Consider the following 60,948-nt stretch of genomic DNA (forward strand, 5'->3'; position numbering starts at 1 on the left):
CAAGTATAAATAAAAAGTGTCCACAGGTCACGTTACCATTAGAGTATAAAATCGAATATGAAACTTTGAAATCCTTTCGCTGTTCTTGTTTTTAGGTGCAGTCAAAGAGAAGAAGAGTAACAACAAAGAAAAGTTTTTATTTTAAAGTTGCAGATTCACTTTTATTTTGCAGTTTCCGAATTCAGTTACGATATTGCATAATTTTGATACAAGATTTAAACAATATCTTTTCAAGTACCATATTTTTTCATTCGTGTTTAATGCATTATAGTTTTATGGACACCAACTACAATATTAATTTGCAAGTGATAACGTCGTAGATTTGGGTAATTACTATAATTATCATCAACAGCATCCATAAAAAAATAACCAATGAAAATGATCATAGTATTTGTTTTTGTTCTGCGGTGTTATATAAACCTCTATCCAGATCCAGATAGAGCCAATTTCAACTGTATACTGTATTTGTATTTCTGTAGTCGATGACATCATAATATTATCTAACTAATCAAAAGAAAGCATTTGCAAGTTACAATGTCTCAGATTTTAGTCTAGGAGCAAGGGGTTTTGAAAAAAATGGTTGAGTTTAACACCTATGTCAACCAATCTATGATACCATGATGTTTTAGTAAACACCCTATAGATCACTGTTATGGGTAGTGGGCTCCAATTGTATGGTACGTTTTTCGCTAGAGGTCACAAAAGGTCACGTAGGGGTAAAAAACTGAAAATGCTTCGATGTTGAGCGATATATCAAATTACTCGTGTGATGACAAGGATTAAAAAAGATGTGCTATCTACGATCTATCCTTATTGCGTTATCCTACAAAACATATGAAGGCTAAATGACATGTTATTGGTTGTACATTGATCAAACTTAAACTTTCTCCGATTTGGGCAAATAATGTATAGCAAATTGTTTGTGTAGCTGAATAGAATCAGTTCACTTTTGGAGTGCAAACAAGGTCAAAGGCTACTGGTGAATTGGTGATGATTGTGATGAGACAATTCCGCTGCAGTGAACAACACGACACCTTGGTGATGATGGTGATGAGATAATTCCGCTGCAGTGAACAACACGACCAATTGGTGATGATAGTGATGAGATAATTCCGCTGCAGTGAACAACACAACCCATTGGTGATGATGGTGATGAGACAATTCCGCTGCAGTGAACAACACGACCCATTGGTGATCATGGTGATGAGACAATTCCGCTGCAGTGAACATCACAACCCATTGGTGATCATGGTGATGAGACAATTCGGCTGCAGTGAACAACACGGCCCATTGGTGATAATGGTGATGAGACAATTCGCCTGAAGTAAACAACAAGACCTATTGGTGATCATGGTGATGAGACAATTCCGCTGCAGTGAACAACAAGACCCATTGGTGATAATGGTGATGAGACAATTCCGCTGCAGTGAACATTACAACCCATTGGTGACAATGGTGATGAAACAATTCCGCTGCAGTGAACAACACGACACCGTGGTGATGAGACAACAAGACCCATTGTTGGTGATAATGGTGATGAGACAATTCCGCTGCAGTGAACATCACAACCCATTGGTGATAATGGTGATGAGACAATAATATTCCGGCTGCAGTGATCAACACGACACCTTGGTGATGATGGTGATGAGACAATTCGGCTGCAGTGAACAACAAGACCTATTGGTGATGATGGTGATGAGACAATTCCGCTGCCGTGAACAACACAGCCCATTGGTGATAATGGTGATGAGACAATTCGCCTGCAGTAAACAACACGACCCATTGGTGATAATGGTGATGAGACAATTCGGTTGCAGTAAACAACACGACCCATTGGTGATGATGGTGATGAGACAATTCGGCTGCAGTGAACAACACGACACCTTGGTGATGATGGTGATGAGACAATTCGGCTGCAGTGAACAACACGACACCTTGGTGATGATGGTGATGAGACAATTCGGCTGCAGTGAACAACACGACCAATTGGTGATGATGGTGATGAGACAATTCGGCTGCAGTAAACAACACGACCCATTGGTGATAATGGTGATGAGACAATTCGGCTGCAGTAAACAACACGACCCATTGGTGATGATGGTGATGAGACAATTCGGCTGCAGTGAACAACACGACACCTTGGTGATGATGGTGATGAGACAATTCGGCTGCAGTGAACAACACGACACCTTGGTGATGATGGTGATGAGACAATTCGGCTGCAGTGAACAACACGACCAATTGGTGATGATGGTGATGAGACAATTCGGCTGCAGTAAACAACACGACCCATTGGTGATAATGGTGATGAGACAATTCGGCTGCAGTAAACAACACGACCCATTGGTGATGATGGTGATGAGACAATTCGGCTGCAGTGAACAACACGACACCTTGGTGATGATGGTGATGAGACAATTCGGCTGCAGTGAACAACACGACACCTTGGTGATGATGGTGATGAGACAATTCGGCTGCAGTGAACAACACGACCAATTGGTGATGATGGTGATGAGACAATTCGGCTGCAGTAAACAACACGACCCATTGGTGATAATGGTGATGAGACAATTCGGCTGCAGTAAACAACACGACCCATTGGTGATAATGGTGATGAGACAATTCGGCTGCAGTAAACAACACGACCCATTGGTGATAATGGTGATGAGACAATTCGGCTGCAGTAAACAACACGACCTATTGGTGATAATGGTGATGAGACAATTCGGCTGCAGTAAACAACACGACCCATTGGTGGTGATGGTGATGAGACAATTCGGCTGCAGTAAACAACACGACCCATTGGTGATGATGGTGATGAGACAATTCGGCTGCAGTGAACAACACGACCCAGTAGTGGACCCATTGGTGATGATGGTGATGAGACAATTCCGCTGCAGTAAACAACACGACCCATTGGTGATGATGGTGATGAGACAATTCCGCTGCAGTAAACAACACGACCCATTGGTGGTGATGGTGATGAGACAATTCGGCTGCAGTGAACAACACGACCGATTGGTGATAATGGTGATGAGACAATTCGGCTGCAGTGAACAACACGGCCCATTGGTGATAATGGTGATGAGACAATTCGGCTGCAGTGAACAACACGACCCATTGGTGATAATGGTGATGAGACAATTCCGGCTGCAGTGATCAACACGACACCTTGGTGATGATGGTGATGAGACAATTCGGCTGCAGTAAACAACACGACCCATTGGTGGTGATGGTGATGAGACAATTCGGCTGCAGTAAACAACACGACCCATTGGTGATGATGGTGATGAGACAATTCGGCTGCAGTGAACAACACGACCCATTGGTGATGATGGTGATGAGACAATTCGGCTGCAGTAAACAACACGACCCATTGGTGATGATGGTGATGAGACAATTCGGCTGCAGTAAACAACACGACCCATTGGTGGTGATGGTGATGAGACAATTCGGCTGCAGTAAACAACACGACCCATTGGTGATGATGGTGATGAGACAATTCGGCTGCAGTGATCAACACGACACCTTGGTGATGATGGTGATGAGACAATTCGGCTGCAGTAAACAACACGACCCATTGGTGATGATGGTGATGAGACAATTCCGGCTGCAGTGATCAACACGACACCTTGGTGATGATGGTGATGAGACAATTCGGCTGCAGTAAACAACACGACCCATTGTTGGTGATGGTGATGAGACAATTCGGCTGCAGTAAACAACACGACCCATTGGTGATGATGGTGATGAGACAATTCGGCTGCAGTAAACAACACGACCCATTGGTGATGATGGTGATGAGACAATTCGGCTGCAGTAAACAACACGACCCATTGGTGGTGATGGTGATGAGACAATTCGGCTGCAGTAAACAACACGACCCATTGGTGATGATGGTGATGAGACAATTCGGCTGCAGTGATCAACACGACACCTTGGTGATGATGGTGATGAGACAATTCGGCTGCAGTAAACAACACGACCCATTGGTGGTGATGGTGATGAGACAATTCGGCTGCAGTAAACAACACGACCCATTGGTGATGATGGTGATGAGACAATTCGGCTGCAGTGATCAACACGACACCTTGGTGATGATGGTGATGAGACAATTCGGCTGCAGTAAACAACACGACCCATTGGTAGTGATGGTGATGAGACAATTCGGCTGCAGTGATCAACACGACACATTGGTGATGATGGTGATGAGACAATTCCGGCTGCAGTGATCAACACGACACCTTGGTGATGATGGTGATGAGACAATTCGGCTGCAGTAAACAACACGACACATTGGTGGTGATGGTGATGAGACAATTCCGGCTGCAGTGATCAACACGACACATTGGTGATGATGGTGATGAGACAATTCCGGCTGCAGTGATCAACACGACACCTTGGTGATGATGGTGATGAGACAATTCGGCTGCAGTAAACAACACGACCCATTGGTAGTGATGGTGATGAGACAATTCGGCTGCAGTGAACAACACGACCCATTGGTGATGATGGTGATGAGACAATTCGGCTGCAGTGATCAACACGACACCTTGGTGATGATGGTGATGAGACAATTCGGCTGCAGTAAACAACACGACCCATTGTTGGTGATGGTGATGAGACAATTCGGCTGCAGTAAACAACACGACCCATTGGTGGTGATGGTGATGAGACAATTCGGCTGCAGTAAACAACACGACCCATTGGTGATGATGGTGATGAGACAATTCCGCTGCAGTAAACAACACGACCCATTGGTGATGATGGTGATGAGACAATTCGGCTGCAGTAAACAACACGACCCATTGGTGATAATGGTGATGAGACAATTCCGGCTGCAGTAAACAACACGACCCATTGGTGATAATGGTGATGAGACAATTCGGCTGCAGTAAACAACACGACCCATTGGTGATAATGGTGATGAGACAATTCGGCTGCAGTAAGCAACACGACCCATTGGTGGTGATGGTGATGAGACAATTCGGCTGCAGTAAACAACACGACCCATTGGTGATGATGGTGATGAGACAATTCGGCTGCAGTGAACAACACGACCCATTGGTGATGATGGTGATGAGACAATTCCGCTGCAGTAAACAACACGACCCATTGGTGATGATGGTGATGAGACAATTCCGCTGCAGTAAACAACACGACCCATTGGTGGTGATGGTGATGAGACAATTCGGCTGCAGTGAACAACACGACCGATTGGTGATAATGGTGATGAGACAATTCGGCTGCAGTGAACAACACGGCCCATTGGTGATAATGGTGATGAGACAATTCGGCTGCAGTGAACAACACGACCCATTGGTGATAATGGTGATGAGACAATTCCGGCTGCAGTGATCAACACGACACCTTGGTGATGATGGTGATGAGACAATTCGGCTGCAGTAAACAACACGACCCATTGGTGGTGATGGTGATGAGACAATTCGGCTGCAGTAAACAACACGACCCATTGGTGATGATGGTGATGAGACAATTCGGCTGCAGTGAACAACACGACCCATTGGTGATGATGGTGATGAGACAATTCGGCTGCAGTAAACAACACGACCCATTGGTGATGATGGTGATGAGACAATTCGGCTGCAGTAAACAACACGACCCATTGGTGGTGATGGTGATGAGACAATTCGGCTGCAGTAAACAACACGACCCATTGGTGATGATGGTGATGAGACAATTCGGCTGCAGTGATCAACACGACACCTTGGTGATGATGGTGATGAGACAATTCGGCTGCAGTAAACAACACGACCCATTGGTGGTGATGGTGATGAGACAATTCGGCTGCAGTGAACATCACAACCCATTGGTGGTGATGGTGATGAGACAATTCGGCTGCAGTGATCAACACGACACCTTGGTGATGATGGTGATGAGACAATTCGGCTGCAGTAAACAACACGACCCATTGGTGGTGATGGTGATGAGACAATTCGGCTGCAGTAAACAACACGACCCATTGGTGGTGATGGTGATGAGACAATTCGGCTGCAGTAAACAACACGACCCATTGGTGGTGATGGTGATGAGACAATTCGGCTGCAGTAAACAACACGACCCATTGGTGATGATGGTGATGAGACAATTCCGGCTGCAGTGATCAACACGACACCTTGGTGATGATGGTGATGAGACAATTCGGCTGCAGTGAACAACACGACCCATTGGTGATGATGGTGATGAGACAATTCGGCTGCAGTAAACAACACGACCCATTGGTGATGATGGTGATGAGACAATTCGGCTGCAGTAAACAACACGACCCATTGGTGGTGATGGTGATGAGACAATTCGGCTGCAGTAAACAACACGACCCATTGGTGATGATGGTGATGAGACAATTCGGCTGCAGTGATCAACACGACACCTTGGTGATGATGGTGATGAGACAATTCGGCTGCAGTAAACAACACGACCCATTGGTGGTGATGGTGATGAGACAATTCGGCTGCAGTAAACAACACGACCCATTGGTGATGATGGTGATGAGACAATTCGGCTGCAGTGATCAACACGACACCTTGGTGATGATGGTGATGAGACAATTCGGCTGCAGTAAACAACACGACCCATTGGTAGTGATGGTGATGAGACAATTCGGCTGCAGTGATCAACACGACACATTGGTGATGATGGTGATGAGACAATTCCGGCTGCAGTGATCAACACGACACCTTGGTGATGATGGTGATGAGACAATTCGGCTGCAGTAAACAACACGACACATTGGTGGTGATGGTGATGAGACAATTCCGGCTGCAGTGATCAACACGACACATTGGTGATGATGGTGATGAGACAATTCGGCTGCAGTGATCAACACGACACCTTGGTGATGATGGTGATGAGACAATTCGGCTGCAGTAAACAACACGACCCATTGGTAGTGATGGTGATGAGACAATTCGGCTGCAGTGAACAACACGACCCATTGGTGATGATGGTGATGAGACAATTCGGCTGCAGTGATCAACACGACACCTTGGTGATGATGGTGATGAGACAATTCGGCTGCAGTAAACAACACGACCCATTGTTGGTGATGGTGATGAGACAATTCGGCTGCAGTAAACAACACGACCCATTGGTGGTGATGGTGATGAGACAATTCGGCTGCAGTAAACAACACGACCCATTGGTGATGATGGTGATGAGACAATTCCGCTGCAGTAAACAACACGACCCATTGGTGATGATGGTGATGAGACAATTCGGCTGCAGTAAACAACACGACCCATTGGTGATAATGGTGATGAGACAATTCCGGCTGCAGTAAACAACACGACCCATTGGTGATAATGGTGATGAGACAATTCGGCTGCAGTAAACAACACGACCCATTGGTGATAATGGTGATGAGACAATTCGGCTGCAGTAAGCAACACGACCCATTGGTGGTGATGGTGATGAGACAATTCGGCTGCAGTAAACAACACGACCCATTGGTGATGATGGTGATGAGACAATTCGGCTGCAGTGAACAACACGACCCATTGGTGATGATGGTGATGAGACAATTCCGCTGCAGTAAACAACACGACCCATTGGTGATGATGGTGATGAGACAATTCCGCTGCAGTAAACAACACGACCCATTGGTGGTGATGGTGATGAGACAATTCGGCTGCAGTGAACAACACGACCGATTGGTGATAATGGTGATGAGACAATTCGGCTGCAGTGAACAACACGGCCCATTGGTGATAATGGTGATGAGACAATTCGGCTGCAGTGAACAACACGACCCATTGGTGATAATGGTGATGAGACAATTCCGGCTGCAGTGATCAACACGACACCTTGGTGATGATGGTGATGAGACAATTCGGCTGCAGTAAACAACACGACCCATTGGTGGTGATGGTGATGAGACAATTCGGCTGCAGTAAACAACACGACCCATTGGTGATGATGGTGATGAGACAATTCGGCTGCAGTGAACAACACGACCCATTGGTGATGATGGTGATGAGACAATTCGGCTGCAGTAAACAACACGACCCATTGGTGATGATGGTGATGAGACAATTCGGCTGCAGTAAACAACACGACCCATTGGTGGTGATGGTGATGAGACAATTCGGCTGCAGTAAACAACACGACCCATTGGTGATGATGGTGATGAGACAATTCGGCTGCAGTGATCAACACGACACCTTGGTGATGATGGTGATGAGACAATTCGGCTGCAGTAAACAACACGACCCATTGGTGGTGATGGTGATGAGACAATTCGGCTGCAGTGAACATCACAACCCATTGGTGGTGATGGTGATGAGACAATTCGGCTGCAGTGATCAACACGACACCTTGGTGATGATGGTGATGAGACAATTCGGCTGCAGTAAACAACACGACCCATTGTTGGTGATGGTGATGAGACAATTCGGCTGCAGTAAACAACACGACCCATTGGTGGTGATGGTGATGAGACAATTCGGCTGCAGTAAACAACACGACCCATTGGTGATGATGGTGATGAGACAATTCCGGCTGCAGTGATCAACACGACACCTTGGTGATGATGGTGATGAGACAATTCGGCTGCAGTAAACAACACGACCCATTGTTGGTGATGGTGATGAGACAATTCGGCTGCAGTAAACAACACGACCCATTGGTGGTGATGGTGATGAGACAATTCGGCTGCAGTAAACAACACGACCCATTGGTGATGATGGTGATGAGACAATTCGGCTGCAGTAAACAACACGACCCATTGGTGATGATGGTGATGAGACAATTCCGGCTGCAGTGATCAACACGACACCTTGGTGATGATGGTGATGAGACAATTCGGCTGCAGTGATCAACACGACACCTTGGTGATGATGGTGATGAGACAATTCGGCTGCAGTAAACAACATGACCCATTGGTGGTGATGGTGATGAGACAATTCGGCTGCAGTAAACAACACGACCCATTGGTGATGATGGTGATGAGACAATTCGGCTGCAGTAAACAACACGACCCATTGGTGATGATGGTGATGAGACAATTCCGGCTGCAGTGATCAACACGACACCTTGGTGATGATGGTGATGAGACAATTCGGCTGCAGTGATCAACACGACACCTTGGTGATGATGGTGATGAGACAATTCGGCTGCAGTAAACAACATGACCCATTGGTAGTGATGGTGATGAGACAATTCGGCTGCAGTGAACAACACGACCCATTGGTGATGATGGTGATGAGACAATTCGGCTGCAGTGATCAACACGACACCTTGGTGATGATGGTGATGAGACAATTCGGCTGCAGTAAACAACACGACCCATTGTTGGTGATGGTGATGAGACAATTCGGCTGCAGTAAACAACACGACCCATTGGTGGTGATGGTGATGAGACAATTCGGCTGCAGTAAACAACACGACCCATTGGTGATGGTGGTGATGAGACAATTCCGCTGCAGTAAACAACACGACCCATTGGTGATGATGGTGATGAGACAATTCGGCTGCAGTAAACAACACGACCCATTGGTGATAATGGTGATGAGACAATTCGGCTGCAGTAAACAACACGACCCATTGGTGATGATGGTGATGAGACAATTCGGCTGCAGTAAACAACACGACCCATTGGTGATGATGGTGATGAGACAATTCGGCTGCAGTAAACAACACGACCCATTGGTGATAATGGTGATGAGACAATTCGGCTGCAGTAAACAACACGACCCATTGGTGATAATGGTGATGAGACAATTCGGCTGCAGTAAACAACACGACCCATTGGTGATAATGGTGATGAGACAAGTCGGCTGCAGTAAACAACACGACCCATTGGTGATAATGGTGATGAGACAATTCGGCTGCAGTAAACAACACGACCCATTGGTGATGATGGTGATGAGACAATTCGGCTGCAGTAAACAACACGACCCATTGGTGATAATGGTGATGAGACAATTCGGCTGCAGTAAACAACACGACCCATTGGTGGTGATGGTGATGAGACAATTCCGCTGCAGTAAACAACACGACCCATTGGTGATGATGGTGATGAGACAATTCGGCTGCAGTAAACAACACGACCCATTGGTGATAATGGTGATGAGACAATTCGGCTGCAGTAAACAACACGACCCATTGGTGATGATGGTGATGAGACAATTCGGCTGCAGTAAACAACACGACCCATTGGTGATAATGGTGATGAGACAATTCGGCTGCAGTAAACAACACGACCCATTGGTGGTGATGGTGATGAGACAATTCGGCTGCAGTAAACAACACGACCCATTGGTGGTGATGGTGATGAGACAATTCGGCTGCAGTAAACAACACGACCCATTGGTGGTGATGGTGATGAGACAATTCGGCTGCAGTAAACCACACGACCCATTGGTGATAATGGTGATGAGACAATTCGGCTGCAGTGAACAACACGACCCATTGGTGATGATGGTGATGAGACAATTCGGCTGCAGTAAACAACACGACACCTTGGTGATGATGGTGATGAGACAATTCGGCTGCAGTAAACAACACGACCCATTGGTGATGATGGTGATGAGACAATTCGGCTGCAGTGAACAACACGACCCATTGGTGATGATGGTGATGAGACAATTCGGCTGCAGTAAACAACACGACCCATTGGTGGTGATGGTGATGAGACAATTCCGCTGCAGTGAACAACACGACCCATTGGTGATGATGGTGATGAGACAATTCGGCTGCAGTAAACAACACGACCCATTGGTGATGATGGTGATGAGACAATTCGGCTGCAGTGAACAACACGACCCATTGGTGATGATGGTGATGAGACAATTCGGCTGCAGTAAACAACACGACCCATTGGTGGTGATGGTGATGAGACAATTCCGCTGCAGTGAACAACACGAGACCCCGTCATAAATTGTACCAGCTTTACCGGTCAATGTTATGTATATAGTACACTTATAAAAATAAATGGGATAAAATCGACCATGCCACTTTAAAGTGATATTATAATCAACGTAACTATTTACATTTAAAAAGAAAATGAATTATTCATAAAGCTGAGAAATTCAGTTATTGTCCAGTGCCACAGTCCTCTTGATAGTATCTGCCAGATGCAAATAGTCATCTTTCAAACAAATCATTTGAATTCGATATTCATGGAACAGAATTCATTATTGAATCAAATGGAATTAGATGGGTAATGCTAGACAACACAGCTCACTACATCTGGTGAAGTTCCGACAAATATCTCATTATACCAAATGAGGTGTTATAATACAAGGATGTTATCGCTCTATAAGCCGCTAACAGTGCAGAAAACAAACGTGCATTCCTTAGAAAGTGACGGGTTGGGAGAAATGCAATATATCAATTCACATATGCAATATAGATGGTGAATTTCGTCATAGCTGGCCGCTTACAAACTTACCGCTCTACTTCATAAAGTGCAAAATAGGATTGCATTTAGTAGCCACTTCACTGTGATATTGATATCCAGCCTTGTGAGATTAAAGATATGTGGCCATTAATCGAAGCGCAAATCGTTCCAATGTTTTTTAAGTACACTATTCGTGTTTTGGGGTTTGTTTTTTTGGTGTATTTTTGTATGTTGGGATGTTTATTTTTTCGTTTGTTAGATGTTTGTTGGTGGAGATGTTTGTGGGGTGTTTATAAACCTTTTTATTTCTATTTATTGAATACTGATTTATCTGTACAATTTTCAAGTTCAAGTTGATGCGTTGATTAATGACATGTTTTATTTCTCAATATGATTTATATCAGTTTCAATGAACAAACGTCCAGTTGCAACTGGCTACCATTACATTACTTGTGCATTGAGCTCCCTCTGGATTTTGTTATGGTGTTAACGCTTGTCTGCTTGATATTGGGGTTATCACACAAATAAATTAGAACATGGGGGCATTGCCCTATTATACCACATAGATGAGTTACGATGAGGAATAATAACACTACTGAATCACGTGATCACCTTTATAATTCCCGCATATGGAGTCAACAGCTAAGATAGAAATCTCTTTTTCGTTTGCTATGTCAAATTTATTTAACATCAGAGTAGACGGTTAATTAGAGACTTACTTCCAAGGGAATTCATTCCTACACATGGTTTTAGAATAACATGCATCCCTATTCCCGTTGTATATGTATACTGATACTTCATTTACTTTTTAAATCTGTTGTTGACGTAATTTTAATCTGTTGCGACGTAAAGATGCAATTTCTTGAGGGTTCTCAAAGAAAACATTGTATTCCATCAGAGTTATTCATAATAATATTCTTGATGCTTGCTCAATACATCTGATCAACAAAAATCATTCAGTGGAAAGTTACTCTTCTAAGATTTGTGGTAGTGACGTATCTCAAATATATGTAAGAAATTTAAGGCATGGTATATATTTTTAAAAAATTTATCCGGTTTAATATACAAATTAAACAAACAAACAAACCAAGACATCAACTGAAAAGAAAAAGCAAGGTATACCAACGTGATAGGGACATCAAACAACAACAACAACAACAACAACAACAACAACAACAACAAATGGTTCTCATCAGGCGCAAAATCTTCCGAGGAACTCAGAACGCACAAAAAAAATGAAAATGACAAACAAACAAACACACAAATAACAACAATTAATTTTGTGAATCTGGAAAAGCTGGCGTTTAAATTGAAAAAGTTTGGTGATGATGTTAAGAAGGCTGTTTGGTAGCGAGTTCCAAACAGCATCAAATTGAAATGAGCGTTCAACGGCTGATTTGAGATTAACACGAGGAGTTTGAGTAATCTTTCAGTGGATGATCGAAGGGAGCGGGAAGGTTGATCAGGCACCAGAACCAAATTGGTTCATCTTTGGATCGACTGTCGATGCTTGGAATTAATGAACTATTAACTAATTAATTAAAATAAATGGTAAATTTCTATTGGTCAATATTATTACATGTACATGCACATATTCATATGTAATCACAATAAACAATAGTAAATATATTGATTATATAAATAATAAGGGTCGACCAAGCATCAATGGTCAATCGAAAGATGGAACTAATTAATTTCTATTACCTAAGTACAAAGCACAGATGTCAGGTGTGGTAGTAAAGTGATCGAAGTGACGGAAAGCCAAAGACAGCAAGTTTAAATTGGATGCGTATACGACGGGCAACCAGTGAAGCCCGATGAGGATTGTCATAATATGCCAATGCTTTCTTTTCTTGACAATAAGACAGACAGCCCAATTTTGAATGGACACAAGAAAATTGTTTACTTACCCCGAATATGATCTTATGATCAGAGGAACATGGTACTTAAACATAATTTGAGCAGTTTTGAATTTTGATTCCCTGTAACATTGTAACTGGCAATACCATCTAACCTGATTGTTTGCAGGCGGGCGAAATCTATTCTGTGTGGTCCAAGAGAACAAATCGAGGAATGAGAGAAAAACAGATGTATTGATACCAGCGTCAAATATACCATTACCCAGTGGTGTAGCTGCCACACTCTGTCAGAGGGCAAGATCGGTAGGGGCGGAGCCCCCGGAAGTTCCTGGGTTTCAGCGTTTTAGAACCTCAAAAACGATCATAAATGTTCATTACGTTTTGTTACCTGGAGCGATTTGATCATGTCTCACCTCAATTTCAAGCAAATCGACGGTAATAACTCTTGTAGTAAGGGATCAACATTTAACCACAAATTGCCTCAGGCAAAACTCACTTCCTGGGAACCAAATACCACACAAGGTCATTTTTATGTAACTCATCGACCCATGTGTGTAACATACTACCTCTAGCTATAATGGCAGCCAAGTGATCTGGTCAACTCTTTGAAAGATACCAACCTCAGGTTGGAATTCAAGTTCAATTCTCTTCAGGTAGTGAAACCTAATGTTTAACATATTTTTGGACAAAGTGCGCGTGTAAAAACAAACAAAAAATGAAAATAAAGTCCTCTTTTAGGGATATGGTAGGGAGAAAACAAATCCAAAGTTAGCAGACAAAAATAAGACATCGAAATTTTTAACAATAATTTATTGAATTCTTGATAATACAGTAAGAAAATACCGCTTGCTGATTTCTTTTAAGCAAAGTAAGAAATACTTTTGTAGGAGTAGTGTCTTAATAGGATAGGCACCAGTTTCTCTTATGTGAGAAGTATGGTTCTTAAGTAGAATTTGTAATTTAAGTCCCTGAAAGTCTAGTAATATTTTATATGCTTCTCATTCACTAATTAGTAAAACGAGTATCATGTGACCAAAATAGTTTAACCCGGCAGCTACGCCATTGCCACTACTATCTGGACAAATGCCTTTTATAACAGTTAAGTGGTGGAATCGATGAGCTGGATAAAAATTTAACGTACGTGTTCTATTGAAAACATTACAAACCCATTTCTTACATGAAAAAAAAAAACATGAATGACTGACTTTAAGTGCGAAAATAGAGCGCACCGACCTAGCGATAGGTGACAGAAGTAATGCGCCAAGTTTATGATGTTTGTTCAACGTCATTCATTTGTGGCAAGTATCAATACAAGGTGTCCATAAAGTCGCGCTACCATTTGAACCGTTCATAACTTTTTAATTAACGAGCATCAGGAAAGATATTCTGATAGAAAAACGTATGTACAAATATTTTGACAAAACACTTGACATTTTACTTTATTTACTGTAGGATGCAATAGCAATCAAAAGTACACTCGAAATGTAATATTTTCGTAAATAAAATAAGAGTATAAAATCGAATCTGCAACTTTGAAATCGTTTCTCTGTTCTTTTTTGTCAGTACAGAAGAACAGCAACAACAAAGAAAAGTCTTTAATTTTAAAGTTGCAGACGGTTGAGTTGATCGGCATTGATACAAGATGGAATTGCAGAAATCGAGCCTCGAAAGAATTATCGAATTAACCAGACTTGATGTTGCCTTGTCAGACAATAAGGTCGAATGCAGCCAATACGTCGACATCGGGTCTCCTTTATATATTTTTGCGTATCTATTCTCATTATAATCGTTTGGCCTGTCGGCCATTTCAATTGTTTACTATTGTGATTTGTATTTCTGTAGTCGATGACATTATATCCATAAACCAAACAAAAGAAAGAATTTGCCTTTAAACTTAAGAAACAGAAAAACTTTCTCCGGTAGGCAATCGGAATAGCTAACCAAATAATGGAAATAACAATAGGAGATCAGGACTGATACAGGGCGTATTATTATGCAATATGAACACAAAAGACCCGCTGGTAATAAGACAATATCGGCTGCAGTGAACAACACGACACGTCTGCAGTTACAAGACAATAAGGGTATGGAAACCTTTGACATCCTTTCATGATAGAACCGGGAAATAGGAATAAAGTAACAAATCTCATGCAACCAGAATTTTGACCTTGATCCAATAAGGCGATAAAAAAACCTGTTCTACGGGCGGACGGACCTTTCAAGCAGGGTCGGTATCATGATGCAGTCATGGTCCATGGCAAAGGCGATTCGACCTTTGTGGCATTAAACCCAGTTAACAGGAAATTAATCCAGTAAATCGATTCAGTAAAGCAAATAAGCTCATGCATTCGATCACTAACGGCAACCAGCTTCGGTCGATTACCCCAGCTGCAGCGTGTGTAAACTCTAATTTGCATAGAGGCTGTACGTGAAATTATTGATTGGCTCCAAACAAAGGATTTGAACCGGTGCACGTAATCATGGCGCAGTGCAGTCCATTCAATCAAATGTTGTCATCAACATATTTGATCGCAGTGCATTGTTATGTGTGTGAGACGAACTGTCGCGGTTGATTGCAATCAAACAAACGATGTCTTATGTATTACTTTGTTCCGTGATGAAAATCGTGATGTTTTATTTAATCACTCTCGAAAAATGTATTTCTTTTGTAGGCCTATTACTTTGTTTTGTGATGAAAATCGTGATGTTTTATTTCATCACGCTTTGAAACAAACGATTTCTCATGTATTACTTTGTTTCGTGATGACAATTTTGATGTTTTATTTCATCACTCACGAAAAATTGATTTCTTATGTATTACTTTGTTTCGGTATGAAAATCGTGATGTTTTATTTCATCATCACGCTCTAAAACAAACGATTTCTTATGCATTATATTTGTTTTGTGATGAAAATCGTGATGTTTTATTCCATCACGCTCTAAACAATAATTATAGTTACATGCATTTCAAGAAAAAATCTTATTAAAACGGTAGGCCCTAGAAAAAATGTAGAAAGTGATGATGATGATGATGATGTCGATGATGATGATGATGATGATGATGATGATGATGATGATGATGATGATGATGATGATGTCTCCAAAAGTGTCCCGGTTTGTTTTTCTTGCCCTAAATCGTGCGTATCTATTAATAAGGCACTTCAATAATCAATAATCAGTCCCGTGACGGCCTCCACTAACTAGCTACTAACTTGGGTTTATGGGCGCTGATATTTCATGTTCACTGTCACTTATTTATCAGAAAAGTGCGACCCTTTGTCAATCACCTACAGTACCCAATTTCGGCATACTATATAAGAAACTCATCATGAAGGTTTGCCAGAGAATAATTAAAATGTAGCTTTTACCGGTTTTTTTGTGGCATCCTTCAGAAGTGAGCGGTCCGATACCAATATTTTCGGTCAAATCGCCATTAAATGGCTTTTGACTAACACACGCGTCGCGTCACGTCACGTCACGTCACGTCACGTCACGTCACGTCACGTCACGTCACGTCACGTCACGTCACGTTGATATCTTCATGAGCGAACGAACTTGCACCCGCTGGGCCTGTTGAAATCAAAACAAATCTTTGCCGGGGGGTCCACTCTTGCAGTAATGTTCATGTCAAATCCGACCCCATTTAATGGGTTCTAAGGGTTCAAAAATCCCACTCAATCAGGCCCAGGAAACTCCACAAATTACCTCTCACGGAGGCTCCCAATACCGTCTAAAAAGAACCCCAAGTGCCCCATCTACTGCAAGAGTGGACCCCCGGCAAAGATTTGTTTTGATTTCAACAGGCCCAGCGGGTGCAAGTTCGTTCGCTGTCGATATCAGCATGTGTGTATCATATGCAATAGAGCAGGCCATGGAAAACACGTGTGCAACAACGTGACCAAGTAAAACAAACACAGCTGTATGGAATTTTCCATTGAAAACTCTGAGGTCGTATTCTTGAAGACGGGTCAACCTTAGGCCTGGGAGGCTCTTTGGCCATGTCAAGTGGGGTGGGCTGGGTCATGTTATTGCGCGGTTGTGTTGTTCATTTTTTCGTGGCGTCTATGGCAAGCTAAGCGGCTCAGAACGTGTATGGCAAGCCAAGGGGGCCAAAAGCGTGGAACAGCTACGCGTAGCTTCTTTCTCGTTACGAGCAGCTGTTTGACCAATCAAAATAGTCAAATTTAATCACGTGGTTGGGTCGTTAGCTGCGCGTAGTATAGTTATAGGTATCCTCTTTCACAATTATTATCTTGTAATTAATTTACGGAATTAGCATAGATAACGAACGGGTAAAGGAGGCCAAATCACAGCACGTGTCAAGAGAACATGTTGCTAATGCCTGGCTAAAATGACACAAAGCATATTTATTTAGTGTTTCCAAGTTTACACCGTGTTTAATAGCAAGTAACTTTATACTCAGGCTGTATTAGCGGTGCAGGGATATGAAGGTCAAACAACAACAACTACTGATGTAAAGCGCTGTGTAAAGATATTGCAGGGAAAGCGATATCACATGCCACTGTGTAAATATGGAGAGAGTAAAATGAGTCATCATTTTTTTCGGAAGGGGGGGGGTTCCTAAATTTACAAAAAGTCGGCGTCAATAAATTGCGGCCCTCACTATTTCGGCATCAAAATGTTATGACCCCCGACACCCACCACCGATACACCATACCCCCTAGACAGGCCAAAATTGTATTGAAATCAGTCTTTTTGAATACAATAAACACACTATCTGTAGTCATCTTGTGCCTCCCTACATTTTGTCATTATCAATTTATGACCCCCCTCCCCCATATATTTCTTTCCAAAAAAAGTATGACCCCCTATATTTGGGATCCCCTTCCGAAGAAAATGATAGCCCCTAAATATAGAACAATCATCATTCTGTTCAGATATTACTTTAATAGCACCTATACCATTTTTGGCTGATATACTACAGATATTTTCATTTACAAAAATTAACAACGTAATATTTGTGAGAGAGGATGTTTACATCAGCTCCACGTGTTTAAAACCGCGAATCTGATTGGTTAATAAGCTGCACGTAACGAGAAAGAAGCTGCGCGTAGCTAGTCCCACGTTCTGAGCCGCTTAGCTTGCCATAAACGTGGGACTAGCTACGCGCAGCTTCTTTCTCGTTACGTGCAGCTTATTAACCAATCAGATTCGCGGTTTTAAACACGTGGAGCTGATGTAAACACCCTCTCTCAGAAATATTACGTTGTTAATTTTTGTAAATGAAAATATCTGTAGTATATCAGCAAAAAATGGTATAGGTGCTATTAAAGTAATATCTGAACAGAATGATGATTGTTCTATATTTTTTTTTTGGAAAGAAAAATAAGGGGGAGGGGGGGTCATAAATTGATAATGACAAAATGTAGGGAGTCACAAGAAGACTGATTTCAATACAATTTTAGCCTGTCTAGGGGTAAGGTGTATCAGACCCCCCCCGTTCCGAAAAAAATGATGACCCATTTTACTCTCTCCATATTTACACAGTGGCAAGTGATATCGCTTTCCTGCAATATCTTTACACAGCGCTTTACATCAGTAGTAGGCCTAGTAGCTGTTGTTTGACCTTCATATCCCCTGCACCGCTAATACAGCCCGAGTATAAAGTTACTTGCTATTAAACACGGTGTAAACTTAGAAACACTAAATAAATATGCTTTGTGTCATTTTAGCCAGGCATTAGCAACATGTTCTCTTGACACGTGCTGTGATTTGGCCTCCTTTACCCGTTCGTTATCTATGCTAATTCCGTAAATCAATTACAAGATAATAATTGTGAAAGAGGATACTTATAACTATACTACGCGCAGCTAACGACCCAACCACGTGATTAAATTTGACTATTTTGATTGGTCAAACAGCTGCTCGTAACGAGAAAGAAGCTACGCGTAGCTGTTCCACGCTTTTGGCCCCCTTGGCTTGCCATAGGCGTCTGCGGGTTTTTCTGCCTCCGCAGGAGGTAGTTTGCTTTGAATTTGACACCTAAAATGCCGCACATTGCGCGGCATGTAGGCCGATTATACAAATTTATATTCTGACAAGTACTCTAATTTCCGCCCAATATTGAGAGCCCAATATATATCCCCACCTCTCTGCGCCATACATAAATTCGCCTATCGCCATTTCCGAATGTTCAAAAAGGTAATCACGCTTCCTCAGCATGTGCAATAAATTAGCATTAAAATTAATCTTATTCTATAGGGATTCTAGAAACACATAGCACGTGGTGCCAATGGCGTGGGTCTATCAAGTTAATGAATTATGCATTAGAATATTTTCAAACTCATATGTTGTATAATTGAAGACCGAATTAAAAAAGACTAGCTTGCGTATGCCGTCCTGTAAACCAAACCAAAAATGCCATACTAAGCGAGGTCAGCAACCAATCACGGCGCGCCTTTGTCATGACGTCAGACGCAAACTAGTCTTTTTTAAATTCGGTCTTTAATTATAGGTTGTAGCCTCAGCGCTCATCAGCAGCCACACCACCTCAATGCCTTCGGTGTGATCAGCAGCTTTATCGTTGAAGACAAGTTGGAAAACCGTTATGCTGTGGCAATGGGAATACACATCAAACAAGGTTTAATTTCATGATTACATGAAACCTGATTATTAATGCAAAAACTTTGGCTGGAGAAGTTGAAGCTGACGTTCATGGCGACACTTTGGATATGATAATTTGACATCATGGATTGTTTTGTGCAAAATTGGGGGTATTTTTGTGCCGCGGCGAGTCAGCAGACCGACTGGCATGCATGCTAGGCTCGACTAGGCCACAATCATGATCCGATGCATTTGAACTGCAATGTATGGTATGATACGCCTAGCCGCGCCTATGGCCGGCTTCATTGCTGCCCGGGCATTGCTGTTCAAATACATGTACTAACGTATTGCAATTTTATTGCGTTGATATAATTCGGAATAATTCGTTTTAAAGTATTTGCTTCCCAAATTCCCATGCGTGGTTGTGTTTTATGTTCTACTGAGTACTGTTGCAATATTTTTGCATGCATACCCATGACCGTTTCAAGACTTTGACTGAGAAATTTGCTTTTTGTTTGTTAAGATAAAAATAAAAATAAAATAATCATCTTTCCCCACACAATACTTCTTACAAACAAGGTGTTGATATTGGCCCTTTCGATGCAAGACAAAGCACAAATGAAGGAAACAAAACAAAACAATAACGTTTTTAATTTTTTATTCAATTACACATACAAAAGAGTAATGGCCTATAAAAAGACCCCCCTAAATATAATAATATTAATATTATTTTAGTCCTGAATACAAAATATAATAAACAAGCATGAAAAAAATCTGATACGAAAATTTGTTACTCTGAAACGTTACAATCGTAATTTTCAGTCAAAAATCCACGAGAAATGACTCTTGATACAACTTGGGCATATATGCATTTAAAAAACAGAAACGGCTGCCTGCATCTGGAACTCTTCATATCTGAAAGTTTGAAGGTCTTATTTCATACATCAGAATTATCTGCAAGATTGCAAGATGGCTTTAGGTGACCGTGGTCCTATTGGCTAATGCACAAATTTAGATTTTCTTGCTATTTAAATAATATGTTAAAGCTTATGCCCTGTAGATTACATTCGGTTCTTGAGATATGGCCTGTCAAAATGGTGCGAACCCAAAACAAAAAATTGGCAACAACTTTCTTTTTATTTTCTATATTTTGACAAGTCCAGTTGCCAGATGATTTTCTAATTACATGTATGAATTATGCAAAGTAAAGATTTCAGATAGGCCTACAATTAAAAGAGCTATAGTAGGCCTACTGAGGCATGGTACATGGGTAGAACACACACTGTAGACCTACTACAAAATTACGGTTGCGTTTTGGCAAATTTCAATTTGCATAATTAATTTGGGCCACTTAGGCCTATTAGAAAAGTTGATTAGGGCCCTAATTAATTATGCAAATGGAAATTTGCATGGAAAAAGGCATTCATGGGTTTTATATCTTATTTTGTAGCCGATCTGAACATTCTACTTCGTACAATTTTTGCATATATAATTAGAAAATAAGGCCTACCTGACATCATTGCATAACAAAAATAAAAGAAATTTGTTGCCAACTTCTTGGTTTCGCGCCATTTTGACAGGCCATATATTTTGGTAACCGAATATCCGATTAAAATAAAATTTTCAGTCTTGTAATCAGGAGAGAATGGACTCGCATATTTCAATCAGACAAAAATCTATATCCAATAGCGTTACCTTAAAGCTAGCATTATAAGTGTCTCCTTAACTAATAACAAAAGGTGCCCACTGGTATCTTGGAGGCATTGTCTTTTTTAAAGACATTTCTTGTTCTGCGGGGCCGGGGTGTGTCCTGGGACGGGTGTTAGCCCCTTTGCGAGAATACGGCCCGGGGTATTTTCCACAGTTTAAAATAGCCACGCGTATCCCATGCATTCATATCGGGTCTTTTCAATGGAAGTTCCTAGTGCATGTTCATGGTATGTGCTAAGCGAAACATTGATTGGGGTGCAAACAAGGGTCATGTTGAGTTCTGGCTTGTTTTGGGTGATTGGATCGGGATAAAAAAAAGGCAGTAAATACAGGTGGTTGTCAAGCATTCTCAATTGGCAAAAGAAATACAAACTAAGTGGCGAAGGGAAAAAAGTTTCCGGGAAAGTTTTTATCAAATAAAAATAAAATAGGAAAATAGGAGTTGAAAACAGAGAATTGAGGGACCCAACGGTACCCACAATCCCCGAAAAATGTCCTTGAAACGCTTTAGGCATCTTGAATGAAATCAAAAGTGTATTTTTAATGTGGATAAAAATGTTCAATATTTGGAATTAGAAGAAAGCTGGGCCATCAATTAACACTTTTTCCTTCCCCACCCCCATCATTCAATGTTGCGACACTTTGGAGACACGCTGAACACATTTGCACGTTTAAACATTGCACGGGGGAGTGGGGGGACTTATTTTCCCCTAAAGACGCTTTAATGTTTCAAGACATATTTCGGGGATTGCAGTTCGTTGGGCGGGGTGTTATGTGGCCCACCTCGGGTGCATTCACCCAATGCCCCCCAGCTTGATAGAGGTCAAGGTTTGTTTGTAACTTTTAAGAAGATATCAACGTGACGTGACGTGACGCGACGTGACGCGACGTGACGTGACGTGACGTGACGTGACGTGACGTGACGTGACGCGACGCGTGTGTTAGTCAAAAGCCCCATTAAATTAACACGGGGAGTTGGCTAGCTATGCCTTGCCCTCACTCATATTTCTGAACATCTAACCTAGCTGTAATTTTAGGTCATGTTAGAGAAATATATTTGCTAGAAGTTTTGGAGAATAAATTAAATATTGGCTGGTTATTTTTCACACAGTGATGTTAACTAGTCAAGTGCCCATTCTTCCAACATACATCATTTGTAGGGGTCACGCGTTAATGGTGAGAGCACTGTGTATTGTGTATAGGAAAACGGACAGTAACTGCAGTATGTATCGAGTTTTTTTTCTGAAGGCTGAAATTACCCTAAAAAATTCCTCAAAATCTGACAAATTTGACCAAATCTGAAGATTTTTTGCAAACATATTTTCAAAAACAAAATGTTCAGCACTAAAACGGCTGATTTTATATGATTTTAGCAAAATAAAGCAAATTCTTGAAAACGCAAATTCGGGCTAACGGTTTTTTTTCGTCACCAAAGAATATAATTTTTTTGATTTGTAGGCAATAAGAAGATATAATTTACAGAATGGGTATGTTTTTTGCTAAAATAATTCCTGAGATGGATTTTAGAGGTACAAGTCTAATGGAGCCGTCTATCATAACGATACTTCCGAGACAGAATTTACTCAAAAACATTGTATTTTTTACTAATGGGACTTGAAGTGTATTTGTCAGCCTATTCTGCACTTTAATGTAAGATTGTTATAGGCTATTATTTATTCAATCATTTCAGCATGTTATATCCTGATAATCATGGTGACACTGTATTCAATCTCTGTTCGTCATTCTGTCCATGTATATACAAACAAACAAACAAACAACATGCTGAATACTTGGCTAGAACGAACATAGAGTACGCGTTATATTTACAATAGGGATCTTGATCGATCCGAGAACAAAAGCTATATATATATATGGCTATACAATAAGGTACACTATTGCCAACACCGCGGTAACAGCGGTAAAGGCATAATATCGTTTACCACGGCTTCACCAAAATATATGACTATTTAATTTTAGATACCGGTTTTGGATATTGTAATTAGAAATCAGTATTGGATGGTTGATCAATAAAGTGTTGGCTAAACGTAACTTTTTTTTAACCCGATAATATTTGGCGAGGTCTGTGAGGTCGATGGTTGATTCCGCACGCTTTTACTGCTTACAAGGAATCGGCAACACTGACTGGGATCGAGATGGGTTCAAATAAGGTTTTCTTGCGAGGTCAAACAGATGTGACGAGACACCTCGTCATTTTTTTATAAAATGCAAGGCGAACAATAGCCCAATAGGAATGACCATGTTAAGCACTTTGGTAACAGGGCAATATATTATTTTCATATTTTCATATTCAATTTATTTCCATCAAAAAGCACAAACATAATAACACCAACAACTTTATATAAAAACAAGATGGAGGAGGTGCAACTAAAAGCAAAAGCCTGAGAAAATGTTGCACCACCTGACAATTAAATTAAACACTCAAAAACCAAACAAACATACAAACAAGACATGACAAGAGCGGTGGCCGAGAACACACACACACAAAGCAAAAAAAAAAAATATATGAGAAAAGAATCATTTACATTACAGACATTTGATCAATTAACTCATTCAAATCCGAACTCAATGGACGCCAGTGGAATCGGACAGGTAGGGCATGTACCACACAAGAATGCAAATGGCCCCAGAGCCACCAGCGTCAAAGAGCCCAAATTGGAAGAGGAAAAATATATAAAAGCCTGCAAATATTGAAGTGACATTAATAAAAAATTTAATGAATTACTAATACTTTTAATTAGATTACATTTAAACTGATATTATTTTTTATTTTTTCTGGAGGAGAGATGAAATACTTTTTTTGAAAGAATTTACACTGACAGCCGTTTTAACGAATTCAGGTAAATTATTCCAAATCTTTGGTCCTGTGGTGAGGACAGTTTTCATTTTGTGAATTTCAGGTCGGTAATTTGTTTTATATCTTGTATCATAAGTATGGACGCTTTCTAAATCAGTGAATACATGATCAAATGATTGTGGAAGTAAACCGTTCTTATACTTGTACATAAAAAGGATTAGTAATCCTTATGGGCCAATCAGTGTTTCACAGCAGCTTAGGAGAGTGACAAGAACCCTCTGCTAAATCATAATCCCGAAAGGTGTTGATGTATACCGCTCTTGAAGGATTGAGCTCCATAATCCATAATCAGTGATCTCTGCAACTACATGCATGGGATTCCATGCCAAACATGGACCGCAACATGGACGAAGGTTCTGCCGGTTGACAAGGTTCTTGAGACTGGCTCAGTCAGTGCATGCCTTGGCATTTTGAGGGACTGGTGCGAGTGGATCGCATAAGGCTTGGGCAGCAATGCTTTCAAGTCTGGCGGGCACAAGCTGGTGCGCATGATCTTGTAGAGCACAGATGCAGCAGCCACCTGTCGTCTGTGATATAAAAAGGGATGTTAAGATCCATTCTTGCCATAATAACTTGACAAAGTTAGACCGTGCCACTTTAAATGGATATATTAACATTAAAAAACAAATTAATTATTCTAAAGGCTAAGAAATTCAGTTAGTTTCCAGTGTCATAGGCCACTTTTAGTATCTACCAGATGCAAATAGTCATCTTTCAAACAAATCATTTGAATTCGATATTCATAGAACAGTATACATTATTGAATCAAATGCAATTAGGATGAGTAATACTAGACAACACAGCTCACTACATCTGGTGAAGTTCCGACAAAATTAGATATTTAATATCTCATTATACCTAATGAGGTGGCATAATACAAGGATGTTATCGCTTTATCAGCCGCTAACTGTGGAAAATACAACGTGTATGTCTAAGAAAGAGACGGGTTGGGTGAAATGCAATATATCAATTCATTTCTATGCAATAGGGATGGTGAATTTCGTCATAGCTCGCCGAACAAACTTACCGCTCTACTTCTTAAGGTTACACGAAGAAACGTATAAAAAACGTATAAAAGACGTATAAAGTTGTTCTCTAAAACCGCGTTTTCTCAGCAATCAAATATCGCAGTGAGCCAAATGTTGGTGCATGGATGTATCTTTACATTATTTTTGTGTGTTTATAAAAAAATTTAGAATCCGTTTGAAAATCCTTCGTTTAAATCATTTTTACGCACCATGTTCACAAGATCAAAAACACGTTCCATGCAGTTTTTTTTCAAATGTTCGCTCCGTATAAAACCACGCCGAGTGATTGTTTTCTCCTTTTTTGTATTGTACTACAAATCGATTAAAGAAATAATGTTGCCATGGGGAAGAACCAAATACAGTACCGATTAAATTTAAAAAGCCCGTTTTTGGGGAACATTTTCGAGAATCTTGTCTGAGAAAAAAATGTTTTGTGAAATTATCGATATCTTGATAACGGGGCGTTAATTTAGACATCTGAATACCTACATTATTTCTCAACATTCTGCCAATTGCTATCCCATTTGATTTTCACCCCAAATTGAAGCTAAAATTGACAAAAAACGAGGTTTTTCCTCCATCACTTCGTTCAAAATTTCAGCGCCGACATGCGTGTTTATTCTAAGAGCCATTGTGCGGACGCGATTGTAATCATTAAGTAATTGCATCAATAGTTACATATCCACTTCGAGAACAAGAAATTTCGTAAGCTGATGTATGGTCGAGTGGATAGGGCGTTGGACTGGGAATCTGGTATGAACAATTTTGTGGGTTCGAGTCCCCGTGTGGCTGAATTTTCTTTCCTTTTTTTTCTCTTTTCTCATTTTTACTTTCTTTCTTTCCTCTTTTCTTTCTCTTTTTTTTTTTCATTTTCTTTTATTTCTTTCTTTCTTTCTTCCTTTCTTTTTCGTTCTTTTTCTTTCTCTCTCTCTCTCTTTCTTTCTCTTTTTCACTATTTCTTTATTCTTTCTTGCTCCTTTCTTTTTAGTTTTATTTGATTGATTCGCTGAGTGCAGTGAATCGTGATTGATTGTTTTTCACTTTATATAATTCAGAAATTTGTAGGCCTGCTAAGTCTGTCTTTTTGAATATTCTTCCCAAATTCGATTTGCAAATAATTGCTTTTTGATACTGTTGTTGATGTTATATTTAAAATTTATAAAATCCTTATGAAAATTGCCGAAAACGGCTTGTGCCTCCCTCGGCATCCGACCCGGCATGCCGCCCCTCATGACACCCCCCGCTCGCCCCCGACTCACGAGCTCCGGGCACGAGCTAAGCCAAGTTTCATGTCTTGACCGTGGATCAATATTCTATTGTAAAGTAGGCCTACGTCCCAGTACGCTTGTTCATTTTCTGCATGGCTGTTTCTGTTATGAACTTACGCCCCTCTGAAATCAAGCGCATGAAAAACTCTCGGCTAACCTTAAAGTGCAAAATAGTATCGCATTTTATCCCAGCACTCTTGACTGTGATATTGATATCCAGCTTTGTGAGATTGACGATATTATGTGACCATTTATTGAAGCGCAAATCGTTCCAACGGTGTTTGTGGCTTTGTTTGTGTTATTACCATTAGTATGTGTGATTGTTGGGGTGCTTATTTGTTCCTTGTTCCTTTGGAAGGGTGTTGGGGCGTCGGGTGGGGGTGCGGTCGTGTGAAATTGTGCGTGAATTTAGATTTGCTATACACAGTACGACGGCAACTTAGCTCAATTCCGGTATTTTTTACCGGCGTGACCTTTGCTGTTACGTAACAAAATGTTGAAAATAAGACGGCAAAGATCATGTCCAATTGTCTGCATAGTTGTGGTCAGAAGTTGGAAATAAGTAACATAATTCATTCTTTAGAGTTTTCAACACACAATTGCAAAAAATTTAGGAAATCCATCCTCGGGAACGTAATGAAATCGCATCTCAAAAATTAAAGTGCGTGAGCTGAAATGCAACATCACATAATAATGAAGAGCTTATTTCCGAACCGTGTTAAGTCCACCCACCTTCAAAATTGAGATTTTGATGAAAATGGGTAGTGAGTAACTAGGGCTATCCAGCAATGTTTGTGGTTTTTTTACAAAATTAGTCAAGTTCCGAAATATTGACACACAAAGTATCGATTTTTTCCCAAAACGTGTTAAGTCCAATCCAGTTTGTTAGCAAACTGTGTTAAGTCCACGAACACTGCCCTTGTGGGCAGCTTGTAGGCAGGTAGCATGGCATAGGGCTTCCAATAGTTAGTTAACCGCCCAAGGGGGCGCAGCACTAATTCAGCGTCCCATAGGATAACGTGTGAATTCGGCCTACTTCGAGCGCCATTTCTGGCGTCCCTGCAATACTTGGCAAAATAAATTTGGTATCAAATTAAAGCTCTGTTTCTCTAGATTCCAAAACTTTTGTCGGCATATATCGATGACCATTGACTTTTTTCGCTATTTTGAGGTGCAAAAAAAATAGCTAAAAATATACTAAACTCACCACTCACATTTCAAAATGGGCTTTTCTCTTAATCCGCCACAGAGAATTGCTTTTGAGATCAATTGTCCAGTTTTTTTCTGCATGTTATCATTAAAGACACTTGTCGAATTCATATGAGCCAATATTGAGTGATTTAAAGTGAACATGTCGGTAGATATGGTCGCTACAATCTCATATTCACTATGGACTATATTAGCCGAATTTCGTTGTTACATAAAATGCGGAGTGATTTAGTGTTGCGCCCTCTTATAAGGTGTTAAAAGGTTTTAAAATCCACATTTATTACTCATTATGTAAACTAGAGAAAATTTGAAGCACAACACCGAAGATTCCATGTCTCTGCGACATTCCGTTCAAGAGAACTGATGTTTTAAAGATCAGTGCCGAAATGCCGAAAATCGAATATTTCGACTTTTCCTCCAATATGCGAAAGTTTGTACAAAACCCACAAAACTAGTGACAGACGACAATTTGAGCACGTCTTTGAACCAAGTTTAATTTCTTTTCAAGATTATCAGTGTTGCCATTTTCTTTTGGAAATCATTTATTACTGATTTTGAAGTATAAATACCCCCCCGTTCCAGTGGTAACAATTACGATCTTTTGCGTAGGCCTACTGAATATTCAGCAAAACGGCTTCATGCAGATTAACAATGTCTATTAACCTTAAAATCCATTTTTGAGCCTTTTTGAGGATTTTTGGACGCATATCTAGACTTTGTAGGCGCCTACTCGGCCAATAAAGTGTTTTTTCCAATAATTTTTCACGAGGATGACTTTTTGTAATCTTTATTTACCATCATGATTGAAATAGAACACATTTTGTGAAGCGCATCTCTTATTTTGCGCGAGGAATGTAAAAGGAACGCGTTCATAACGACGGCCGTTATAAGGTGTTAAAAGGTTTTAAAATCCACATTTATTACTCATTATGTAAACTAGAGAAAATTTGAAGCACAACACCGAAGATTCCATGTCTCTGCGACATTCCGTTCAAGAGAACTGATGTTTTAAAGATCAGTGCCGAAATGCCGAAAATCGAATATTTCGACTTTTCCTCCAATATGCGAAAGTTTGTACAAAACCCACAAAACTAGTGACAGACGACAATTTGAGCACGTCTTTGAACCAAGTTTAATTTCTTTTCAAGATTATCAGTGTTGCCATTTTCTTTTGGAAATCATTTATTACTGATTTTGAAGTATAAATACCCCCCCCGTTCCAGTGGTAACAATTACGATCTTTTTGCGTAGGCCTACTGAATATTCAGCAAAACGGCTTCATGCAGATTAACAATGTCTATTAACCTTAAAATCCATTTTGAGCCTTTTTGAGGATTTTTGGACGCATATCTAGACTTTGTAGGCGCCTACTCGGCCAATAAAGTGTTTTTTTCCAATAATTTTTCACGAGGATGACTTTTTGTAATCTTTATTTACCATCATGATTGAAATAGAACACATTTTGTGAAGCGCATCTCTTATTTTGCGCGAGGAATGTAAAAGGAACGCGTTCATAACGACGGCCGTTACAAGGGGGCGCAGCACTAATTCAGCGTCCCATAGGATAACGTGTGAATTCGGCCTACTTCGAGCGCCATTTCTGGCGTCCCTGCAATACTTGGCAAAATAAATTTGGTATCAAATTAAAGCTCTGTTTCTCTAGATTCCAAAACTTTTGTCGGCATATATCGATGACCATTGACTTTTTTCGCTATTTTGAGGTGCAAAAAAAAATAGCTAAAAATATACTAAACTCACCACTCACATTTCAAAATGGGCTTTTCTCTTAATCCGCCACAGAGAATTGCTTTTGAGATCAATTGTCCAGTTTTTTTCTGCATGTTATCATTAAAGACACTTGTCGAATTCATATGAGCCAATATTGAGTGATTTAAAGTGAACATGTCGGTAGATATGGTCGCTACAATCTCATATTCACTATGGACTATATTAGCCGAATTTCGTTGTTACATAAAATGCGGAGTGATTTAGTGTTGCGCCCTCTTATAAGGTGTTAAAAGGTTTTAAAATCCACATTTATTACTCATTATGTAAACTAGAGAAAATTTGAAGCACAACACCGAAGATTCCATGTCTCTGCGACATTCCGTTCAAGAGAACTGATGTTTTAAAGATCAGTGCCGAAATGCCGAAAATCGAATATTTCGACTTTTCCTCCAATATGCGAAAGTTTGTACAAAACCCACAAAACTAGTGACAGACGACAATTTGAGCACGTCTTTGAACCAAGTTTAATTTCTTTTCAAGATTATCAGTGTTGCCATTTTCTTTTGGAAATCATTTATTACTGATTTTGAAGTATAAATACCCCCCCCGTTCCAGTGGTAACAATTACGATCTTTTTGCGTAGGCCTACTGAATATTCAGCAAAACGGCTTCATGCAGATTAACAATGTCTATTAACCTTAAAATCCATTTTTGAGCCTTTTTGAGGATTTTTGGACGCATATCTAGACTTTGTAGGCGCCTACTCGGCCAATAAAGTGTTTTTTTCCAATAATTTTTCACGAGGATGACTTTTTGTAATCTTTATTTACCATCATGATTGAAATAGAACACATTTTGTGAAGCGCATCTCTTATTTTGCGCGAGGAATGTAAAAGGAACGCGTTCATAACGACGGCCGTTACAAGGGGGCGCAGCACTAATTCAGCGTCCCATAGGATAACGTGTGAATTCGGCCTACTTCGAGCGCCATTTCTGGCGTCCCTGCAATACTTGGCAAAATCAATTTGGTATCAAATTAAAGCTCTGTTTCTCTAGATTCCAAAACTTTTGTCGGCATATATCGATGACCATTGACTTTTTTCGCTATTTTGAGGTGCAAAAAAAAATAGCTAAAAATATACTAAACTCACCACTCACATTTCAAAATGGGCTTTTCTCTTAATCCGCCACAGAGAATTGCTTTTGAGATCAATTGTCCAGTTTTTTTCTGCATGTTATCATTAAAGACACTTGTCGAATTCATATGAGCCAATATTGAGTGATTTAAAGTGAACATGTCGGTAGATATGGTCGCTACAATCTCATATTCACTATGGACTATATTAGCCGAATTTCGTTGTTACATAAAATGCGGAGTGATTTAGTGTTGCGCCCTCCCAAGTTCTACATGATTGATAACACTGCCTTGCTGTGCGTCTTCATTCTTGTTTGGTCCTGAGACTAGTATACCTGAATTTGGTCTGCATAAAAAGTTGTTGTTGTTGTTGTTGTTGTTGTTGTTTTTATATTAGTAGGCCTAGTTTGTATGGGATTTCTTAAATATTTGATAGATACTTCCAGAAAAACATGAACAGGGTGGGAATGGGGAGAGGGAGAGGTTGTGATGGTAGAATTACCGTAGTGTTAGAGGATGGTGGTATAGAGTTAGTTTTTAATATTATTAATTTGTATGATTATTAAAATTCAAGATATTATTTAAAAGTTAAAGGTATAAAAAAACTTAGGACTTAAAAACTTACGACTGTCAATATGAGATTAGGGTGGCAGCATGGGGGAGGGGGAAATTTCGATAATGTGGTAAAACAAGTGGATATTTCAGATCATCACTTTTTGTCAGTGAAAATGACGTTTATTCAATTCTGAGAAATGCAATACAACTAAGTTTTGAATTTTGAACTATTTTAAACGTCAATTTTGGTAAAAATGGGCGTGAGGAGGGGGTTCGAAATGCAAGGTGTTTTTGTGGCAAAATTGTGTTTTATAGTAGAGAGGATAACATTTTGTCTGTTTTTAATAAATTTGTTATCTTTTAAGACTAGTTTGAGAAAAATATGGTTAGTTCTGTGTTACAGATACTATGTTTTGTGTCAAAATGTGTTAAGTCCATGCCAGAAATTGTGTTTTGTGTCAAAACGTGTTAAGTCCATGCTATTTTTAAAACAAATTAATTCATTAAAAAAAGTAAAAAGTCTCTAGATTTTAACTTTACATATTTTTATGGTCCTATGTATGTCACCTTCACTTCAATGTAATTTTATAGAAATCAAACTTTTTTTCATTGCCATAAAGAAAATTCCTGATTTTCTTCAAAGTGAACCTTGTGGACTTAACACGGTTTGGAAATAAGCTCTTCATAATTATACAGGCCTATTTAAATAATTTCCCATGACCTTACACAAGTGACCATGCTCAAATATAAAACTAGAGAGTTTGGTCATTAATGTGCACCATCAATTTGAACCTGTGATCAATATTGCTAGGCAAAAATTCACAGCAATCATGGCAAATTCCTCTCATTTCGGGGAAAATTTAAAAAAAATTGCATCAGCCCTTAAGACATTGTATTATGGCTCATTGGAGGATTTAAAGTGAACATATAGAATGACCTGGTTTTTTCATGATAAATGTGACCGTACAGCACGAATGAGCCGTAAATGTCCTCAATTGTATTCTGAGTTACAGTGTAAAATGGGCATGAAGGTCATATTCATAGGTACCTCAATTTGGTGCTACGTGTACCTCATTTAATGAGATACACGTAGCACCAAATTGAAATACCTATGAATATGACCTTCATGCCCATTTTACACTGTAACTCAGAATACAATTGAGGACATTTACGGCTCATTCGTGCTGTACGGTCACAAATATAATTGAAGAGACATGGCCCTAAAATTTGCAAGCAGGTGTATCGGTAGTTTTTATTTTACAATACGTATTTTATTTTAAACTCCATATGGAAAAAAAATAGTTTACGTTGCCGTTTTTACAAAGGAAACTGGCAAGTGCTTCAGGAAATGGTTGCATTGCTATAATATTATGGTTTCATTATTGTGAACTAGACTTCTCCGTATTCCACTTGCCATCGCACAGTGTCATCGCCCTGATATCTTCATGGCAGAAATCGCCATGGTAGGTTGAATCCAGAGCCACGCATGGCCATTTTGTTCCGACCTGTTTAATAGTTTTGAGACGCATAATGAGCCGAGGGACATCCGACTAAGGCTACTGACAATTAATAGCCTGGTAACTGACCTCTCTGTGTGCGAGTGAGTATGTATACGCCATGAGGTTATCTGCTTTTAGACTGCCTCCACGAGTGAGTGCAGCTAGCCTACGCTGTAGTTCGGCACATATAAAATCAGAATTTTTGTCAGTTTTTGAGCTCAATACGCACGCTTCTTTCTCAATACGCAAGCTCATAGTGCAGTTATGTCCACGGCAAATTCACCGTGACCTTTCCAGCCATAAATTCGCTTAGTGAAGATTAAACCGAGATATTACGCAGTACTAAACCATTATAGTAATCGATTGTTCAATGTAAATTTATTACCACGTGATAATATTAATCCAATGAGCGATCGAATTGTCCGCTACGGTCGACTAATCCAATCGATAATAACGCTATTGACATTTATTTATTTATTTATTTATTGCATCATATTTACCCAGGGTGGCCCGATCAGCTAAAATGCTGTTCTTACACGGGCCCTGCATAACATTAAAAAACATACAGATACATGAGTATTATAATAAAGCATAAACATATAAATCACAATTTAAATAGAGAATACCAATTTACAAGTACTTAAACTAATACAATGTTAAGAACAAATCATTACAAAGTACTACTATAATATTGGTAACTCAACATGGCACAAAATTATAATCAAATATATTGCACAAATCCGAATCAAAATCAAACTCATATTGAACTCATATTCTCCTATCACCCTCAAATATCCACCACTGCACTACTCCCAGTCCCCACACAACATTATCGTCATCATATCTCCACTACCGCACAAACATACACATCCCACACTATTTCACCCCTCACGTAAAAACTCACACCTTATACACTCACCCCCCCCACACGCACCCCACATAATTATATACAAACATAAAATGAAGATACTGTTTATCATGATGTTTTGTGCGCATCAACCATGATGAGATAATTAACAATAACATAAAATAAGATACAAATAACAACCAAATTCATCAACATTAACCAAAACATACGATATACTCTTAATGCAAAATGGACCAATATTGGTCCTAAAGCAACAAACGGGCGGAGCTCCACTGACCGAGTTTTGGGGTATTTTTCACTGGTTTGCTGTCATTTACTCATCAAGGCGGTCCCCCGTTATTATAAGGACTATGCTAATAATTTAAAAATTGACATGTAGAGAATAAACTATACTTGATTGACAGAAAGTACTAAATTTGTACCTATTACGGTTTCGTGGCATCCATCTTCCAAAAGCGACCAAGTCAGAGCGGCCCGGTGAAGCAAAAGGTGCAGTGGATTAACACGGAGTTTGGATAAGATGGTAGGATTTCCTTTCTCATACAAATGTATGTTCCCCCGTTATTAAAGCTTGTACCGGGTTGAAAATTCAGATAATTTGAAAAGAATAAGTAATTGAAACATAGAGCAAGTACTAAAATCATAGCTTTTATACTTTTTGATATATGACGCTAACTAGCTCATCTCCTATATCTACAACACAGCGCTACCAGTACGGGTCAATTACCTATTGTGAGTGCCCCTGTGTTGTGTGCATACATGTAGGCAACAATAACTGCATGATGTAACGACTATCATATCCTTTCAACACATATGTTCAAGTGCAAGGAAAAAATTACGGGAGATATTCATCATTTTCTACCCCGTATCCAAAGATTTATCGTCTGAATATCAAATCGTGCATAGCACATTCACGTGTATCGATCCGGTGTATTCATTTTAGTGTCTCTTCTGTACAATGTAATTATTAACCAGGTGATGTCGGTGTGCATCGTGCATACTCTAGCTAATATTAAATACATAAATCACGATTTGTATTAATGTGTCCACAATAACGGACTTTCAACACCCCCATTTTTCAGCGACCGTTCATCATAATTTATAACACATTTTTGTTTGTCTCAAATATCGACTATGGGACCTAGTCTGATTATGAACTCAACAAAACAATCAATATGACTTGTACCCGTTTCAATAAGCAAACGTCTGAAAACACGTCTAAAAACACGTCTGAAAACGCTAGTCAGTCGATGGCTATTGTTATACAAGACCCGCTCAGTCACTTAATTAGGCACTAGAAACGATCGAATTCGGTGTTGAAATTAGCAGAATATTTAGTTACACCTTTTCACTTCATAATTAATTTTCTCGGTCAAATGAGAAGCAATGATTTTAATTTCTGCGGTAAATGTCAGAAAAACCTACAATGCTTGGTACTGAGTATTTTTTGTAAAGCCTCACGGGTGAAGATGAGGCCTATAAAAATCTTACACTAAAAGACACAATTTCATGCCTAATTTTAACAGCAGGATTTCTTTTTAAAAAGGTATATCCAAGAACCATGTTTTTATCCGACATTACTGGAAAAAAAATATTGTTTTTTTATTTGACCGAGAAAATGAATTTCAAAGCAAAAAGGTGTGTCTCTGAATTGTGCTGATTGTATCGATCTACTTTAAGCACGACTATGCATAACAATAGAGGATGGTCAGTAGCGTCTTGAGTGAAAATAATGCAGTTGTATGAGTTCTCATCTGGTACTGGTGTGATAAAACCAGAACCCTAAAAGCCTCTTGACCGACGTGCAAACTCATGGTTGCGTGCAATTATCTTGCCTGATCTCGCTTCATTATCTCGCTTCATCTTCTTTGGGCATCCTCATCGTAACACGGTCATCATGAGGTCAGGAAGAACCGCAATGAAATTATTTCAATGTTTAAAGAATTGGAAAGCAACGTTTGCATAGTATTTTTTGGGACACGAGTGCACATCAGACATATCGAATTGCATTCTGAATACGAGCGAGGGATGTCCTTCTGATATCAAATAATTTTGATTTTTGGAAATTCACAATGTAACACAAATTTTATGACATACTATTAAAAATTGATATTTTTGATATTTAACAGTCCTCGATGTAAACTTTACAAATCTAATTATTTGTACTTAAAGTGCATGTAGCTGGGAGGAAAAGCCGATGATCATTTTAAATGTTTAACCATATCACGAATTTCAAAAAATAAATTATTTGATATCAGAAGGATATTCTTCGTATTCAGAATCCAATTCGATGTCTGATGTGCTCTCATGTCCCAGAAAAAATACTGTGCAAATGTTGCTATCCGTGCCCTTTAAGTGTATTTAACTGGGAGGAAAGGCCGTCTATGCATTTTTTCCCAAAAAGACATACTGATTATTGGGGTCTTTTGGGGGAAAATGTATATCTTCATTACAAAAGGTCAAAATTTTCAAATGATGGACGGCTTTTTCTCCCAGCTATAAACATTTTAGGTACAAATCATTACATTTACAAAGATTACTTCGAGGACTGTTCAATGTCATAAACATAAATTTTAATAATTTACCACAAAATCTGTATTATATCTGAAATTCCCCCCCCCCCAAAAAAATTTTTATATCAGAAGGCCATTCCTCGTATTCAGAATGCAATTTGATGTGTCTGCAAAAAAACACACCTGCATAACGTTGCTATCCCTTAAGACTGTAGCAGCTAACCTCGGATGAAATATTTAGATCCACTTTTAACAGAAAATTGTGTTTGATCTATTACGGTCCCGAATAGTTCACACAAAGTTCCAGCGGCTTCGAATGTAAATGATGAACACTCAACGGTTCTTGTACACTCCTTTGCACATCGCAGCTTTGAGTTGACGTTGTGGGTAGATAAGCGGGGAGACGTGGAAGAGATAATGACGTCATCTTGATCTAGGATAAATCCTTGTAATACGCATTTTAGACCGTTGCAAGTATCTGATTTAAAGGAATAAAAGATAATGACAAAATAAGGGAAGGGTATCAAAACAAATTATGATTACATATTTTTATAAAACTTTATAACCTAGTATGTGAGCTTAAATGCATATCACACTCTCTTTCTATGACAATAAAATTGTCAATTTCAGCAGTTTCCGTACCTTTTGTTGTAGTAGACGGTTTTGTTGTCGGCAACGTCGTGGTAGGTGGTTTCGTCGTTGGCAACGTCGTAGTAGGTGGTTTCGTCGTTGGCAACGTCGTAGTAGGTGGTTTTGTCGTCGGCAACGTCGTAGTAGGTGGTTTTGTCGTCGGCAACGACGTGGTAGGTGGTTTTGTCGTCGGCAACGTCGTGGTAGGTGGTTTTGTCGTCGGCAACGTCGTGGTAGGTGGTTTTGTCGTCGGCAACGTCGTGGTAGGTGGTTTTGTTGTCGGCAATATCGTGGTAGGTGGTTTTGTCGTCGGTGATTTAGTTGTTGGTATTGTTAAAGGTTCTGTTAAGTAGACACAATTGTATATAGGTCAGTTTTGAATTATCGGAAAAAATTGTGACCTTCAAAATCGACATTGTTCAAATACTTAAAGATCATTAAAATTAGATAATCCACTTCTTCGATACTTTAAAATTCATAAGTTCATAACAGGATATGTGTAATATTATTGGCTACTCACGTTGTGTGCGTTTGCAAATGATGCCGAAATTGTCATGACACGACACATCCTGCCATCTGCCACCATCTAACACACCCATAACAAGGCAATTGTTGGATTCACCACCATCCGGCTGTACATTAGCTTGGTCAAAATTGAGGAAGACACCATGACAGTTAGACTCGTCATTGTATGTCCACACATTTTCTGAAACTTGATCATTTTGGGCTAGCCAATATCCTGAACTGTATAACAAAATAAACCGATTTTAGTGTATTGTCGAATGAAATTTTAGAGAGAATAAATTCAATAATGATAACAAATGTACTAATATTAACTTTGTTCGTAACACAAAAGTTATCTTCGAATTTAAGTAGAAACAAAATCAGAAAATCAGAATTGATTCTGTGGCTTTTTGATTTCTTACACTACACGGTTGACGCGATGATGTGAGACTTGGCGCAATAGCGTCAACTTACTGGATCTATATATTTAAACATTATTCAAGGAACCAAATTTAAATATTGCAACAAGACAGGAAATTATGAATGCGGTTGGTTATATTTTGTTACAAGTATACCTATATAATATTCACATAATGTCTTGTGATACGTCATTTTGTGCAGTAAAACATGGCCCAATCAAATTCTGGGCATATTCCGAATTCTGATCCTTGTACACTTGAATGGTGCAAAGATGGATCTAAATTAAAGTCGATGTTAAAATCTGTGGAGTGTGCACTGGAATTAGCCGCATAACTATTTGATGTTACTGTGCAAAACTATGTGTTTTGCAAGAGTAAATAACTTACAACGTACTGAACTGTGTAACAGTGACGTAACTAGGGGGCGGGCAACGTGCCCCGGGCGCCACCCTTAGGGGGGGGCGCCAAATTGACCAATTCATCATCGATTCTGCGCCCCTCCAAGCGATGAAAGTCAAAAGTCAATTTCATCACAAAATCAATACGCTGGCGAAGTTATGTAATAATCGGATTAACTGCCATAGCAATAGGTGAAAACAATTTTTGAATATACCTCGCACACCGACATCGCCTGGCTAATAATTACTTGGTACAGCAGAGATACTAAAATAAATACCCGGGATCGATACACGTGAATGTGCTATGCACGATTTGATATTCAGACGATAAATTTTGGATACCGGGGTAAAAAAGGATGAATATCTCCCGCAATTGATTTAGTATAAAGAATCCAGATTTGGTTCCTTGTACTTGAATATATATGTTCAACGGATATGATAGTCGTTAACTAGCGTCTTGAGAAAGAAGTGTGCGTCTTGAACTCAAAAAGTTACAAATATATTCTGATTTTATATGTGCCGAGCTATAGCGCAGCGCGTAGTAGGCTAGCTGCACTCACTCCCGTGGAGGCAGTATAAAAGTCGATGACCATTGACCTCAATGGCGTATACATGATCACTCACACGCAGAGAGGTCAATTACCAGGCTATTGTCAGTAGCCTTAGTCATGTCCCTCGGCTCATTATGCGTCTCAAAGGTCGAAACAAAATGGCCATGCGTGGCTGTTTTCTGCCATGAAGATATCGGGGCGATGACACTGTGCCTCGCTGCACTGAGTCGTTCACGCAGACGCGGTACCTCTGCATTGAACCATATCCTGCTGATCACTCACACCTGTAAGATTAGTATCTTTGAAAAGACCGGTATTGTACTCAATCTATGATTTGCAGACATACACAGGTGATTAGTTCAACCTGCTTGTAGTGCCGCGTGATATATTCAAAATAGTTTTCACCTATTGCTATGGTAGTTAATCCGATTTATTACGTAACTTCGCCAGCGTATTGAAAGAACATTTTCAGACCGATATCATAGATGAACTCCTGGATGGGGGCAGCTTTAATTAGCATGAGGCCGCATTGATATGTAAATAGCGTATTGTTATTTAAATTTGTGCCCAGACGTATTGAGGGCGACAGGCATGTAATCCAGACGGAGAATGGCTGCATATGCCGGGCATGTCAATTTGCTGAGTGAAGGCTGATAATCACCTTTCTGTATAGGTAATAAGCTAGTATATTTTGTGTACCAGTTGGTAATAACAAAAAATTAGTATCATATTAAATATATTAAATGTATAAACTTTGAAAGTTACATGAATTTGAAGAGCAGAGCTTCGAAATCTAGCTAAGTCAGGTGATGTAAAATTCTGCTGCGTGACCCCCTCTGCGTGGTAGAATTATATTCATAAAACATTGAATTTAACAGATATCATGGGCAGCCAACCACGATGATCAGCATTTAAAATATATGTTAATTAACAAAGATAAATAATAAAGAGTACAAATGGCAATTAACTAGTAAACAAGCCTGAAATCTTAAAATGTTGCCACGTGATTTCCCGAACACATGATATGTCAACATGTGACCACTATTCAGATTTACCGTAAATATTTGGAGTATGCTTGCACATCATGCACATACACTGTGCATTTCTTTACCTCCGTATAAAATCAATAATTCATGCTGGGAGCCAAGTAACATTGTCTGCTCAGTGCAGATTGGTATTTTATTTTACTTGAGAGCATAATAGAAATACATAAGACGAATCATGGCGCCATGATGGAAGGTCAGGTCGGGTATCAAAGGTTATTATAACTCAAATACTACTTGTATTTCCCACCTTGCCTCTGTCACATATTTCCTTCATATTATTGACAGCAAGTCCTAATTTTGACTTTGCTATTGCAAAATGTCATTTCATATCAAATTAGTAGACTTTCTTTGAAAAAACATATCACTGGTGTCTGATGGGAATACCCGTCCGCCATTTCATTAAACTGGATCGTTTTCGCCTGGTTTGTGCCCAGATGTATTGGAGGCGCGCTATACTCTCATTGAACAGGCAAAGTTCGCAAAACTAACAACGTTGTTATTTGCCAAACTCAATTAACATGATCCAAGGGATCGAACATGAATTATTCATAACGAGCTATAACGGATCGATAACTGGCCTCACTTTCTAGCATAGATGAACTCCTGGATGGGGCAGCTTTAATTAGCATGAGGCCGCATTGATATGTAAATAGCGTATTGTTATTTAAATTTGCGCCCAGACGTATTGAGGGCGACAGTCATGTTATCCAGACGGAGAATGGCTGCATATGCCGGGCATGTCAATTTGCTGAGTGAAGGCTGATAATCACCTTTCTGTATAGGTAATAAGCTAGTATATTTCGTGTACCACATTTGAATTTGGATTTGGAAGATACCTTCTCTTAAATAACAGTATTGCGAACCACCAGCATACATAACTCGATGTAGAGAGTCTTACCTATTCAGAGGAAATATTGCAATTACACACCTTATTGCCTTTTAACAATAACCATTGACACTAGCACATATCAGAGAAGATGTAAGAAAAGGATGGAGAACAGAATTATATCCTTGAGATAATCCCGTAGGTAATCCTGTTGCACCTATCATAGTCCTTTATTCTCAAGTGGTGGGTTAACCAACAGTTAACAATGAGAGGAAATTCCTGAACCTAGTTCAGTTGGGGATGATTTGAAGTGACCGCCAATTATGACCATTTGATATTTAATACCAGCAATGTGAAAAAAAAAAAAAATAATGTAGTGCCAAAATAATGTACCCTTTTACGGAAGGAGCAAAGTTTAACAAGTTATAACTCCGCTACTGAAGTACGAATGTCAGCGGCGAATGTCAGGTTATTATTTCCCAGTCTTTAAAAAAAATTGCAGGCAGAGGTGGGAATCGATCTCGGTACCTCCCGGTTAAACAGCACTGTGAAAGACCACTAGACCAACTAAATATCTGTTGTGAGATGTGTGACATTAATCTTTGATATTGCTTAATGGAACAAATCGCGGAATTAAATCAGTAATAAAAAAAAAGATTCTTATATAGCGGTCAAATTAGATAAAGGGGAAATATTTGTCCCTGCTCGAAAGAAAATATAGGTTAGAAAATTATCAAATAAATTTAAATTACAAATTGAGATTTTATATTTCTTTCTTTCACGAGGCGACATTATCACAGACGAACACTGTATAAGCTAAAAACTCGACGCTCATCACTAGATGCTGTCATTTAGCTCAATGGTAGAGCATCAGACTGCTGATATCAATATCGTTGGTTCGAGTCCTCCTGCCAGCAATGGTTATATTTATGATTTTAATGCTACGCTAAAATTTGTTCAATTTTTTTCGTTTATTTATTTATTTATTTATTTATTTATTTATTTATTTATTTATTTATTTATTTATTTATTTATTTATTTGTTTTTGTTTATTTATGTAAATAATTTGATATATTTGAAAGAGGTATTTGAGCAATTTTATAATCCTATGGGGTCATTTTGAACCCCCACCCTCCCAACTTGCCAAACGCACAACACCTATGAGTTTGCATCATACATGTCATCATTAGTCACGATTATGCACTTTCAGTTTCCCACGCGTTTGAACGGGAATTGGATTGCGTACTTTTTCGATGTCTAGTGAGCAAATTTTTTCATTATTTTGAGAAAATGATGTCAAATTTTCTATTCTATATTGTTTGGTAATAATGTCTTTTGCCAATAATATGTTTAAAGTTGTAATTTTGTGTTTTTGATCGCAAAGATCGGATATTTTCGTTCCCGATTCGAATTCTGAACCCTTCGCAAGGGTGCCGATTTCGGCAGAACTTTGACGATAATTTTGCCTTTTTGGAAAAATGCTTTCGATCCTTAATTTTGTTTCAACCGAGTCTTAAATTATCAAGCACAATACAGTTGGTACCACATTTACATACATTGATGAAATTTTAAAGATTTTTTTTCAAGTTTCTAACCGGCGCAAATCGTTAAGTGTGTATTTCCCATTGACATCCAAAATGGCGTAAGCCAGTCCTCAATATACATAGGTACGGCGTATATAGGACTGGCAAGCGAGTCTATGTCACACACCGTCATCATCCCTATATCTTCGTGTTAAAAATTGCCGTGGTAGTACGATAAATCCTCACGTTTTTCAACAACTACGCATGGTGATTTTGTTCGAGATAGGCCGTGCGACTCAGGCTATGCATACAATTTGAGATTTTGAGAGCCGGCCACACTGTTTCTATTCTATGTTTTACGATTTTCGCATGATCAGTATATGGCTGGCCGTAACCGCCACAACGTGGAGCTGCTACGCGTAGCTTACTTTTCGCTTCGCGGAGCTAAATTGACCAATCATGTTAGATCTTTTCATTACGCGGAGCCAGTTGATGCATCATCGTTCCAGAGAGAGAAAACTCTTGCCAAAATTAATGTTTACTATGTGGATTTTAAATGAATCGAATGTAAATAAACCACCAACAGTTGTACAGGATCAATACCATTGTTTGATTAGTGTATAGTCAATGTTACCTTGCATGCATGTGCCATGTGTGTGGCGTGTTTGTTTGTTTGTCTACTGTGTCAGGCCAGGATCACTGACACCCACGGTACTGATACTGTCATACTATCACGGTGATCATATTGTTGAATGTTGTTGACTTTAAAATAATCATGATGCAGTCATGTCTACAGTAGAATTCACCACGACCTTTGAAGGACTTAAACCCCATTAAAAGCTATTAAACCAAGATAACACTCAATGAAAACAGCTCAACTATGTTACATCAGATCTTCTCTGGTTAAATACACACTGCACTTGTGTCTGTTTTACCTGTGCAATGAACAATGAGCTGGTATTATAGTTTCAGTTGGGTGAATGATTATAAAGCGAACGCAAGGTAACAATACTGTCTGAGCTTTTGTTTACGAAATGAGACAATAGTCTGCTTATTGTTAACCAGCGTTCTTGAAAATGAGAAGCATAATGGTTTGCAGACTTAACACGGTTTAGAAATAATTTGTTCATATTTGTTGGTGTTATCTGTCATTTACATATCCTTCCTAAAACAGAAAAGTACCAATATTTCCAAACACCTAAATTAGCTAAAAATTTAGGAAATGTTACAAAACTATATTTTCTAGAATTTCAGAGAATACTTTAAATATTGACTGGTTATTTTTTACACAGTGACGTCATATAGGCAATGGCATAATACTTCTAACATACACTAGGTCACGCGTCAATGGTGAGCGCACTGAGTATTGTGTATAGGAAAACGGGCAGTACCGTAACTACAGTATGTATGGCCTACTACTAGTATATAAAGTAAATCCGAACTGGTTTGCTGAAGGTCGAATTCCGCAGCCCACGCCGCGCAAGATGTACAAATCAGCTCCCGGCGATACACTGCAGATCGCAGAATTGTGTGCATGGTTTACCACCACTCTGCCTAGCTATATAGTTGTGTACAATACTGTATGAGTTTCATGTGAGTGCATGTCCATCTTAATAATAAGTCGGTTCGTACTTTTCATAAATTACTTTTTGAATCATAACTATCGTGACCGAGGATATCTTGCAACTACGTGAAGCTCGTCTGGCAAATTCTTAATGACTAAATTCGCTTCACGTAATGAGTAAGTCGTACTTGATTGGTCAGTTTTACCTCCGAGTAATGAAAAACTCTAACATGATTGGTCAATTTGGCTCCACGGAACAAAAAGTCAGCTACGCGTAGCAGCTCCACGTTGTGGCGGTTGCGGCCTACCATAGCAGTATCCCATATGATATTTCTATTGTAAGAAAATTTTATTTGTTGTCACGTAAATCACAGGTTTCGTTTAAATGTACTAACTGGAAATTAAATGTACTAATTAGTGAGGACCGGTATTTTGCTGTGGTTATGTTTAACTGCAATTTGCGGGTAAAAAATTTGAAATCCTGGGTAAAAATTGTGATCATATTCAACTCTTTGAGAAATAATAATATAAAGGAATGCATGTAGAATCCAGCTGCAATACAATGTACATTATTGACACACTATCACGCTCTTTATCTTCGTCTTAAATAGAATAATCGATTTCAATCGAATTGAATGCATGAGTTTGTAGTTGACTACTGAGCGACCTAAGCGATCGATTGCTAGCCAATCAGATAGAACTCCTTTTCTTGCGTTCAGTGAAATACCACTCGCCTGTCGCTCACTACCACTCGCCCGTCGCTCACCAACGGAGTATTAAATTTATATTTATCGTATAGGACGTCGACGGTGTGTGTCATCATCATAAAAATTTGAAATTCAGGTCCCACAAAAATACAGTAATTGTGCAAAAGAGGACATAAATAATTTCTTTCTGCAACCATAATGGGCCGCAATATATCACTAACCGCATAGTCCGAGGCAAGGTTCATTATTGTCAGGGTTAGGGTCTTAGGGTTAGGGTCTTATGGTTAGGGTTAGGGGTTAGGGGTTAGGATTAGGGGTTAGGGTTAGGGTTAGGGTTAGGGTTAGGGTTAGGGTTAGGGGTTAGGGGTTAGGGGTTAGGGTTAGGGTTAGGGTAAGGGTTAGGGTTAGGATTATATTCGTATTTATTATACTAGTAATAGTATATTGTGTGTATGCAGTTTATTCCGTAATCAATAAGTATCATAAACAAACACCTTTCTGGCACAGCGAATCATAGCACAGTCGTGTAGGCATTAGACTATGGATACAAAGGTTGTGGGTTCGAACCCCAGGTAAACCGTTATAGAATTTTAATTCTATTGATTTCTTTTTTATTTTTTTAAGTAAGAGGATAATAATAATGGTAATAAACTCGTGTTATATCTAGCCTCATAGGCCTATTAATTACATGTATGTACTATGTGTTATCGCATTGTGGCCCATTATGGTTGCAGAAAGAAATAACGCACGCCGGCAACTAGACTACTATAAAAAAAATAGTATCAAATCTTTCCTGCTCAATCAATATAATACTTGCAAATAGATCATAGTTTACTAATCTAATCCTGTAATATAGACCTGTTATATCACCTGTATTTGCATGTAGAGTCTATACATGGTTTGTTATGGTAGGGATTAGTGTCCGATCTCTGTAATGTAATGTAAATGAAGCATATTGATATGCAGGAAGAATCGATCAGGGCGCTATCTATTAGGGAAAGATAAACACTATTCAAAATATCAATAGACAAGAAGAAAGGGATGTAGATATTTGTAATTGAGTCATGCATGATTTATCAGAAGGTTCTTTCCAATTCCCAAACGTAATGAGTTGGTTATAACAAAAAATTAGTATCATATTAAATAATATTAAATGTATAAACTTTGAAATTTACATGAATTTGAAGAGCAGAGCTTCGAAATGTAGCTAAGTCAGGTGATGTGAAATTCTGCTGCGTGACCCCCTCTGCGTGGCAGAATTATATTCATAAAACATTGAATTTAACAGATATCATGGGTAGCCAACCACGATTTATCAGCATTTAAAATATATGTTAATTAACAAAGATAAATAATAAAGAGTACAAATGGCAATTAACTAGTAAACAAGCCAGAAATCTTAAAATGTTGCCACGTGATTTCCCGAACACATGATATGTTAACATGTGACCACTAGTCAGATTTACCGTAAATATTTGGAGTATGCTTGCACATCATGCACATACACTGTGCATTTCTTTACTTCCGTATAAAATCAATAATTCATGCGGGGAGCCAAGTAACATTGTCTGCTCAGAGCAGATTGGTATTTTATTTTACTTGAGAGCATAATAGAAATACATAAAGACGAATAAGGCGCCATGATGGAAGGTCAGGTCGGGTATCAAAGGTTATTATAACTTAAATACTACTTGTATTTCCCACCTTGCCTCTGTCACATATTTCCTTCATATTATTGACAGCAAGTCCTAATTTTGACTTTGCTATTGCAAAATGTCATTTCATATCAAATTAGTAGACTTTCTTTGAAAAAACATATCACTGGTGCCTGATGGGAATACCCGTCCGCCATTTCATTAAACTGGATCGTTTTCGCCTGTTTTGTGCCCAGATGTATTGGGGGCGCGCTATACTCTCATTGAACAGGCAAAGTTCGCAAAACTAACAACGTTGTTATTTGCCAAACTCAATTAACATGATCCAAGGGGTCGAACATGAATTATTCATAACGAGCTATAACGGATCGATAACTGGCCTCACTTTCTAGCTAGTAAACCAGCTAAATTTTTCATAGATTTTGCGTTGCTAATAGAACAACCGTGAATTTAGTGTCACCCCCCTTGTTTCTAGCTAGTAAACCAGCTGAAATTTTCATAGATTTTGCGTTGCTAATAGAACAACCGTGAATTTAGTGTCACCCCCTTGCCGATATTCAACTTCTAGTAACCAAAATTAATTAGTGGTAGGCCTTATTTGTCCAAAATTTTGCGCAAGATTGGGGGGGGGCACATTATGTAGATATTCTCGGGTGGGAGGGGGCGCCAATTTTGTTTCTTGCCTCGGGCGCTACCAACCCTAGTTACGCCACTGCCGTGTAAGTGTAGTGGATGGTGCTAGCGAGGACTACAGTATTACAACACACTGACTGAGCTGAGCCATAAACAAGTGAAGATGATTAGTAGGGTAATGGTGTGTTCCAGTCAAGCTAAATAATTTCAGCTCTTTTGCCTAAAATTTACGTCTCGGTCTTGCAATATTGGAAATGATTTATTTAGAGCCTGCAATTATGCAGTACCATACAAAATGTCAAGAAGTACAAGCCAAAATATGTTAATAATGGTAGTCATTTTGAAAACAAAAAGTTAGTCATCAAAAAATTTAACTTTCTTGAAACTTTTTTTGTAATCCTATTATAAACATGGGTGTTGATACCGGTTTCAGTAACTCTGAATTTAAGATAAACATTGTAGAATGAATTATGTCGTTGCCTTTTGTTAGTGGCGGTCATTTAGAGCGCTAAAAAAATAAATACTATACCTTTATATAATATGCTTTATTTGCAGTCTTTTGCATCATAAACATGGGTATTTACCACCATTTTAAGCTTGGTGTGTGGCTGACAACTTCAGATAACAGCCAAAAATATGTTGATAATGGCAGCTATTTTGATATCCAAGATGACTGCCAAACGAAATGACGTATAACCTTGTATATGTCTTTATTGTAATCAGAAACATGGGTATTGCCACCATTTTCAGCTTTCATGGAACTCAGAAGCCAAGTTATAGTCCAAAATATGTAGTAAATGGTGGCCATTTTAAAATTCAAGATGGCCGCCAAGGGGCTAGGAGAACAAAATGGTTACAATTTGATTTGAGTTCCTGGAACCCTTGTCTATTATTTAAGACCAAAATCTCAAAATGTTACACACAAATCACATAGGGTACTACACTAATGTGGCCAGACGTAAATGAGATGTAGGCCTATGTTATCTGCAGAATGTTTTTCCCGCTTACATTTTTTTTTTAAATGGAAGAGTATACTCACATATCCGGATGCGTAGTTCTATATTTTAAATAGATCTGGGAATTCTCTTCTTCGTCTTTTATATTCACTGGAGCCCATCCGTACTTGGTACAATGTTCAACCATCGCCGAGTAAGATGCTACGCTAGTTGACATGCGATAACACCTACTAGGATCTGTAGGATGGCTGAAAGCAGCCGGACTGTAAGTTGTGCAATCTGAAAATCACCAAACGATTGAGTGATTAGAGAGAATTGATCCAGAGTTTAAAGAGCACTTTAATTAAAAAGATTTCAGTATGAAAGTCCGGAACACCACAACATTTACATGATTGTATATATCAGTATGAGTTGACACTTTGCGTTCCAACAAGACTTCTGTTGAGACACATATGCATAAATAGAACAACGAACATGGACCATTTTTACTTATAACTGATGAACAATTTACTCTTGTGTATAGGCAAGAATAAAAGACACACAAGCAGATGATTTTGCTTGAGCTAGCTGTGCTACATTGCATTCACTCAACGTCCATTCAGGAGTGGTCCGAGTGAAAACAATATCAGCATTATTTTATGTGGCTTCGTTGCTTTTTTTTTTTTAAAGACAATAATTGATATAACATACCTGGGTATTGTAACGATGTGTCAGCTACACTTACGATTGGAGCTGTTATATACTCTGTATCAATGGCAACATGTAAAATATTATCAGCAATAATTATTAAGCGTCACAAATTTCGGGGAATTTCCCATAGCTTGATGCTTTAATAATTTATGTAATATACATTTGTTATCATAATATATAGAATGGTCAGTGCATGGTCTAATGTTATTTTGGAAACCCCCATTACTAAAATAAGGCAATGTGACAGAATGGTCTATTAATAGATTGTGGGTTTTGTGAGTATAAAATTTGAAAGCAATTTAGTTTGCTCTTAGCAGAATATGAAGAGAGTTTGTAGGCTATCTACATGTATATATGCATTGGTCGCCGTACTTCAAAAGAGGTACATTTGAACCAGTTTGCATAGCCAATAATGTGCTATTTTAAAACAGCAAGTAAGGAGATTTTGAGTACACGAAGGTGCTCCTCCTCCCCAAAGGATTAAAATTCTTCTGTCGACTTGCTGGAGTCTGGTTTATTCAGTGTACTTCGGTTATATCTATAAATGCGCTTTTATAAATGCGCACGTGACCCATGGGCACGACATACCAAGACCAGCAAGTGTGACCAAATCCTCATGCATTGACCACTATACAGAAAGGGATAGGAACTCTGTAGATAAATATCATCAAATTTAAGTATTAATTGAATTACAAAATTATTACACAATTTGCAATTCCGAATTTGTAATATGTTTTCAAAAACAAAATTTTGAAAGTATTTGACGACGGACAAAAATATTCAACGACGGAAACGTTTACAATATAATCACAAAGTTGAAGAAAATAGACAATTTTGCTGCACAGCAGTCTCATGTTGTTCCGCCTTTGCATTCAAATGTATAGAAAGACCACTCGCTATGTAGAAGGTCACTTCGAGACTTACTGTCTATAAGCTGTTATGGCGCATTTATATATATAACCGAAGTACACTGTTATTAACAACACATATGTCAATAAAGTGGATCAATGCAGAAAGAAGCCTGTTTCCTGGAGCAAGAGTGTGACTGGTGAAAGAAGCATCATTTTTGGAAATTGTCATCTGTGCAAGGAATTGATTATTTGGAGAAAGCAGCACCATTTCTGTGCGAGGATTTTATACGCAAAGGATAAATGCAAGTGTACAATGGACTTCGCTGAACAGTGATTTTTGCAGGACAAGTGAACAAGGATTTATACATCAGCCATCCAGAACATTGTAACAGAACATTTTAATCAACAAGAAGAGGACTGCTGGTTATGTACAGATTATTTAAAAGTGTGATTGTATTGTTTATTATTCATGTATCAATCATATTTTACTTTAAAAGACCAGATATTGTTAACTTAATCAAACAATGTATTAGTTTTGTGCATTCGTGTGAATTTGGGTAAAAGGTGATTTTGACCTTGAGTCATTACGGCTCGTTACAACATAATAATGCATAACTCGCAAACGTAAAATCGGAATCAACTGAAATTAAAATAAAAAAACTTCCTGAAACCAAAGGTTTTTGACCTATAACCTCTTGAAAAACGAAGTTTAACATAAATTGATCGTTGTTGGTAGTTTTTCCTATGGTGATATATGTGTCGGAAAACAGTTTTGAACATTTGGTGTGTCATAGACCGTCCGGTTGGCTTATTCTGCACATCACCCAATCAAATCAGGTCTTTCATTAGTCTGAAAACGGAATAAACCAAAATATATAAAATACAATGTTTTCAGTTAGGGTTAGGGTTTAGGTTTAGGGTTTAGGATTAGGATTAGGGTTAGGGTTTAGGGTTAGGTTTAGGGCCCAGTATCACCATAGAATATATTTTCTACTTTTTAAAACTATTACCCCATAATTTCCCTCATTCTTCAAGCCCTGCCCTCTTTCGGGGGCTAATTTATAGTTTAAGCTTGTTGGATATCCATCTTTTGCGGTTAGTGGTTCATTGTTTAATAAAATACAATGTTTTCAGTTAGCGCTGTTGAAAAGTAGGATCGCAATTGAATTGAATTGTTTTCCGACACATAATACCACCATATTTGGCATCAAATTCGACTGAAAAGGGTCGGAAATGTGGTTGCTATGGTAACTGATCAACCTGTGACTTCTGCAACTATCCTGAAACTGTGGTACCAAGGTGGTGTTTTACTAAGATGTACGCTTCTCCGTTGGTTCACATATTTAGTTCACAAATTTTTCATCCTGTTTTAGAGGCATACAATAAGATCGTTTCTCATCTTGATAAAGGCCACCATACATTTTCCTGGACCTCTCCAAGGCTTTCGATACGATCAATCACGATATTTTCATTAAGAAGTTTCAAGATTATGGAGTTCGTGGGAAGGCCTTGGAGCTACCTTACAAACAGAAAACAATAATGTTGTGTTCAATAATTGTAAATCTTATCAAAGTACTGTTCAATGCGGTGTTCCTCAAGGTTCGGTATTGGGTCCCATTCTTTTTCTTAATGATATTGTATAATCTTCAAAAGATTTGTCTTTTTTATTTATTTATGCAGATCATATATCAATGCTATTTTGTCCAATCCGGACCTCGATGAACTTATTAGTTAATAATGAATTAATTAATATTTCTGCATGGTTCAAAGCTGATAGGTTGTTCCTTAATGGTAAAAAAAAACCCGAATTGTATTATTTAAAAAAATCGCCATAGTAATTGTACTTATCACAATACACATATTGTTATTGATGGCATTGAACTTGTTTAACTCATACTGAATTTTTGGGTGTTATTCTTGATGAATCTCTTACATGGTATGGTCACAATTCTTATGTTACCAATATTGTTTCAAGGTATAGTGTAATTCTGTTTCGTCTTAAGCATATGCTTTATTATAATACGTTATTTACCTTGTACAATACATTAGTTCTACTGTAATATAATTTGGGCAGATTCCAACAATTATAATTTGAATTCTATTTTTGTTAAACAAAAGGGAATTCAACGTGGTTGGCCCACACATCACCTTTATTTTCTCAGCTAAATACTTTTTGATATTCATAAGCTTATCAAAGCTTTATTTATGTATAATTTCAGTATTAACAATATGTCTTCTAATTTTGCAACTTATTTTGTTAAAAATATGGCCATCCATAGTTATTCCACACGTTCATTGCATTTGTTTCGTCCTGCAATATTCAAATATGATTTGACCAGAAACACTATTAGGAGGCAGGGTCCATTGCTCAGAAATTATATCCTCGACGTAATTAAAATGGAGGCTTGTCTCCTAATTCTTTTAAACGCAACTATAAAGATTATTTAATTTCTTTATATTTATTGTAAATTTATTGTTTAAATTTATTGTATCCACAATTGTATCTTTGTATCATTATATTATAAGTTGTACTGTAAGTTAACATACATACTCGACGTCTTTGTCTGTCTGCACTAGTCATGCAGTCTGCCGTTTGCACCCCGTCCTGGACTATTGTATGTAGGCGTCTTTTTGTTTTTGCACTGATGAGGGCAATCACGTCTTTCGAGCTTTGCTCTTGTGATTGTCCTGCCATCCTTTTCTCGATATTTTGTTATCTTATTGTGATATGATGTTAGTGAAATAAAATTTAACTTGAAAACTTGAACTTGAACGTAAGTAGCATTATAGGTTGAGGCCCTGTAATACCAGGCTTTAAATCAGAGTATGAGACAACCCCATGAAGTTGAGGTTCTCCTATATCTATAATCCATTAAGCGTGTTTGTGTACTCTATTTGATTCAGGTTTTGTTATCCAATCTACCATTAAATAAGCCAAAATACCAGAGGTAAGATTTACCGCCAGCTTTTTGGTACTGCGATGGGCAGCCCTGTATCCCCGATTGCAGCCAATATATTCACGGAGGCTCTGGAAGAGCAGGCAATTGCTACGGCACCCCTAGACTGTAGACCTAAGCTATGGTTGCGTTATGTGAATGACGTGTTGGAAGTTATAAACAAAGACAGTGTCCAGCGTCTTACCGATCATATCAACCAGTGGAAAAATCGGGTTCAATAAAATTCACCTTTGAGCAAGAATCTCAAGGCAGCCTTTCATTTCTGGATACGTTGATTGTGAAAACAGAAGATGGCACCGTAAAGTTACTGGTCTACCGCAAGCCAACACATACAGACCAGTACCTCAACTATCAGTCTCATCACCCTCTGCATCAAAAACTTGGTGTGATACGCACATTGTATAACAGGAAAGACAGTGTTGTGACAGAAGAGGAGGATAAAGTGGAAGAAGAGAAGAAAGTGCAAGAAGCCCTCAGAACATGCGGCTATCCTGATTGGACCTTTAAAAAGGTCAAAGACCAGATACAAAGCGTCAAGCCCGATAAAACCAGGAGTAAAGGCATGTAAAGGGTGTCACAGAAAGAGTGTCTAGAGTTATGAAAAATTACACCATTTCTACTGCGATGAAACCGCACAACACTCTCAGAAAACAACTGGTAACACCCGAAAGACAAACGCGACCCAAATAACACCACTGATGCAGTATATAAGATTCCCTGTATGAACTGCGAATTGTCCTACATAGGTGAAACTGGCAGAACGTTTGGCACGAGACTTGAAGAACATAAAAGTGAGGCGGAGAAAGTTAGTAAAACGGTAACCACCAGAGCAGGTAGAAAGGAATCGTTAACAACTACACACAAGTCAGCCATTACTGATCATGTCGTCGACAAGAATCACGTCATAGGATGGGGGAAGCTGAGGTCATCGGCACAGAGCAAAATAGATACACTCGCTGGATAAAGGAGGCTATAGAAATAAGACAGAGGAGGGGCACCACCATGAACAGAGATGAAGGACAGTACCAACTCTCTCACATTTTTGATGAGTTGCTGACTCAGGGATCAAGAAAATCCCTTGAAGGAAAACAGACTGGCAACTCCAAGATCAACGCTGGAACTACTTCTAGCGTCGGTTGCCAATATCAGTCACTACCCATCAAGTTTTGATAAAGAAAACAGGTGTTGTTGAAACGTACACAAGTAAGTGAACATTCTGGATCAGATACAAAGAACTTTGTTAACCAGTTTACTATACCGATCCTGATGAATCTGTTCAATCATCAGAGGGTATTGTTTTCTCAACACACACACACAAATTGTGTGTGCACACACAATAAAGGATGATCACTGTATCGTGTGTTGATCAGAATTGGATAAATCTTATGTCCTTGCTATTCCATTATGATTTCTGCTTCAAATTCTGATTCTCTTGATCTATTTAAACGAACAGACAAATCAGTTGTCATAAATCAAAATACATGTATTAGGAGTGCTTGGAATGTTAGAATTGATCAGCTTTTAATTGTCACCTCAACACAGTACAGTAGTAGTAGTATATCCCTTGGTTCATATGTCATAGTATTCCTAGACATGCTTTTCAATTCTGATGACTTATCCTTCACTTTAGGGCAATTTATAAACAATTTCAATATTTTTACACTTTTGCTGGGATCGCTGAATGTGCCTTTAAGAAACAAACGAGAATCTTAAATAATAGTCAAATCTATTTGAAGAATGTCAAAAAAATGATATACATAAATTTAAACTCACCGGTACTCGTTTGGCAGATTGTATAATAGGTATCTGTGCAGGCTTGATCGTCAAATCCAGGGTCATTAATATAGAATACTACGCAGTCTTGGTCGGTGTTGGTGTCGCCATCTGGTTGAAGTTTACGCCAATGCAAATAGACTCCAGATGTGGCACAGTCCGAGTAAGTATTCGCATATTTCAAACGTGCTCCACATCGCGGTCATTTTGACCTAACCAAAATGGTTCAATACTGTCAACAATAAGATAATGAATACCAATGTAAAAGGGGTTTCATTGAACGTCAAAGGAAATCTCCGGCAATTACAACATTATGCCTTATAATTATGTTAGAAAATTGATTATCAAGCACGAATCACATGGTTCTATTTAAAACAAACCCATCTTTACCATTAAAAAAAATTTAATAAAGATAGCCGCCATTCATCACGCGATATTCAAAATTCCCGGGCTCCGACTGTCTAGGGCAATGACGTTTTGGTTATTTGTGTTCAATTATCTTCAGCCGAACGTCATTGGACAATTTCGGAGCCCGGGAAATTTGAATATCGCGCGTTGAGAGACGGATGTTTTTATTCGTTTTTATGGTCAATATAAGTTTGTTTTGAATAAAACCATGTGATTCGTGCTTGATAATTAGTTTTCTAACATATACATTAATAGAAAAGGCATAATGCTGTGATTGCTGGAGACTTTCTACAGAAATCCCGGACGTCCCGGGTGGAAGTACGAAATCCCGGATGTCCCGGGTGGAAGTACGAAATTTTGTAGTAGCTTTGTCATACATTAGAAAGGACAAGAGTGCAACAAGCAAATAATCAAATTAAAATCACCACCATCAATCACTAGAGAAGAAAAAAGAGAAGAAAAAAGAAAAGACCCCGCGTGTTCAGTCACAATGGTTACTTGTGTAAGAAAAGAGGCCGTTTTAAAAGTTGCACCTGAGTCCATAGCAGTCAGGTTTTCTTTAACAAACACATGAATAGACCTGGCTGACTGTATTGTTTGAGTGTTCAATCCTATGGACTCAGATGCAACTTTTAACACTGTTTAAAACGGTCTCCTTATTTACATAAATGAACCATGAACACAATGACGTGTGACGCTATAATCTGGTCCATATTTGTAAAACAAATACAGCTATACCATACCTTTTTACAGTTTGGCATTTCATGAAATATTTTTCGATTTATTATAAAAAAAGTATTTAGGGGGAACTTATAAGTTGTGGACCCTATATTATGTCATACATTCTTACCTGGTTGACGCAAATACGTTCAGTAGATAAGTTTCCTCTACAAAATCCCTTACTTCAAGTACCGACCATGCATAATCACCAGCAACGATCTCAGAGCAAAGAGTGTTTGCCTGTTCCCATGTTCTTGCGATCTTATCTGGTAGGACATAACAGGTGCTTGGATAGTCTGGATTCCCAAAGGCACCAGTATATAGAGTAGAGCAGTCCAGAGATGAAACTGTAAGAATGGGCAAAATAAAATTCAATCATTATACACAATCTGATATGAAATTAACTTATTATTATTATCAAAAGAAAGTGATGTGAAAGAGAAAACTAACTTTTATCAAATTTCCAAAGAAAATGAAGAAATCTGAAAATGTACAAAAATATACTTACCTATTCGTAACTCACAAGTATAAAAAATAAGACCAAGTAGCCAATTTATTCCTCTGATTTTCCTGTGCTCCATTTCTCCGTTCAATGTTTACAAATGGAGTTTTAAAAAACAATAATTCAAATTCTATCTTCATCAAATTAATTGCAAAGTCGGTAATCGATAACGTTGCGTGCTTCTAGATAGTCGATGACACACGTTTTCATCCATGAAACAACTAGAAATTGCGGGAAATATTAATTAATATATGAGGGGGTGGACATGGACAAAAAGTGTTTTCTCCACGCATCAGTGAATTTCATAGTACATTCGCATAAAAGCTATATAAATACAAGTACACTACAAAATCGACCAGAATTGCAGTGAATTCTAAATTTGTTGTATTAAAAAGGCATAATATAAAATGTAGTCGAATTCAGTGCCAAAAAGGAACAAGGGTTCTTACTGGACATGAGGGATCGGTGCATGTGATGCAGATTCGGGATGCATTTTCAACCATTCAGTTCAGACTCGGGGTGCATTTTCAGCCATTTTGGTTTATTGATGGCCCTTAATTTGAAAATGTTTTATGAAAGTTTTTTTTTTAATTTTCCCAAAACTTTTAATTGTTTTGAAGCAAAATTGGTATGTTTTTCGCCAAATTTGGTTTAAAGTCGTGCAGTTTTTTAGATTCCCAGGCCGCACATTCCCACCCACAAAATAAATGTAGAGAACCTCCGGTCAAGAAAGTGTGCTTATGACCTCAATAAATAAGAACAACTTTATTGTTTGAAAACAAACGACGGATATCAAAAAATCGATTATTTAAAATTGTTTTACTAAATTAATTATCGATTAGGGCAATGTTATTAATTAAATACCTTTATGACCTAGATAAACATAGGACCTAATCCATAACTATAAAGAGATTTGCAATTAATTATAAAGATAATCGATGTTGCCAAAATCGATAGATTTTATCGTGTTATCATGATAGCAACCAACATAACATTTAAAAAAAAAATCGATTATGACAACATGCATTTTGTTTTCGTTTAGAAGAAAAGAGATATAGAAAATAAATTTATCAGTGGTATAAAACATGATGTCGGCTGAATCAGGATATTTTTCTGTGTGATTTAGAGCTTTTGCTTTAGTGACAGTCAACTTACTGAGAAGCATCCCAAAATTCATCTGCTTCAATTTCTAAAGTCTGCACAAAAAGTAACGCAGCTGTTATAAATACGCCTATAGCTTCAGAACTAATCATTGTTTCCACAATATTTCTACATATAGAAAGAAGGATAATTTATTTACACGTATTGTGATACCCCATTTGTCAAATGTCGTTCAATATTAACAACACAGTAGTGCTTTTAAAGAATAATACCCAAATTTAAAAGTTGTAGTTTACAGCGATCAATGGTTACGCGATCAATGGTTATTACGCAAGCATTGTGGCACGTAAAACCCTCCATTTATCTTCGCGCTGACTTTAAATAGCTGCAACTTTTAAATTCGGGAATCTTTCTTTATAAACACGACTGTGTTGTTAATAAAAAATATTGAACGGAATTGAACAAATATGGTATCAAAATGCGCGTAAATTAAATCATCCTTCCTTCATTGTTAAAATATTGTGAACACAATTATTAGTTCCGACGCTATAAGCGTATTTATAATAGCTGCGTTACTTTTTGTGCAGTCTTTATAATTGAGCCATTGGCAACTGAAGAGATATTGATCACACCCTGCTAAGTGTATTACGGTAAAGTGGACCAAACTAAAGCGCTCCACAGACTCCGAGTATTACACGTACAATATTGTATGCAACATATCTACGTTATTTAATCTATTGCCATTATATTTCCAGTAATGTTTAAGTTCTAACGAATGTTTGATGACGAAAAATCGATAATATGTTACATGTAATATCTAGTAGAAATATATTATCGATTTTACGTCATCAAACATTCGTTAGAACTTAAACATTACTGGAAATAGAATGGCAATAGATTAAACAACGTAGATATGTTGCATACAATATTTTATGTACAATAAAAAGTCTGAATACTGCTTTAGATTTTCTCTAATGTATGTAAATCACCAATTCACCATATCTGTAGATGTAGATGCTAAAATGGCGGGGGGGGGGGGGGGGGGGGAATAACACACACCGACATCGCCTGGCTAATAATTATTTGGTGCAGCAGAGACATTAAAATGAATACACGGGATCGATACACGTGAATTGCTATGCACGATTTTGATATCAGACGAAAATCTTCGGATAGTGGGTTAGAAAATGATGAATATCTCCCGTAAATGAATTTTTCTCAAGAAACCAGATGTGGTCTCATACACTTGAAAATACGTGTTGAACAGATATTATAGTCGTTAGTGTGCGCTTTGAAAATTGGCCGTGCGCTTTGAACTCAAAATTTGATCAAAACTCTCAATTTTATATTGCGTTGGTCCTGTAGGCCTATGGACTACAGCGCGCAGCAGGCTATAGCGGCACTCACTCAAGTGGAGAGAGTATATATTAACCATTGACCGCAATGTCGTATACAAGCTTGCTCACACAGCGAGAAATCAATTACCCCGTCTATTGTCATAGCCTTAGTCAGGTCACTTCGCTAATAATATGCATCTCATGAGGTCCGAATAAAATAGCCATGTGTGGCTGTGGATTCAACCTACCATGACGATTTCTACTATGAAGATATCGGGGCGATGTCACTGTGTAACAGCGAACGTGTAATTTATATTCGGCTTTCTACTGACGAATGAGTCGGGTAAACAAAAAGAACTCTAACCGCTGACTGCACCAAATCCGCATAACTTCCGAGTAAGCTATACTATTACTAATCTAATTAGTAAGTTCGCGAGTATTTCCCATTTTGTGACTTCCAACTCGGTGTAAGTTACTGGCAGAGGCGGATTTGGGGGGGGCACCCGGCGCACCCCTAATATAAACTATAGAGTCTAGTCATTGATAGGCACCATCAATTTTGTACCTTTGATCAACATTTCTAGGCAAAAATACAATGATTAAAGTAATTATATCGTCCAGAGACCCACATAGAAGAATACGACATCTATCCTGAGCCAACCTCATTCTAATACCTCCAAAAGCCGACGATCAGACATATGTGATGCGATCAAGCAAAATCAGTCGGAACTCGGAAATATTGATTTTGAGATATAGCCAAACAAAGGAAATATTTCCTTTTGTTTCTTCTTGTTTTGGAAACTTTTTAATTGCTCATATCTTGGGAACTGGTTGTTCAATTTCAATGGGGTTTTCTGCAAAATCCAGCTTTGTAAATGTTTTTTACTATCCTTTAAGAAACTGAAAATTTATTATTGCCGAGTTCCGACTGATTTTGCTTGATCGCATCACATATATTTTAAAAGGAGCATGTCCCGATACCAGCGTTAATTTCATGGTAAGCTTAAAACGCATCGAAAACTCCAAATTGCAGTCACAAAATATAATATTAGTAAATCACCAAAGCGAATGGTAACGTGGGTATGTGGAAAGAACTGTATTAACAAATATCAAATTTTGGAATAACGTCCCAAAAAATTAAAACAAACATGAACCTTCCAAAATAAAAACGTATTCGCACTCGGCGGCCCAGTCACTACCTGCCGCTGTTGTTTGGGGTAACTCGTCGCTTCTCCTCTCCAGTTACCTTTTCTTTAAGTTTGCCCATACCCCAGGCCATAAGTCAAATACGTTGCTTGAGATGCGCTGTGTTGCAAAATTGCTGATGAAAAAAGATATGCCGGCGGGGTAAAGGACTAGACGATAAGAACAATAAAATAACCTTAAAACCTTTTCCTAAAACACATTGAATTTAGCAGGGCAAGTACCCATTAAGCGATCGGTGATATAAATATATTTATCCCGGGATATTTATTGGACACTATAGTATTTACAACTTTATTTAAAGGAATGCAGTCTTCCAAGAAGCGGTATATATGGGGAGATAATTTTTTCAACTCGGAAACAAAATCTATATCAGAAAAAAAAATTACAAATAAATTACAAAATACATATTAAAGCATGCAGCGTACAAAACAAACACGAAAAACAAGCATATTCGCAGATCGCACGGTCCTCTCAAAACGAGGTCTACCTGCAAAGTACGTGCTGTGTTTGCACACGTCTGTCAAACGCACGCTTTAATTACCGCGCAAGCCTGCCTTGCAAAAAACCTTCTGGGTGATGCAAGAAATGTGCAAAAACAAAAATGCACATTTTACGCATGCGTTTGCTGGAAGAACCTCGTTTTAGTAGCAAAATGATGGATCAGTGCAAAGGACGATTAAACAAGACGAGATGCTGATGTCAAAACAAATCGTGACTCATGTCTTGTCTTGTTGATATTCATGTCTTGTCTTGTCGATACTCATGTCTTGTCTTGTCGATACATTGTCTTGCCTTGTCGATACTCATGTCTTTTTTTGTCGATACTCATGTCATGTCGATATTTGGGAGAAGAATCTGCAACTTTCTAATGTCCATGTCCTATCGTTTGTTTGAATTTGAAAAAAAAATAATGAAGGGAAAGCTTTACAGGGTACGCATTGACCATGTTCTTTCAGTCCAAAATGACGCGGGAACACTTATAGAGCCATGTTTGTATAACATTATTGGCAATCTCTATCCTTGTATAACGGTAATCATAGAGAGTTTGCAAATTTACTTCGACTTCAACGTCAACTTCATATATCGATTGGTTTAATTGCTCTATTCTACATCGCAGATACATCAGCGCTAAACTTTATTTATTTACTGCATCAACATCGTCTTAATCTCGGATATGTTCTGTTCATCAAAAGGCAATCAAAAGAAAGTCATGTGCGACTGTAGCAAAGTTTCTACCTTTTAGTTCTGCCGAGTGGGTTGTTGGTCACACTCAAACGCAAAAGTCTCTTTACCATGTTTACATTCAATACATTACTAAACACAGCCAAAAAAGAAAGTCTCCAGTAGTTCCATCCCCATTTAATCAGATTCTGATGAGTTTATGGCAAAATAATTTATATAATAATTTTCTATACACTCTCCTTCGAAGATTGATACCAAATTTGATATCAAAAGTTTAATCATCGTGAGCATAGAAACATTTGTTTGGAAATTCGTGCAATTTTAAAAATGACATAGGGAATTGTATCACGTAGCAGAGCTAGCGTGAGTGCCAAGAATTAAGTCGCCTGAATAGGCCGGCAGGTTAAAGGTTTGCCCATGCATGTCAAAATGCAAATCAAATACCCCGCTCTTTCAATTGTGCGCAGGCAAGTGTACAATGATTCCTGTACGGGCATGCTTCAGGCCACATAATAAGCTGGTACCATGCATTGATTGTTGCGTGGTCAATTCGTAATTTGTCATTTTTAAAATTGCACGAATTTCCAAACAACGGCTCCTTTGCTCATGATGATTAAACTTTTGATATCAAATTTGGTA

At 38.6% G+C, this 60,948-nt stretch overlaps 1 protein-coding gene across 1 annotated transcript; it reads right to left on the minus strand.

The window, feature by feature from the left end:
* Positions 1-36,302: 36,302 nt before the first annotated feature.
* LOC140154317 (uncharacterized) lies at positions 36,303-54,046 on the minus strand. Its single transcript, XM_072176890.1, has 6 exons — positions 53,854-54,046; positions 48,273-48,326; positions 47,666-47,861; positions 37,321-37,544; positions 36,813-37,142; positions 36,303-36,648 (listed from the first exon to the last, which is right to left on the minus strand). The coding sequence occupies exons 3-6, from the start codon at positions 47,797-47,799 to the stop codon at positions 36,389-36,391; spliced, it is 948 nt and encodes a 315-aa protein (XP_072032991.1). The 5' UTR covers positions 47,800-47,861; positions 48,273-48,326; positions 53,854-54,046; the 3' UTR covers positions 36,303-36,388.
* Between the last annotated feature and the right edge of the window lie 6,902 nt (positions 54,047-60,948).

The sequence above is a fragment of the Amphiura filiformis genome, chromosome 6 (assembly GCF_039555335.1).
Source record: "Amphiura filiformis chromosome 6, Afil_fr2py, whole genome shotgun sequence".
NCBI classification, from domain to species: Eukaryota; Metazoa; Echinodermata; class Ophiuroidea; order Amphilepidida; family Amphiuridae; genus Amphiura; species Amphiura filiformis.

Coding starts and splice junctions, on each gene's coding strand:
- LOC140154317 (XM_072176890.1), bottom strand. CDS start 47,799: ATGTCAACTAGCGTAGCATCTTACTCGGCGATGGTTGAACATTGTACC. Junction 37,545..47,665: donor AGAACTACGCATCCGGATAT/GTGAGTATACTC, acceptor TTTGTTATACAG/TTCAGGATATTGGCTAGCCC. Junction 37,143..37,320: donor CATTTGCAAACGCACACAAC/GTGAGTAGCCAA, acceptor TCTACTTAACAG/AACCTTTAACAATACCAACA.